The 71,521-nt window shown below is 43.8% G+C and overlaps 3 protein-coding genes across 7 annotated transcripts in view; 2 read left to right on the forward strand and 1 right to left on the reverse strand.

Moving 5' to 3' along the window:
- The first annotated feature begins 14,089 nt into the window (after positions 1-14,089).
- Positions 14,090-31,164, forward strand: RIPPLY3 (ripply transcriptional repressor 3). The gene is made up of 4 exons (XM_034752687.1): positions 14,090-14,267; positions 15,709-15,775; positions 28,339-28,406; positions 29,431-31,164. Exons 1-4 carry the CDS (start codon positions 14,158-14,160, stop codon positions 29,579-29,581), a joined length of 396 nt encoding a protein of 131 aa, XP_034608578.1. The 5' UTR covers positions 14,090-14,157; the 3' UTR covers positions 29,582-31,164.
- Positions 31,165-41,383: 10,219 nt separating this feature from the next.
- On the reverse strand, positions 41,384-49,094 carry PIGP (phosphatidylinositol glycan anchor biosynthesis class P). Of its 2 annotated transcripts, none has more exons than XM_034752748.1 (5): positions 48,921-49,094; positions 47,331-47,431; positions 44,388-44,460; positions 43,514-43,632; positions 41,384-42,265 (listed from the first exon to the last, which is right to left on the reverse strand). In XM_034752748.1, exons 2-5 carry the CDS (start codon positions 47,410-47,412, stop codon positions 42,135-42,137), a joined length of 405 nt encoding a protein of 134 aa, XP_034608639.1. In that variant the 5' UTR covers positions 47,413-47,431; positions 48,921-49,094; the 3' UTR covers positions 41,384-42,134. The 2 variants fall into 2 exon arrangements, with proteins under 2 accessions (XP_034608639.1, XP_034608648.1); XM_034752757.1 differs by lacking the exon at positions 48,921-49,094 and adding an exon at positions 48,884-48,904.
- Positions 49,095-49,233: 139 nt separating this feature from the next.
- Positions 49,234-71,521, forward strand: part of TTC3 (tetratricopeptide repeat domain 3) — a 137,086-nt gene continuing 114,798 nt past the window's right edge. For 3 of the 4 annotated variants that reach the window (XM_034752701.1, XM_034752718.1, XM_034752727.1), the window contains exons 1-4: positions 49,234-49,382; positions 51,386-51,474; positions 64,283-64,328; positions 70,837-70,960. In XM_034752701.1, the coding sequence (XP_034608592.1) occupies positions 51,397-51,474; positions 64,283-64,328; positions 70,837-70,960 (248 nt within the window). In that variant the 5' untranslated portion in view covers positions 49,234-49,382; positions 51,386-51,396. The remainder of the gene's footprint in view (positions 49,383-51,385; positions 51,475-64,282; positions 64,329-70,836; positions 70,961-71,521) is intronic. The other variant, XM_034752711.1, reaches the window with a different exon arrangement.

Below are 71,521 nucleotides of genomic sequence, written 5' to 3' on the forward strand. Positions count from 1 at the left end.
TTTGTTGAAGTAACTCTTAATCTTGTGGATTACCTTAACCATTTAACAGTTTGCCTTGTCTAAACTAAAATGTTAACACATTCAATACACAGATTAAAAACACATCTTTTCCCCCAGCATAGGTATGACCTAACATGGGCTAAACTGGTCTGGTTAAAACCCAGGCTCCCCCCTAGGCTTTAACTCAACCCAGTAGTAGATGTTCGGGTGTATACACTAGACTGTAGTCACGAATGTGTTCTAATAGTTACATCTTGATGAGGGACTGCAAGGTCTTTGAATCAGAGACAGTCTTTAACCTTTTGTTTTTACAGCACCAAATTTATTGATGACTCTTAGTTACATTGTTGTATGCAGCTTAGTTGTAGCCCCATTGGTCCCAGAATATTAGAAAGACAAGGTGTGTGATGTAATATTGTTTACTGGACAAACATCTGTTGGAGAGAGAGACCCGAGGAAGAGGTCAGAGTGGCTTGAAAGCTTGTCTGTCTAACCAACAGAAGTTGGTGCGATAACAGATATTACCTCACTCACCTTGTCTCTGTTGGAATTACAGCAGCTGCTGCTATGAGACTGATGACCTATCGTGGATATTTATGGCCCTATGTCCTATTTCTGAGAAGCCCTGGGACAGGGATATTATCTTTGGATTCAGATGACTGGAAAGTTAACACAGGGCTTCCCTTCATGCCATTGTCGGCTTGAGGTTAACTCTAGTTTTGTCCCCGACCTGACTCCCCTCCACACACAAAAATCCCCAGCTCGGGTGAAGTGGTGCTTTACAATAGCCAGGGGAGGGCGTGAGGCAGAGGGACTAGTACTGCAGTGGGGTGTAGCTGTTCAATTTACAGTTTCTCGACAGCTAATCCAATGACTGTGCTCCTGGGCAGCGGGGCTGTTCTCACCCGAGCTGGGCTGGCCAAGAGGAGTTATCCACTGCACCGACCTCCCTGTCGCAGCCAGGACAAGCCTTTCCTGCTGCTAAGCGGGTGACTCCCTCGCTCTCCCCAAACACCCACCCCACAGGCCCCCCAACCCCACCCACAACACGCCCCGCCTGCCCACCCCGGGCCTGCCCTCAGGCCGCCCCGCCACGGACGCCCACGCAGGAGGCCGGCGCGGCGGATACCTGCGGGGTCTCCTCCGTGAAGAAGACCTTGTCCCCCAGCCGGAGGCAGACGGGCTCCTCGCCCAGCCCGGGCGACCCCTGCCTGCGCCGCCGCCGCCGCTGGGGAGGGGGGCAGCCCGCGCCGCCGCTGCAGCAGTGACCGAACACGAAGGCGCAGCGCGCGCGGTGCAGGCGGCGCACAGTGCGGCGGATGAGCGCGGCCCAGCCGGCCCCCCAGCGCGCCCAGAGGTACAGGTAGCACAGCGTGATCAGCATGGCCCGGCCGGCGCCCCGCCCCCCGCGGCCGGAGCGTGGCGGGGTGTCCGCTGCGCCCCACTCTGGCTCGTTCCCGATTGGCTGCCCTGTCCCCTCCCACCCTCGGCAAAGAGAAAGGAATTTGCCGGTTGGCTAATCTAACTGCGGCTCTGAGTGGCTGCCCCAAAGGAAGCGGCTCCTGATTGGTTGGTGTCTTCACGCCCGCTCCCCTTCTGCGCACAGAGCGGCTGCGAAACAGCTGGTTCGGGCGCCGCTTGTGGTGCCGCTGCTGCTGTCCCGCCCCGCGGCACAATCTTTTCCAAGGCGCCAGCCACTTCCGCTCCCACGGGAGGCGGAGGCGGGGGCGGGGGAGAGCGAGAGCTGTTGTCCGCCCCCCCACACCACCTGTATGAACTGTTTTAATCCTCAAGGTGGTTTAAGGCACATTTGAGCTGCTGTGTAAGCACAGATAGTGTCGTCCCATTTTTGTTTCATAGCTGAAAAAAAAATCTTGCAAAAAATGCAAAGTGAAAGTGCGGGTCTAGCATGCCCGAGGGGGGCCTTAATAATAGCTATTCATTTGGGGGCGCTAGGAGAAGGAATTAAATTCCAGAGTTTCTCAAACTTCATTGCACCACGACCCCTTTCTGACAATAAAAATTACTACATGACCCCAGGATGGGGGGACCGAAGCTTGAGCCCATCCAAGCCCTGCTGCTGCGGGGGGGGGGGGGAAGAGTGTATAAAGCCCAAGCTTGGGGGATCCAGACCTGAAGCCCAAGGGCTTCAGCCCCAGGCGAGGGGCCTCTAGCCTGAGCCCCACCATCAGGGCTGAAGCCCTTGGGCTTCAGCTTTGGCCTCTTGCAGTGGGGCTCAGGCTTCAGCCCCGACCCCAGCAAGTTAATGCCAATCCTGGTGACTCCTTTAAAACAGGAGCCACTTTGGGTTCCTAACCCACAGTTTGAGAACCCCTGACCTATTCTAATATGACTGTTTATTTTGACTATGTTGTGTATTTGACTCTGACTTAAAGCAAACAAACCCAGAAATAAATATAAACATTATTGGGAGACCAATGGGAAAAATATTCTAGGGAAAATATTCAAGCCTCCTTCCAATACAAAAGGCTACTATAGTGTTTTAAAAGCAAATCCTAAAAAAATGTCTTTGTTTAGGATTTAAGCTTTACCAGAGGTCTATGCATGAAGTTCTGATTGCAGAATCTGGGTTTTAAGACCCAACCTGATTCTACAAGAAGATCCATATGAATGGACTACTACACTTCTGTGGAACCCCACTGGCTTCAATGGAGCTCTGAGAGGATGCAGGGGTTTGTCCACATGGAGTTTATTGCAGGACTGAAATGATAGGCCCAGATCCTGTGACCACTTGTGCATATACTCAACTTTATGCTTGTAAGAAGTCCTGTTCAATTCAATGGGACATGAAGGTTACAGGCATGAAGTTACACATGAGTGCAACTGTTTGTGGGATTAAGGCCTTAGTTTGCAAGTTCTACAGCCCAGATGGATGGTGACTATGTCTTTACTTGTTTTATGAGGCACCAACCACATCTCTGGCCACTTTACTTAAGTTTATTTTTAATGTATCAAGGAAATTTTAACAGGTCAATAATAGTGATTTGTTTCAGTCCTGTCTTTATTCAGTGATTTCCTCCCCAGATCATAGGAAAAAAGAGGAACAAAAGCAATATACATGGAAAATAAACTGATAAATCTTACAGGGAATAAAGACTATGAGTGGCAACGTGAGTAACTCCCATCATGCTAAATGCCACATCACTGATGCTATTGATAGTTGATACTGAAGTGAGGACACAAAGTATAGGACAAAATTAACATGAACCTAGGTGCACAAGTGTAATGGGGTTCCATTCACTACTTGGGCACCTCTTCCTAGTTGTTCTGGGGATTAGCTCTTTCCAGGTTCAACACCCCCTTCTGCCACTTGTTGTGTGTCCTGCTGCCTCTCTGTGAGACCCTGGGTGCTCTCCATGGCTTGGCCCTCTACCCAGGTCACTATTTGGTTTACCCCTTCCAGGGTATTAATGTCTTTCCATAAAAATTGTCTCCACCACTCTTCTCATTCACTGCCCAGATGGTGCCATTTCCACAGTGGCTAGTAGGGGAACCCAGGCCCACCCTCTACTCCAGGTTCCATCTCAGGGACCTTCTAATCAGCAGTCAAGGTCTGAACTATCTTAAACCTTACTACCCTTTCCCCAAGCTTTTCCCCTACATCTTCTCCTCTAGGTTTCCTTCCTTCCTTCTCTTTCTAATGTCCAGAAAGTGACTGCAGCCTTTTTCTGTTGCCATCTTCCTGGCTTTATACCAGCCTCACTGGTTTCTTCTCAGCTGGGCTCCATCATCAATCCAGGGTTACTTAAGCCACAGCTGAGGGGAAATGTGTGGCCTACCTGGTTAATTGGCCCCTTCTCAGCTTCATTAACCTTTCCTAAGCTAGTGTGGGGGTGAACTCCCAATCACAACAAGCCAAGTGATGGTTCCTGACTACTAGTTTGCTCCTTCCATATAAAGTAAACATAAGGGGCATCTCAGAGCTGTTCCTTCTCAGTCCCTTCATCGTTGAAACCATGGAGGTTGGAGAAGGTACTATCATATGGATCACTGCAGCTACCTGGATAACCCCATTACTATAAGAATGGCATTTTATATTAACCATAAACAATAACACATCTCCAGAAAGTGGATTCTATTTTACAAACATTCCTTCTCCCAGGCAACTGAGGGAAAGATAAAGGAATGATTTGACTTCTACTTTCAATAAGAATGTGTTATCACTATTCTGATATACAATATTTTGTGTGGATATGCGGGATTGAATGGCTCAGCACACTGATAGATAGATTAAAGAGTCTCACCTTTAGGTCAGTGCATCACAGATGTAAATAAAACACTAGTAATACTAGTAAAACATAATAATATACATGTAGGCAAGATTTAGAATAGAAGATTGAGTTCTATTCTCTAAGTCAGTTTTAACTCAAGTCTTATTTACTATCAGTGGTGTTATATAGCAACTTATATACTCAAGCACAATAAAATAATGTATTCTGTATTTTATAGCTAAAGTACTTACCAAGTATGAGATCTCACATGGTACTCAGGATTGAATCTTATCTTGCTAAAAATGGATACGATGACACTTGGCCCTATCCCAGTGTGCATCATTATTCCTTAAAGGAACAGCATCTCCATCATCATAGACTTTATATCTACCTAAAGATCCAATATTCTTTTTTAGGCCAACCACTAGAGGGCAAAACAATCAAACTGATAAGCCTGGTATCACATAGCAGAGGGTTGCAATATATATAAGTCAGTTTGCTACACTGAATGAAAGTGCAGGATGGCTGTTGTGGGAGGATAGCATAGGTGAGGAAAGCTGCATGACCCCAAGTTTTCCTGTACATATGCTACAAATAAGCTCCTGTAGCTGCAGGTGAAGCAACAGGTGGGTTCCTAGAAAGCCCTCCTTATTCCTGTGGTAGAGTCTAATATGCTAGTTACTACAGGAGTAGCTCATGTGTACAGGAATTACTTCTGAGGGAATTCTGTACATCTGCACATGTGCAGAATTGATGTCCACCACAGATTTATTTGCTTCCCCGCAGAAAAATTTCTTTCTGACAGGCAAGCAAAGAGAAGCCACAAGAGCGGTCATGCAACCCTCCCCAGCAGTATCTTTGGGTGCCCAGGGCAGCTGGCAGAGGTAAATCACCATGGGGCAGAGGGTGGGACTGGGGAAGACCCAGCTGGTGGCTCCTACCCGGCGCCGGTCTCAGCTGCTAGTCCTGGCTGGGCTGGGGAGGACAGGACTTCCTCTTCCCCTGCACAACATCTAAGGCCCTGTCAGACCCACCCAGAGATTTCTTCTCTGGTTGTAGGAAGCTCTGCAAACTCTTCCACACCCCACACCCCCACACTTCCTGCATCCATCGCTTCTCAGCTGCAGAAGAAGGGGTTACTGTACAGGAAGCTGCTCCCCCATCCACCCAACCTCTGTGCATCCAGACCCTCTCATACCGAGACTGCCCCCAACAAGCCCCACTCTCCCTGCACCTGGACCACCCCGATGAGCCACGTGTACCCAGATCCCCGCCCTACTGAACCCCAACCAACTGCACCTTGATCCCCACCCCACTGAGCCCCACTCCTCCAGTGTCTGGACTCTCCACTGAGCCCCGCCAGACCCACGCTACCTTGCCAAGCTCTATTCCCCCCCGACACACATCCAGATCCCCCTGGCTGAGCTCCAACCACATTCATCTGGACCCCCCTGCAGATTCCCATTACCGTTGCACCAAGAATGCGCCCCCCCAACAAGCCCCTGTGCATCCAGATCCCCCACTGAGCCACCTGAACCCAGACTGCCCCACACAAAACCCTCTCAACCCACATGTGGATCCCCCACACACACACTAAGCCCCTTCACACTTGGATCCTGCCTTGCTGAGCCTGCCTGCCCAGACCTGGTGCACCTGGCACGGAGGCGCAGGTCCCTGGGGTGTTTCTGGGGCAGACCCAGTCCTTGCGCTGTGTCAGGGCTGGGTGCAGCCTCACCACTGAATCTGTGTCCCGGGGGGGAGCTGCACAGTGATCTCCCACCTCTGTGCAGCCAGTGCCCTGTGATCCCCAATGCCATGCTGGAGCCTCCACATTTATTTGACAAATAACATTTGCAGAATTTTAAAATATTGTGCACAGAAATTTTTTTTGGCACAGAATTTTTAATTTTTTGGTGCAGAATGCCCTCAGGAGTAAGGGATATAGTTTCAGGCATCATCAAACTAGCTCAGGCTTCTCTGGTCTGCTGTCACAGCACTCAGCTCAGTCAAGCGCATACACCTTGACCTTTCAGTACCACAAATGGACAGCTTGATCCTAACAATCTAATAGTGAGTGTTCGAATGAAGAGTAAGGAGCTAAAAAAAGCACCTTTGACATAACTTTAGACTACCACAACAAACTGTTGAAACCATTGTATGCTGTGTTGTTGTAGCCATGCTGGTCCCAAGATATTAAGGAGACATAGTGAGTGACGTAATATTAGGGTGAGCCTATAGCAAGTGTGAAAAATCGGGACACTTTGGGGATGGGGGGGGTGTGACGGGGCAGAGCGGCCGCACACTGGTGCAGCAGGGGTTAACCCTTCCCTCCTGGCAGAGGAAGCCCTGTCCCAGAAGCCCTGCTGGGCATGCTCCAACTGGAGGCTAGGTATAAAAGCCTGCAAAGCTGCTCAGTTGGGGCTGACCACTGGAGGAGAAGGATGCACACAGCCAGCTCCTGAGGAGGAACAGCCCACGCTCCACGAGCCAGCCTAGCCGGCCCGCACCCTGCATCTCAGACGGAGGACCTGCCAGAGGGGAACAGACCGAAACCCATGTCTCCGGAGGAGACCGCGACCTTGAGGGTAGGAAGTGACCCAGGGGAACTTTAGGGACAAGCCGCATTTGAGCAACATTGACGCTCGGCATGTTGCGGCCGGATCCCCGCCGAGCCAACGGCAAGGGGAACCCCGCCATTAGGAAAGCCCTGGGTCGGGACCTGGTGGAGAGGGAGGGCCCGGGTCCCCCTACGCCTCTGGCCGTGGGGCCACGCTACCCTGCTACTGAGGGGAATTATATGGACTCTGGCCGTTGGGCCATACTACCCTGCTACTGAGGGAGAGATGACGGCGGGGATCCGGCCGCAACACGCCGAGAGTCAATGTTGCTCAAATGCGGCTTGTCCCTAAAGTTCCCCTGGGTCACTTCCTACCCTCAAGGTCGCGGTCTCCTCCGGAGACATGGGTTTCGGTCTGTTCTCCTATGGCAGGTCCTCCGTCTGAGATGCAGGGTGCGGGCCGGCTAGGCTGGCTCCTGGAGCCTGGAGGGGGCGCTCCACTGGACAGAGCTAATTCCCAAAGACAACCAGTAGGAGGCACCAGGTGTTGAGTCCCCTACCCCGTTACAGGGGGTTATAGTTGCCTATATAAGGCAAAGCCCCTAATATCGGGACCATCTCAACAACATCGGGATGTCTGGTCATCCTAGGTAATATCTTCCATTGGACCAACTTCCATTGGTGAGAGAGAGAAACTTTTGAGCTTACACAGAGCAGCTCACTCACCTTGTCTCTCTCTTTTGAAACTGTTGGCAATTTCAGCAAAAAGGCCAAGACATGAATACTGAACTATTCTCTCCCCACCGGGTCAAACTGGAGGAACATGTGGGCTTGCAGTGCCACAGCCCATCCCGTTCTTGTTCTGTGAATAGAGGTCTACACTCATTCTGAAACTGAGATTTTACTTTATGCAGAATGTGCTACACAGGTCAAAACACTTACATAAGCATATTAAAAGAGAGTAAAACAAGCAAAGCATACATTCTCCGGGGAAAGCCCTGAACTCTGGAATTCACTTCCTCCACACTAGTCCAACAGAGCGGTTTCTGCTGACCTTCAGAGCACATTGCGAAACCCCATCTGTTTATTTAATCTTTGCTTGATGGGACAGGTACTTTTGTTTAACCATGAGGTTAATCCTTCAGTGACATTGAATGAGATCAGCTATGTTTTGATAACTAAATTTTTTTTTTTTACCTGGGAGAGTCAAGAATGGCATTTTTATTCATTATAAATAAAAATACATATTAAAAGCAGAACATGGAACCAAATCAAAACACAAATACAATAGAGATTAAAGCAAAACCAACCTGTTCCTTATCTATGTATGTGTTTTGTTTCCATCAGTATGGCATACCTGAAATGTCCAGGAAGTACAAATTGTTTGATTTTTCTTTGTTGGCTTCATTTCTAAGGGAGGGTGCACAAATAAAATGTCTCCTAGCTGAACGCTGTTTGCTTATTTGTGATATCCTATGTATCAAACAGAGTGAACAAACCCTCTCCCCCTTCAAAAAAAATAAGGAAAGGATATTCATATCAGACATTTAGCAATCAGGCATGAGGATACCTGTGATAGAGTAGCAAAAGAGGTTTAAGAGGAAAAAAAAGAAACCACAAACAAACAAAAAATACAAAATAAGAATGGGGAGAGGTATCAATACCATTTTAAAGCAGCCTGGAAGCTTTGGTTTCTAGAATACTTTCCTTTTAGGAAAGAAATGGGTAGAATCAGATCTAAATTCTGCTCACTTACACCAATGTGAAACCAGACTAGCTCCTGTGACTTCACAGCCTTATTATAGAGCAGTTTAGATTTTGTCAAGACAAAGCAGGGAAGTACTGATCAGTTAAAGTTATGAACAATAAATTAGACTGGCTTCCCTTTTTATTGTATAGCAATTAAGAACTTGTCTACAACTTGGAAATTTATCAAAATAGCTATCCTATAATAATTAGTCCAAAATACTTATTTCAGTATAAGCTCCCATGTGCACACACTTATGTTTCTTGATGTTGTGTACGTGTGTCCTATACACACACATAGTGTCCACACTGGAGCTTGTACCAAAATAATTATTCTGGAATAGCTAGTTCAGTAAATTTCCAAGTGTAGACAAGCCTTAAGAGGGACTTGGAAGCCAGCAGTGAGTAATCCACTGGCTCTCCCTTCTGCAGAGAACAATGAAGGCCATGTGATTATGGGACAATTAGGACACAGAGCACAGAAGAGTATTTAAAAATAAATTGTTACAAACTGATGGAGTTGAACAGGACTGATACTTTAAGTTCTGTGGGTGGGCTAGCAGACACACACCAAAAGCTGTCCCTGAGATTTTTTTTGTCTGAAATTTATGACTATAAAGGCTTGTTCTGTGCTGTCTTCTGTTTAATACATGATGGTCTTCAAAACTATATCTTTATTTAAAACTTTTACAATTCTTGTTGGACTAAGACAACACATTAGGATTATATTCTGTTCTCAGTTGCACCTGTTTAAATCCAGAGTATTTTTTCAATCCTGCAAACATTTATGCATGTAAGTAGTCATCCCACAATGGGACTACTCACTTGCATAAAGATGAACACATGCATAAGCGTTTGCAGTATCAGAGCCCTAATGAACAATTATAGCTACAGTACAGCTACTATCAATGCCACGTGCAAAAATTATTCTAATTCTTTTATGAGAAACTGAAGCCAAGGGATTACCACAATCCACCTACCTCACTGCAAATATGTATTTTGAAGGCAGTAAGAATCTGCACCTTGAAACTGAGCAATACTGCTCCCAAGAGATACATGGGTAGTAGCAGATGCTCCCAAATCAAATCCAGTGCTTTTTTGTCCTTGAGGTCATGATTTGAGGAAAGGCATTCTTTTCCCCAGTGAAATATTTTTTTTCACTAGAAAGGATACTGAGTAGAGAGGATTTATGCAAAGATGTGGCTAGTAACATAATCATCAATTAAATTCAAAAGAATGTAGATAAATTTACGTTTTTCTCCTCAAAGGCAATAAAGTTACATACTGAAGCAAAGTCTCCAAATACCAATAAAACAGAGTTAGGGTCTGATCCTGACAAGTACAGAGCACCTGTAAATCTCAGTGAAGTCAAAATCAGGCCCTTCTATCAAAGTTACACTCAGACAATATCAAAAGTATGGGAAATGCCCCATCCTCACCCCACTGCACGGAATAGCATATGAACAGATAAACTTTAACTGTAACAATCAAAATGCTTTGGATGGGGATTGCACATCCTTACCTTCATTAGACTTCACCAAAATTTAACACTTGTATAAAATACAGTTACATTGTAATCATATTCTCTTCTTAAAAATGGGAAAACTGCAAATGGATTAATGCGGACTTTTAAAAAAAGCCAACTCAAGCATTTTTACAGCTAGTACCATTTTACAGGAATAAGCTATTTTCCTCAGTCCACACATTCCACTCTTGGAATCACTCCCCGCCCTCTCCCCCCCGACAAATTATTAGGAATTAAATAAAATATTGGTATTAAGGAAGTGATGTATCTACAAGACAATTCAGAGGGGTAGATTACTTTGTGATGTGAGTAACAGGATATACTATCTGCCTAAACAGAGGTAAAGGAAATGATCATGTCTCTACAGGTCTTCAGCACTGTTTATGTAACAATAGTCTAGTCCCTCAATGTTTGGGCTTTAGTGGTGCTTTCCTGGATAGTCAGGAAACCCTAGGGGTTAACCTCTTTACTTTTTATGTGTCTAAGCAACAAATGGTAGATGTATATCAACAAAACACAACGTATTTCTAAAATAAAATTACAGTTTCTAAAGAGATACAGTATTTCAGATTACAAATTCTTCTGATTTTGTTTGCCTTGTTTCAACGATTCTTGCACTTGCAGAACTCTACTTGCCTTTTATCTGTGAGAACAGAGTACGTACTTTTAAAAAACTATGCAGCCAATTAGAGTTCAAGAGTCCCCATAGTTATCCCTCCACAATCATCCTGTGCAGCCTGACTTTCTTTTGAAGATTAATAAATTAGGGTTAGGAAACAGCACTAACAAAAGTTCTGAATTACCAAAACTATTAAAATCCATACTAAAAATGCAGTAAGATTATGGCTACATAAGTAAGCACTCAAAAGTCAGGAAATGCAAAGTGAAGGCTGCAAAATGCAAATACAATCTTAACTAAGCATGTCAACAGTCCACTGAAGCCAATGAAACAAACCAGGCAATTGAAGTTCAACGCATAATTAAGTGCTTCGCTGAACCACTGCTATAAGGCAATGTTACCTCACATTTTTCTACAACCTTAAATACAGATGTGTAGCACAGAGTAATAGGTTTGTTAAAAATTTATACTTGCACTGTAATCAAAGCAGTCCTGTATATCTTTGGGAGATTTGTTTTATGGTAACATTTCTTCATGCTAAGGACTGTATTTTAATAATTTGGGCCTTGATCCTGCAGTAAGATCCACATTCGGAGACTCTTGCTACCAGCTAAAGCAGAGGTAAGCAAACTACGGCCCGCGGGCTGGATTCGGCCCGCCAGCTGTTTTAATCCACCCTTGAGCTTCCGCTGGGGAGCAGGGTCCAAGGCCACTCCACAAGGCTTCTAGAAGCAGCTGCATGGCACCCACTCCGGCTCCTAAGTGTAGGGGCAGCCAGGGGCTTCTGCTCTGCACGCTGCCCCCACCCCAAGCGCTGCACCTGCAGTTCCCATTGTCCGGGAACCATAGCCAATGGAAGCTGCAGGGGCGGTGCCTGTGGATGAGGCAGTGTGCAGAGCTGCCTGGCCGCGCCTCCATGTAGGAGCCAGAGAAGGGACATTCCACTGCTTCCAGGAGCCACTTGAGGTAAGCACTGCCCGGAGCCTGCACCCGTGGACCTCTCCCCATGCCCCAATCCTACTCCAGCCCTGATCCCCCTCCTGCCCTCTGAATGCCTTGGTCCCAACCTAGAGCACCTCCTACACCCCAAACTCCTCATCCCCAGCCTCACCCCAGAGCCCACACCCCCAGCCAGAGCCCTCACCCCCACACAACCCCACTCCTCCGACCCAGCCCAGACCCCCCGCCTGCACCCTGGACTCCTTATTTCTTGCCCCACCCCGAAGCCCAAACCCCCAACCAGAGCCCTCACCCCAACCCCAATTTTGTGAGCATTCATGGCCCGCCATTCAATTTCTATTCCCAGATGTGGCCCTTGGGCCAAAAAGTTTGCCCACCCCTGAGCTAAAGTCTCACTGAAGTCATTGGGCACATGAGCCCAAGCATCCTCCTATATGGTTCTGATTGCATGAGCCAGGACTTAGTCATCAGCTATCCTTTTCAACTAGCAGCACAACTTCTCTTAGTAGGCATTTGACAACAAAGCTAATGTAGACCCTGATTCAATTAAAATAAATGAAATTATTCATGTGCTTAAAGTTAGGCACACACTTAAGTACCTTGTGAATGGGGCCAGTAAGTGCTATTTTAGGTTGCCTAGATATGCCAGCAGATTTTTGCTTTTATTCCATGTTGTATACTTAGTACATTGTTATTTAAATACCATTCACTGTATTTTTCATACAAGTTGTTCGTGACCCTTTATTGGCATACAACGTATAGTGCACAGAACAAGATGCCATGCATGTATTTAAAGTGGTTGAAAATTGTATATATATGCACCCACACACCATTATTTGAGAAATGTTGTGTATTCATGCAATTAAACACTAGTGTAACACACATGCATGAGGGGGCAGATGTAGGTTGTGCAAGTTTAACTGGGCATCCTCAGCAATCCCTAGAGCAGCGCTGGAATAATTTATGTTTCTAATCCTAAAGTTTGCGTACTTACCACAGACAGCCTGTGGATGTGTGGTTACAGCAAGAAAAGTGAATGTAAAAATGGCACCTGCTCAACAGATCCAATCCCTGTATATTTTCAAAGTGATCTGCTTACTTCGTTAAAAAAAAAATTAAAACTATTGTTTACACACTGTTAGCTCTGCAGTGCTAACAAAAATATACAAGAATGAGCTAAATTCTATTCTGATTCACACCTCAAGAGATTTTTTTTTCCCTAAGCACCAGCTACAGAACATTTATTACTTCTGATGGTGCAAAAGCTAGAAGGAAGTCAGATTCACTATCAGATCCAACTTAAGCTGCAGGGATGGCAGGTAGGAAAATAAGTATTTTTACCTGTAAAGTGAGCAAATGTGATGATTTTCCATAGCAGTGAAAATCAGGTAATGTTACCAAATGCAATAAATCTATTCTTGTACAATATAATAGTCTGTGTGTAATTAGTGGTCCAAATTAAGGCAATTGGCAGGAAAGCTTAGAAGAGGTTTATTCCTATCTAGCCTTGGTAGTTTAAAATATGTATTATATGCAGTGAAACAGCAGGACCCCAAAGCAGTGGCATTCATTACCCAGCATGCTTCGTTGGAGGATGTATTCTCTCTGAGGCCTTGGCTACACTCGCGGATTCACAGCGCTGCCTCGGCTGTGAAGCGCGAGTGTTGTCGCACCACCAGCGCTACAAGAGCTCTCTCGCAGCGCTGCAAGTACTCCACCTCTCCGAGGGGAATAGCTTGCAGCGCTGCGAGCGAGTGTGCAGCGCTGCAGGTGCTGATTACACTGGCGCTTTACACCGCTGCACTCGCTGCGCTCGGGGAGGGGTGTTTTTTCACACCCCTGAGCGCAGCAAGTGCAGCACTGTGAATCGCCAGTGTAGCCAAGGCCTTAGCATCAGCTTTCTCCTCCTAATGACCAAACAGATCAAGCTTAAAAAGTAACATCCTCTGTTTTTAAAGCAGTCATTAGGTTTGCATTTTAAGTTCTCATCTTCCTTTACCCTGGTATTTTTTCCATTTTTGAAATCTGGAACTGACAGACTGTTTTGTAATTTTAAAACAAAGGTCTTTTTTAAAGTCACCTGTGAACTGGATTGGTACTTTTTCCATTTGTTTTGTTAGATATTTGAGGCTGAAGATTTTCCTACATAATTTTTATTTACACACAAAGTCATATATTCACAGTGTACTTCACATAAAACAAAAATAGGTAAAAAGATGCAGTACAACAAAGGCAGAAAGATAAACAGTTTAGGTTATTTCCACTATAATGTGCTGATTAAAGTAAACTAAAGTACTGTATTTATTACACTCTTCATAGAACACCATGACAACAGGAAAACTTTGAAATAGTTGGAGGAGACAGGGGGGAACTCATTAAGGCCATTTCCCTCGTTTACCTGAAGGCTTGCTTGTTTTAGGTAAGTACTCTTGAGTAGCTGCAATAAAGGAGGAGCTGAAATGCCTAGAGAACTAGCCAGCCCGGCACAGGAACACAAAACAGCAGACAGGCAAGCACTATGGAGGCTGCAGCTGCTAAATTCTTGTTCCAGACTGCAGTGACTCAGATCTGTCACTCTGCCAGAGATATCCAGCCACATTCTCTCCATCCAAGAGAACAGCCAGAAAGGTAAGACAGAGGAAAGGAGAAATGCTTCCTCAACAACTCAGTTTTAAAAATCTCTAGCAGAAATACTATGTAGTTACAATGGGCAAAGACAGGACTTGCATAAAGGCAGGCATTCAGACCCTGGAGAAGAAATTCTGTGTTCTCTCTAACTATTGACAAAATTTTTCATTAAAATAACACCACCTGCTAAACTACACTGTGGGATCCATACCACTTCCTTTGGCAACAGAACAAAGTAATTGGAATAGCTAGCCTATCTCGTTGTTTAGACTTTAAATGCACATTGCCCATATTCAATGTGACCTTCTCAAATAGCTGATTGGAAACAGACTCCACCATACAGAACTATCAGCTTAAAAAAAATGAAAACACGTCTCTGTTTTATCTCCTATTTTTACATGTTAAAAACATATTACAGAGCTAGTCAGAATTTTTATTTTTGCAAAAAATTGTCCTTTTTATTTGTAGAAGGTTTCCAAATGATATTTTTTTCATTCAGCTCTAGTTACAAATAAGGTTGCTTTAACTGAAAGATAAGAACTGTTTTTTTCAGTTTATTTACTTTGAGTGTTTGACAGCAGTTAGAGTATAATCAGTTTCACTCTTTCCCCTTTGTGTGGGTATTTAGAAACAGAGGAGAGAAAATACATTTAAAAATAGGTAAATGTGGTTGTAAAACTTAAAAAATATTAGAGGGGAGAAAGAGGCTGGTGTAGTACCTGAAACTGCTGACATTTTTATTAAACTGATTAGATTTCAAGTCAGCAGCATCACTTTAATGCAATAAATTGCTAACTTAATAAAAATAGATCAGCCACCCTACGATCAACATATAAGCAAAAAAAAATCAAGTTGATCATGCAAAGCCAGGTGTAATCCACTTTAATTAGGAATACCTATTTGGGATGTCAGAGAGACAAGGTAGGCGAGGTAATTTCTATTGGAACAACATCTGTTAGTGGAAGGGACAAGCTTCAGAGCTCTTCCTCATGTCACTGAGGAATTGGGATAGTACAATTCAATAAACTACCTAATTTATTTAATGAATAATAAGATTCATAAGAAGTTAAGTATATTCTAGAAATTAAATATTCTAAAAATTGATTTAAGTGTAATCCCTTTGTGAGCCACTTGGATTGTGAAATCAATTAATATTGTACCGATAGCTAATATGTGGGAGTAACTGTTTATCCAGTTCAGACTTTCCTTTTATATTAATTTTAGTGCATGTAAACTGACAGCACATAGAGAAGAAGCCCACGGGCAGAATAATATCTACCACTGAAATCACATTTACCCACATCAATGTGTTGAGACAAGAATAAACTTATTTCAAAGGCACAGATAGCATGTAATGAAGATAACTGTCATTGCACTGAAATGTGCTTATTATCATAAAGAATTACCTATGAGAGTGTGTTGTTCTTCATTAAACTTTCAGCACCCCTACATTATGGAGACCCTGGATTCTCACAGCAAGAGATGCTGAACTGGGACGTCAAGGAATGGTAAGGTTAAGTTCTGGAAAAAATCATCAAAGAAAACCAAATGTGTTTAAAAAAAAAAGTCAAAACTAGGAGAACATAGGAGGCCAATTTTCTTATTATAAAAATTAGGGCGGTCGATTATTTGCAGTTAAGTCATGCAATAAACTAAAAAAATTATGAATTGCACTGTTAAACAATAGAATAACAATTGAAATTTATTAACTATTTTTGGATATTTTTCTACATTTTCAAATATATTGATTTCTATTACAACATATAATACAAAGTGCACAATGCTCACTTAATATTTTTATTACAAATATTTGCACTGTAAAAATGATAAACAAAAGAAATAGTATTTTGCAATTCACCTCATAGAAGTAGTATAGTGCAATCTCTTTATCGTGAAAGTGCAATTTACAAACATAGATTTTTTTTGTTACATAACTGCACTCAAAAACAAAACAATGTAAAACTTTAGAGCCTACGAGTCCACTCAGTCCTACTTCTTGTTCAGCCAATGGCTAGGACAAATAAGTTTGTTTACATTTACGGGAGATAATACCGCCAGCTTTTTATTTATAGTGTCACCTGAAAGTGAGAATAGGAATTCACATGGCACTTTTGTAGCTGGCATTGCAAGGTATTTATGTGCCAGATATGCTAAACATTCGTATGCTCCTTCATGCTTCGGCCACCATTCCAGAGGACATGCTTCCATGCTTATGACACTTGTTAAAAAAAGAATGCGTTAATTAAATTTTGACTGAACTCCTTGAGGGAGAATTGTATGTTTTGTGCTCAGTTTTACCCGCATTCTGCCATGTATTTCATATTATAGAAGTCTCGGTTGATGACCAAGCACATGTTGTTCATTTTAAGAACACTTTCACTGCAGATTTGACAAAATACAAAGAAGGTACCAATGTGAGGTTTCTAAAGATAGCTACAGCACTTGACCCAAGGTTTAAGAATCTGAAGTGCCTTCCAAAATCTGAGAGGGACGAGGTGTGGGGCATGCTTTTAGAAGTCTTAAAAGAGCAACACTCTGATGCGGAAACTACAGAACCTGAACCACCAAAAAAGAAAAATCAACCTTCTGCAGGTGGCATCTGACTCAGATGATGAAAGTGAACATGTCTCAGTCTGTACTGCTTTGGATCGTATTGAGCAGAACCCGTCATCAGCATGGACGCCTGTCCCCTGGAATGGTGGTTGAAGCATGAAGGGCAGGGGTGAAAGTAAGGTGGTACGGGCTGGTATGGCATACCGGTAAAAAGTAGCTGCCAGCACCGGCCCATACCGCTGACTTTAAAGCGCTGCCACAGTGCTTTAAAGCACTTTAATGTCGCTGCCCCTTTTGCGCCGCCCATAGGCAGCCCTGCCGGGCCCTTTAAATCACCACTGGAGCCCCGAGCGGTGTGGGCCAGGCAGCATGGATGGACAGGCTGGGGGACACTGACCCAAACCCCTTCCCTTCAGCCCGAGGCCCTGCACCTTCTGGGGGGGAGGGGGAAACAGAACTGGCCCCATACCAGTAAGAGCTCCATTTTACTTTCACCCCTGATGAAGGGACATATGAATTTGTATCGCATCTGGCACGTAAATATCTTGCAGTGCTGGCTAGAACAGTGCCATGTGAACATCTATTCTCACTTTCAGGTGACATTGTAAATAAGAAACGGGCAGCATTGTCTCCTGCACCTGTAAACAAACTTGTTTGTCTTAGTGATTGGCTGAATAAGTGGACTTGTAGGCGCAAAATTTTTTTCTTTGTTTTATTTTTGAATGCAGGGGTTTTTGTATATAATTCTATATTTGTAAATTCAACTTTCATGATAAAGGAGATTTAATTACAGTACTTGTATTAGGTGAATTGAAAAATATTGTTTCTTTTATTTTTTACAGCACAAATATTTGTAATCAAAAATAAATATAAAGTCAGCACTGTACACTTTGTATTCTGTGTTGTAATTGAAATAAAAATATTTGAAAATGTCGAAAACATCTAAAATATTTAAATAAATGGTATTCTATTATTGTTTAACAGTGCGATTAATTGCGATTAATTTTTTTAATCGCTTGACCGCCCTAATAAAAATAGAACAACAGTTTCAAGGTACATTTTTAATAACTCTGTTATTGTCTATAAAAACAGGACCTGGGATATCATAGCAGGTGTGAAAGGAAGCACAATAGTTAATGTTAAACAACAATTTCCATTTTACCACCATTACAATAACCTCTCAGGCTGAAGGTTTAATTTTTGGTCTCTGCCTAACTGTGAATGAGAGTGAGAAAGTTTGAGCAAAAAAAGTGATTTTTTTTTGGACAGTGTTACAGCTAAAACAGCTAGGGGAAGAAAGTTGAAATGTGGTATAAGAATAGTCTTTATTCAAAGGTACTTCTTAATATTCTGGTGATAGGTTTTTTTTAGTTCAAAATACATAGCTCCAAGGAAGGCGTAAATACATTTAATGTAGGTTCCAATCCTTCAAACATTTATGCACATGCTCAACTTTAAGCATGTGAATAATCCTATTGACTTCAATGGTAGTACTCACATGCATAAGTGTTTGCAGGATCAGATCCATAGCTATGTATCTGAAAAGTTACTGAAGCGAAGGCTACAGCTATCCACAATGTATATCTTATGAGGGTCACTGTTCATAGCGATTCCCCTACATTCTGAGGTGTGCAGCTGTGGAGCACCTTTTCTTCCCTTTTTGTGGGCCTTTTAAGGTTGGAGGCTGCTGCTGACCCAACCTTTGGATGGCTCCTGGATGAGAGCCAAGGAGGCAACTCCAGCAGGCTTACAGAAGAATGTACCTACACAGCAGAGTTCTAAGCTTTGCTGGCAGGTACGCATCAGATGAGTGGGTCTCCCACCCAACACTCCTTAGCACGTCTGCATCTATGGATACTCAGAACCAGCAGTGAGAACTTGAGGAATAAAGTAGCTAGAAGTTCCAAAGAGACTGGGCAACTTGGAGGAATTAAAGTTTCCGGGATCAGACAGCTGTAATACTCTTTACGTTGAAAAAATATCACATCTGTATAGAACGCTTTATGCAACCTATACATGAGGTTTTCAGCTGTGCTTGGCTCCTACCAATTTATTCACTGAATGTATGAAGTTCATCCATGTTAATTGCTAGGAGCCTGCCACTGTTAAAAAATTTATGCACAGTTCAAACAGCTAGTTTTAATATTAATGTTTCCCTTGTTGTCCAGAACCTCCCAACTCCCTCTCTTTTATGCTGCAGGGCCCACCCAAGCTCCCCCATTAAACCAGGAGTCTCCACAGTTGGGGACCTAATGAGGAATGAAGGAGAAGAGCCCCACTTTGGCACTCCTTACCAGGTGCACAATAGCTGAGGAAGATTCTTGACTACTTTATAAGGTGGGGGGGCGGATAACGAGGGGGAAGCCCCATTCTAATAGACTTAAGCAAGCTTCCTCAGCTACAGAATTCCTATATTTGCAGAAGAATGACATCTACCTATGAGCTTCCTAAAGTGCATGAGGCAAGATGTTCCGTTGGTGTCTAGCCAAGTAATTCTATATTATGGAAGTTGCACATGCTACATCAACAGAGCTTCGAGTCCCGAAGAGTGAAGTAGCTTTATTTTCCCCCTCTTCCTTTTAGAAAAGAAACAGGAAATTCCATACAAAAAACACATTGAGAAAGTGAAAATTGCACAGCAAAACACTAAAGAATGGAAAATTGGCAACATTAAGATTACACAAGTAACCTTAACTCAGTCCCTTAGTGCACATGCATTACAATACAATCTTTAGTTGTCTGATAATTAAGGCAACTGTCATGGGTATTTTTAGTAAAAGTCATGGACTGGTCACAGACAATGAACAAAAATTCACGGCCCATGACCTGTCCATGACTTACCATAATTTCCCCTGACTAAATCTTAGTGGGGATGGGGTGTCACTGCTGGGGGTGGTGGTGGCTGGGGGCCTCCTGCTTGGGGGGGGGGCGCCCTGGGGGGGCCAGCGGCACCACCTGCTGGGAGCTGCCAAGAAGAGGCTGCTCCAGCCACCCCCAGGGCTGCCCCCCTCGCCTCTCCTCTCTTCTGCTGCTCCAGCCACCCCAGTACCACTGCTGGGGGCTGGTGAATAGAAGCTGCTCCGTCCACCCCGGGACAACTGCTCAGGCAGTCCTTGAGGCCACCTGAGCAGGAGCTGGTGCAGCTAGCTCTGGGGCCACTCCAGCAGTGGCTGGCATAGCTGGCTGCAGGGCCAACTGAGCGGCTGGCTGCAGAAGTGCTCCAGCAGAAGCCCTAGGCCAGCTGCTTGGGCGGCCCTGGGGTCAGCCACACTGGCTGCTGCAGAAATCATGGAGGTTGCGGAAATTCATGGAATCCATGACTTCCGTGGCCTCCGTGAGATATGGAGCCCTATGGATAATATACTTTTCCTCATATAACACAAAACATACAGGTTTTCCTACCCCTGAAATACATATGTATCATTTTCCAACACTGTCTACTGTTGCATATGCCAGATAAGTCTATTAAAGTATTAAAAAATGTTACACATTAAGTCACACTTACACACAAAGTTCAATTTAATAGTGAAAATGTGGTGGCATATACAGGTGCCTGATTTAGATGTGTAGTTAACTGCTTCACCCCCTGAATGCTTCTGAGAAATTATTTACTCTTGGTTTAAAATAAGAATGTGTGATATATGGGAAGATCATATAAAATGTAAGTCAAACATATACATTTTAATACTGAAAATAATTTAAGTATTAAAAATATTACAAGATGCTATACACATTATTTAAATGTGCGTAGGAAAGATAGAAAGTATGTCAAGAGACCATCCTTGTTTAACCAGGAGATCTTCAATTATCTGAAACTCAAAAAGAGTCCTACAGAAAGTGGAAACTAGGTTAAATTACAAAGGATGGATATGAGCAAAATTAGAAAGGCCAAGGCACAAAACAGGATTATACTAGCTAGGAACACAAAGAGTAACAAGAAAACATTCTATAAATACATTAGAACCAAGAGGAAGAGCAAGGACAGGGTAGCCCATTACTCAGTGAGGGGGGGAAAAACAATAAACAGCATATGTGGAAATGGCAGAAGTGCTAAATGACCCAGAGAATACCAGTGAAAATGAGGTAGGATCAGAAGCTAAAATAGGGAAAGAATAAGTTAAAAATTACTTAGACAAGTTAAACGTCTTCAAGTCACCAGGGCCTTATGAAATACATCCTAGAATAATCAAGGAGCTGACTAAGGAGATATTTGAACCATTAGCAATTATCTTTGAAAAGTCATGGAAAACTGAAGAGAGTCCAGAGGACTGAAAAAGAGCAAATATAGTGCCAATCTATAAAAAGGGAAATAAGGACAACCTAGGGAATTACAGACCAGTCATCTTAACTTCAGTACCCAGAAAGATAATGGAACAAATAATTAAGTAATCAATTTGTGAACACCTAGAAAATAATAAGGTGATAAGTAACAATCACAATGGATTATTCAAGAACAAATCATATAAAACCTACCTAATAGCTTTCTTTGACAGGGTAACAAGCCTTGTGGATGGGGTCGGGGGAAGTAAATATTGTATATCTTGACTTCAGTAAGGCTTTTGATACTGTCTCACGTAACCTTCTCATAAACAAACTAGGGAAATACAACCTAGATGGAGCGACTATAAGGTGGGTGCATAACTGGTTGGAAAACCGTTCCCAAAGAGTAATCAGTCATTCACAGTCAAGCTGGAAGGGCATATTAAGTGGGGTCCTGCAGGGATCAGTTCTGGGTCTGGTTCTGTTCAATATCTTCTTCAATAATTTAGATAGCGAACATAAGAACGGCCATACTAGGTCAGACCAAAGGTCCATCCAGCACAGTATCCTGTCTGCCGACAGTGGCCAATGCCAGGTGCCCCAGAGGGAGTGAACCTAACAGGTAATGATCAAGTGATCTCTCTCCTGCCATCCATCTCCACCCTCTGACAAACAGAGGCTAGGGACACCTTTCTATTTAAAATGCTTAATAGGAGTCCAGAGTAAAAGTTTTCATTTAGTTCTCTAATCTTCATGGATTATTCCATAGACCTGGATTATTAATATCAAAAACTAGCAGAAAAAACACACAAACATTACAGGCCATCTTTATAGATTTTAAAGAAGAAGAAAAGAGTACAAGTTTGCCAATACTTGTTAGATGCACCACATTATATTAGGGGTTTGTCTACGCAGTGGTGGGGCAACTAATCTGCCACTTTCGAGTTAATCCACTTTGAAAACTCATGCGTATGTACAACGCACCTAATTGTAGTGCATGGACTCTGCATTTATCATGAACTCTGGAGTCCTGTTGCAAACTGAACTACCTTTGCTGCAAAGGAAATTAGTCTAGTATTGTTCATGTGCATGCAATGATGCTATGCGCTGCTTTGGTAGTCTTTTAACGACTATCCCACAGTGCTTTGCAGGCAACCATTGCTGACATGTCTGTTTACCTGTGTGCCCTCCCCTGCTCTGGGATGAAGTTGACTGCATGTCCCCTCACATTTAAATGCTGGCACACAGACAGATTTTGTCCATTCACTCCTGGACACTCCACAATAGCTGCAATAATACTCCAGAAGCCTCCACCATGCCTTGAGCAGCCGATTGGAGCCTAACCAAGACCTTGGAGCTCATCACCACCTGGGGCAAAGTATTAGTGCAGGAAGCTCTTGTGACCAGCCACTGTAATAAAAATATTTTTTGTGGACATTGCTAGATAGATGTCAATGAGGAGGCGGCACAATTGGGATGCCAAACAGGACCAGATAGGCAGCGAAAAGCTCAGGAGCACCTACATGAAAGACAAAGGACAAAAGGGGGGGAGGGAAATCCAGCAGGGGCTTGTTTTAAGTCCTTATCAATGGCAGAACGGTTGGCAAACCTGAGGGGCATAAAACAGAGAACTTGTGATGAAATGTTCATGGACATTATTACAGCATCCCAGAAACAAAAGAATTAAAAAAATGCAGAGAGGTAGAGGCAGTATCTGAAGACTAAGAGGAATCCAACAAGGAGCTTTCCAGGGAGATCACTGCAGTGGCAAAGAACAGTATGGAAAGGGATACAGGGACGAAGAGCTCCTGGAGGCAATAAAAAGCCTTGATGCTCTGTTGCAGCACATTACTGTTAGGGCAGCAGGCAATGCAGTACTGCAAACCACCACCCAGCCATGTTATGCAGCCCTGGACAATACAGGCTACTGAGAACAACTCCTCTCCCCTCTCCCAGAGGCCATCGCTCCTTCCAGACCATCAAGAACATTGGCAAATGGACCCCAGCTCTTTTGAGCCCTCTATTGCCCCTGGTATCTTTGAGCTTTGGCACTCTATCCCAGAAAGCCCACAAACCAGAAAAGCCAGAGCCAAGATTTATACTTGCCAGTGACTTTAAGCTCCCCAGCCCATTGTGTTGTGCCTGGCAGTGCACTGTTTTGTTTCACTGGTGGTTCAATGAAACAGTTTTGTTTTTAATATGTTGTTTAATAATTAAAAGCCATTTGTCATTTTCGTTTCAGTTGAGCCTTTACTTCTGTTTGTTACATAACAGATTATGAAATTAAAAGTTCATTATTACATTAATAAGGAACCAGCTGTTCATTTTACACAGAAAATAGTTGTTTGCACTAATTCATAAGGTTTTACAAACACATGTAGGCAACAACGCAGGGTGCAATAGGTATTGCCACAACGTTGCACTTTCAACATGCATAAACAATGCTGAAACAAAACTAATCCCACACCCTTCACAGCTTTACAGCTGGATGTACAGCTACAGTTTCAGGCCTGAGACTCAAAATAAGAGCAATAGGCGGCCCTGACAGCATTTCCCTTGGCTGTTTGCATTCTGTATTGGACACCTTGCTGGGTGCTGAAGCAGCTGAGTAAGTCTCTGCACCTCAGCCTCCCACCCACCGCTCTTACTCTCACAAATATAGTGCAAAATACAACATGCTGCTATGATCTCCAGGATGTTTTTTTCTGCAGCTTCCAATCGACTTCTCCAACAGCACCATTTCCCTTTCAGATCTCTACTCAGCTACCATTCTGCAGCTACGGGGGCAGTAGTTAAACAGTTTTTTCCTTGTGTCCAAGTGGTCTGTGAATGGCTTCATTAACCAGGGAAGGAGAGGATAAGCTGGGTCTCACAGGATGACCAAAGCAATGTCCACATCAATAAAAATCCACCGTGTTGCCAGGGGCAAACAGTCCTTTCTCCATTAATTTTAATAGAGCAGAGTTTCAAAATATCCTAGCTTCATGTGGATTCTTGCAGACAACCCAGCATTTGTGTCCATAAGCCTGCCATGGTTTTTGACAAGCCCTTGGAGCATCATGGAGAACTACTCTTTTCTCTTTATGAATTTTGAGCCCTGATGGGGCTAATAGGCATATGGGTCCCATCAATTGCCCAAATACAGTCTGGGAACCTCACGCATGCAAAGTCATCAATAACCTCCTGAGAATTACGAAGCTTTTTAACATGGTGCAACAGTACCTTTTCCGTGGCATCATACCCCTGCATGACAATGACCGCAATGGTTGATCTTCCCACACCAAAATTGGTTTGCTATGGAGCAGTAGCCTTTGGGGGTGGCCAGCGTCCAGATGGCAATTGCTACCTGCAGTGCCCCATACTCCTGGGTAAGCATGTTGGTTCGCTGCCACTGAAGCTCCAGGGCTAGTGCAGCACATATCTCCAGAAAGGTTGTCTTCCCCATCGTGAAATTCTTTCACCACTGCTGGTCATCCCAGGTCTGCAGAACAATCATTTCCTACCAATCCACGCTAGTTTCCTGAGCCCAGAAGCAGGACTGCACACTGTGAAGCTGCCCCAGGAATGGTCCTTGTGATCACAGAACCCCACCTTGGGAGCTGCCAGCTGATGTGCCAAGACTACCCCTGCCCCTGCCTTCCTGCCCCATCACCTTAGGACTTCAGTGCCTAAGACTTGCTAGCCTGCTGCAAACCCAAGCCAGACTTGCTAGCCTGCTGCAAACCCAGACCCAAGTCTAAATCACGTCCCCTAACAGCTGTAGGCTTACCTGAAAGCAGCTAACAGAAGTGTTCTTGTCTTTAACACTCAGATGCCCAACTCCCAATGGGGTCTAAACCCAAATAAATCCATTTTACCCTGTATAAAGCTTATGCAGGGTAAATTCATAAATTGTTCGTCCTCTATAACACTGACAGAGAGATATGCACAGCTGTTTGCCCACCCAGGTATTAACACATTCTCTGAGTTAATTGATAAGTAAAAAGTGATTTTATTAAATACAGAAAGTAGGATTGAAGTGGTTCCAAGTAGTAACAGACAGAACAAAGTAAGTCACCAAGCAAAATAAAATAAAACACGCAAATCTATGTCTAATCAAACTGAATACAGAATCTCACCCTTAGAGATGCTTCAGTAAGTTTTTAATTCAGACTGGACACCTTCCAGGCCTGGGCACAATTCTTTCCCCTGGTACAGCTCTTGTTCCAGCTCAGGTGGTAGCTAGGGGATTCTTCATGATGGCTTGTTCTGTTCTACCCATTTATATATCTTTTGCATAAGGCGGGAATCCTTTGTCCCTCTGGGTTCCCACCCCCCCACTTCTCAATGGAAAAGCACTAGGTTGAAGATGGATTCCAGTTCAGGTGACATGATCACATGTCACTGTAAGACCCCAAGCCTTCATTCCTCCCAGCCTGACTCACAGGATGGCTTGCCTGCAAACAGAGCCATCCACAGTCAATTGACCTGGTTGATGGAAGCCATCAAGATTCCAAACAACCATTAATGGCCCACACTTTGCATAATTACAATAGGCCCTCAGAGTTATATTTCATATTTCTAGTTTCAGATACAAGAGTGATACATTTATACAAATAGGATGACCACACTCAGTAGATTATAAGCTTTGTCCTCACAAGAGATCTTTTGCATGAAGCATATTCCAGTTATATTATATTCACTCATTAGCATATTTTTATAAATAATATCATATTGACTGCAACGTCACAGTCCTCTACTATCAGTTGCTTGGTGTCTTCCTCATCCACATCCTGGTTCCGTTGCTGCTGAAGATTCTTCTGTTGCTGGAAGAGCTGCTGCCACCACATTGTCTGCTCTGTGGTGCAGCTGGTGAAGTCCAACACTGATTCATACAGTGTTGAGTGCTGAAATACACATCAAGCAGCCTCTGCATATTTGAGGTTGCCAGCAAAGTGGCATGGAGCATTGTTGGAACAGAGCTGGCTGACAGCAATTCTAAAAAGGCATTGGCCTGCACATAAAGTAAGAACAGGACGAAGACAGATGAATCGTGGGATTTTTCCTTTATTAATGTTGAACTCCCTGGCTTCTGCTATGCATCCCACAATGTGCAGCAAGAAAAAACCCACAATGGACTTTTCTCAGCAGCAAAGCAAAGGAGCGTGGGTTACCCTCCAAGAATGCCATGCCTTCAGTTCTCAGCAAGTCACTGCCATGTGAACACAATGATGCACACTGACAGAGGGCATAGCATTCCATGTGCATTGGCAGAGGGCATACCATCCCATATGCATGCTACTACTGCAGCTTGCATACTGTGCATTCCCAGATGTGCAGCAAAAAAGATGCAGATTAAACCCCCATGCATGCAGACATATCTTGTTTTTCAGAGCACCCAGCAAATTAGTACAAATATGCTCTTTTGCGTGTTTAGCCAGCATAACAAGATCGCTTTCAAAGTCTCCATCAAACGGGACACCATCTTAGAGCCCGGCCATCCTTTTAATAAGAGCCAGATTAAGTTTTAGGTCACAGGTTTTCAGTACGGACAAGGCATTCTGCCTTGTTATGGAAGGAGTGTCATATTTCTCAACAGCAATTACGTATTGATGAAATCTGCAGTAAATCTTGATTTTCTTTGTATAACACTTGGCCTTGAGGTCACACAGGTATAAGGGGTAAAATAGGGAAGGAGACTTATTGGCCCAGGTTGGAATTGTGAGCTGTATAGGGGCTTTCAAATACAAATTCAAAGCAAAGTTTTTATCTACATTTTGGTTCACTGCCTTTAATCTTTCATAGTGCCCTCAGAGTGCTTTTGTAAAGGGGCACTCACCTGTTGAGCAGCTGGGTGTGGTACTACAGTCCTTTTCTTGCTTCTGGTGTCCCGAGCAGGCTGTCAGCCACCCTTGGAGGATCTTCAGTGTCTTGACCCTCCAGTCAAGTCACAGTGTCCAAATAAATCCTTTCTGACATATTAAAAAGTCAGATAATTAAACAGTCTATTTCCCCTCACTAGGGCCTTCAGCCCTGCCTCTGGGCCCTTTAAATTCAGTCCTGTATTTTAGCTCCTAAACAAGGCCTGTCCCCTTCTTGGGGTTTAGACCACTTTATCTAGGCCACTAGAGGAACCCAGCCCAGGCACCCTATACACAGCAGCCACACACTTCTCACCACCTTTATTACCAGCCCTATCTCAGGATCAACATCCCCAGGTTCTTCTCCCTCTGCAATCTCAGTGTAAATTCAGCCAGAAATAACCTCTAGCTACTTGTCATTCTCCTTTGGCCAGAGAAGAACCCACTTCTTCCCTCCTTTGGTCCAAGCCAGGAACTGATATGCTAAGCTCCTGCAGCTCCTTTTATCTAAGCCTGCTGGGTTCTGACTGGCTGTCTCTAGCCCTTGGAGAACCAGGTCTCTCTAGTTTTCAAGATGGCCACTCCAGTAAGGCCTCTCTAGGCAGTGGTGGAGGACCACTTTTGAGGTTCTTTCCCTTGTACCTTGCTTTTTCCTGGGGTGGGGTGCAGAAAAGCAGCAGGTCTTCCCCAGTACAACCCATCACAGCTTTGCTGTACCAAGTTAGTCACTGCAGTATCAGAACCTGTGTAGGTAAGTTCAGCAATAGCTATCCATTGACTATCCTCTATGGACAGGGATACAGACTAGATGATCCAAAAAATCTTTTTAATCTCTATCTTCTGTGGTACCCTCCTCATTTTGAAAAATACCATGGGATCTTTGATTTCACTCAGCAGCTCCCTCTCCAGGACCAGGGTAAAAGAGACTTCAGTTTAACATCTCATTCACAGTACCTCTAATAGTATAGCATCTCCTAGTATTCCACTGCAGTGTCTGCATTGGATAGGAGCACAAATTGTGGTGTGGCTCGAGTCCTCCATTTTAGAGGTTATTGCTGCCAGCTGAACCCAAAAAACACAAAAGAAATGTCTTGGTGTGTTTGTTCAGCACCTAGCACAATGGACCGGGTCCATTAGGTGCTACATTAGCAAAGTAATAATAATAGTAATCATTTAAAAAAGAATGTTACCTTTAAAACAAAAGCCTGAAATATTGAATTATTCATTTAGATGGGAAGTTTTAAGTACAGTAATTTGAAAATTTAACTCAGTGGAATTATACTCCACAGATGTCTGATATTATAATACCTGTGATTTAATTAATATATAGTATGCATTTTCTTGCCATTACAAGAAAATTGTAAAATCTTAGATAATTTTTATAGCTGTTTCTAAATCACACATATGTGTCTTTACAGTCTGAACTGGACGGTGATCAGAGAAATTTTAGCTCAAAAGGAGCTTTGGGGTTTCAGCATCCAGTGAGGTGAGATGAATCCTATAAGTTGATCCAGGAAAAGTGAAATTTGTATTTTTGTTCTTCAGTAATAAACTTCCTCCGTGACAAAGTGTTAAACTGTGTAATTCACCTGAGAAGACACAAGGTAAGCAGGATCTGAAGCAATATGCTAAATCATGACATTAGAAAGCCATAGAAAGAGCCAATGTCATCCTGACAGACCAGACTTACCCCACTGTGAGTTAAGGTTTCATAATTAACATTCCTCAAAAAAGGAAATTTAAAATCAAGGTATCTAATAGTACATACCTTCTCCTCCTCTACCCAGAGAGAGGCATCTCACCACTAGAACCACCCCACACAAAAACAGATCACAGCCTTAAACCAGCCTTCCAGCACCCTTCCTCAAACTCCCCACCACCATTAACAAACAAACACATCCTCTCTCTGACTACCAAGTCTGCACAGTTCTAGAAAAATCACATTTGCTCATGTTCTCAGGAGCAACACTTTGTCAAATAGAGACCTCTGGCTAACCCAATATTTGACACCCCCCCCCCCAAAAAAAAAAAAAAAAAAAAGTAACTGGGGATAAACAGTCACTGCCAAAACCAATAGTACTGACCAGGGAATAGATGGGACTACTTCAATGAGGCCTTTAGATAGAAGGATGGTTTAAAACATGGAGAGATGAAGAGGAGAGAGAAGCCATCAAGGATTCAGAAGAGCTTCCCTTCCACAAGGAAGGGAAGAAATGTAGCCTTCAGACACAAGCCTTGAGTCAGTTAGTCTGGAAGGATTCTAATACACCTCTACCCTGATATAACGCGACCCGATATCATATGAATTTGGATATAACATGGTAAAGCAGTGCTCCAGGGGGGCGGGGCTGCGCACTCCGGCGGATCAAAGCAATATAACGTGATATAATGATATAACGCGGTTTCACCTATAACGCGGTAAAATTTTTTGGCTCCCGAGGACAGCGTTATATCGAGGTAGAGGTGTAGTTTACATGTTTTTTATAAGTGGTTTTGTTTTGTTTTACTAGACTTTATTTGCCCAAATCTAAATCTCAGAAGTTCCTACACAACATTGGAAAGAAGGTTCTGGCCAGTTTTCCAGTACAAGCCACAATTCATTTCTACAACGACGACTCTGATTCTGAAGATGACGAGGAAGGAAGGAATTCAGCTTTATAATGAACGTACTCAGCCTCTGAGGACCATGTAAATGAAGAGACAAAAAATGGCCTCTAATGTGTTTACTAGCAAAAATCATATAAACCAAAAAACAGATCTAAAGCTCATGTGAGAATCATCTTCTTGCTGTCATGTGAAAAATAGTGGGGAGATGCAAATGGCAACAAACATGGAAGGTTTGTTTTCTTTTTGGGAGGCTTACAGGAACAAAAGTCCTTAGAGCAGTTTTTAGAATTTGAAGTTGCAAGAGCTTAGTGTGGTCCCCAAACTCACTCTGGCTGGAGTAACATCTGTATTAAGACCACTAATGTCACTGTTACCATTGCACTGTGTTCAGCACAAATGCTATATTATGTTGTGTTGGAAGATGAAAATATATGCCTGATTATGGGAAAAATATACACGCCCCCAACACCTCTCTAAATTTGATTTTTTTTGGTGAGATGTGTAAAATGAGAAACTCATATCCATTGTCCCACTATATCGTCTGGGATTCTGCCTGTAAGCTGCTACAAGTTCTGCTCCCTAAGTAATCAGAAAAGAGCCCTGCCATTAATCAGGGAAAGGTGCCAAAGCATGAATAATAAAATATGATTTAACAGTGAATTAAGGTGAGTATTAGAGAATTTTAAACAACAAAACAACAACAACAACAAAGGCTGAGGTATAGCTATAGAAGGACCTAAGATGCATGAAAAACGTGCAGAAGAGAAAATTTAAGAAGGGTCCGAACTACAAAATTCAAATCCTATTCTAAACTTTTCTAAAATGTAGTGGGTTTGAAGCAGGGATTTTAGCATAGCTTATTACAAATCAACTATAAAGTTTGGATTTAGAGCGGAACATCCTCTAGTTTATTTTGTGTTCAGACGCAGGGTGACTAAGTTACTGCTTAGTCTTGCTAATTGCTTTCATAAGCCATTTTAACAACATTATGCCAAGTTCACCTTTCTAGACGAAGCTTTTAAAATCTGCTTCCTATCACAGACTTTGACATGTAGGCAGGGTTTTGAAAGGATTCTTTATTACACCCCTCCCCTGCAAACTTCCAAATTCAAAATATCTCTTCCTAGTTGTTCTCTAGTTTCTCACTTGTAGTGTTGGAGTATTGCTGTTTGTCTTATAAATATTTTGTACAGTTTCTAGATGTATGAAAAGAATTAACTGCCATCTTATTTTGAGTACAGCCCTGATTCTGCAAAGATTTATGCATGTTCTTAACTTTATGTATTTCTGAATATTTCAGTTGAAATCAGTGGGACTACTCTTGTCCCTAAAGTTATGTGCTTGAATAACAGCTTGCAGAATTAGGGTATAAGACATTCCATTGCATTAAATTAGATTTACTGGAACAATATCAATTTAATTTTTAATTTTTTTTCTCTCCTTTGTAAAAACTTGTATACAGATTAGAAAATAAAATGTCTCACTTTTCATTTGAGAAACATTAATGTTCTCCTTTCCCCTAAATTTCTAATGGAATTGAAATGAGCATTGCTATTTATTTCCTTCTTTGTGCTGCAGTCACATGATTACAGTATATCTCTGGGATCAGGACAAGTCCAATCCCGTAGTTCTTAATTTAAGTACAGTACATGTATTGTCTTCTATAGGTCATTTTATGTGAGTCATGATTGCTCACATGAATAAGGGATTGTAGAATCAGGGCCAATGTTAGTTACCAGTTGCTGCATTGGGTGGCAAAGGAACTAGGTTTTGTTTTCACATCATCATTACTGCATGATAGTAATGGTAACAATGGGATTTTAAGGAAAAGAGCATACCTGGAATCAGGGAATATCCCCTCCTGCAGAATCAAACTGTTTTAAAGACAGATCTAATTACGAAGAGTTCAAAAGGTTTTGAGCATGCACCATTAACATTTTTACAAACTATTCAGTAAATGTAGACACACTGAAAGGGTGCTGTAAAATCCATTTAAACCCAAATCAATGAACTAGTTGGCACACAAACTTTGCATTCACACTTTTAAATCTCAAACAAAGTATACACAAAGAAGTCCTTTAATGCTAGTAGTACCCATTGCCTTTGCAACTTTAAAGGAGCAGTGACTGTTTCCATTATAAAACATTTTCTGTGTTTTATTCATCCTAAACTGAAATTTTACATATGAGTTTTGAGTCAGGATGTAAATATAATCCAAAAAATAGCTAACATTATTTAAGCTCTTACTCATACACTTAAATCTAATATTATTAAAGTTCCTTGAAGGGATGAACTATGACAGGAAAAAAAACGAGTTAACTAAAACCTTTCCAATTTCACTCATGCCATTATGTATAGAGGGATCTGAGCCCATATAGCGTATGACAATATATCATCCATTGACTTAATATATTTCGGAAAGAGCCCTTAATATTACACAATACTATACCTTAACACAACTCTGACTAAAATGCAAGACACGTGCACATTTGAAAAAAAGACAAAAGCAAAATTCAACAATATGCTCATCAAAAGCAATATTTAACTTCCAATATAAACTTTCTTGATTTTTTGACTCAAACCCTTTCTCATATTATGAGAATACACTACCTCATCAACAGCAAGAAAGAAAGCTAAGAAAAACACAACAGGTACTTACCAGCTGAGAAAAAAAAAAAAAAAAAAAATCCAGCAGCTACTAGTTACAAAATTGCTCTCCTTGAGAGATGGTTAGTTAGCTCTGCAAAATTTGTAAAGGCCTACTAACAGAAATGCATGAAGGGGAAAAAAGTTCCTATAAAGGTCAACTGTGTACAGATGAACATTAGTAAGAAATAAGTAAATCACTAGACCATGTGCTCCTGAAGAAAGTCGTATTTGTATTATACATATCAAATGCATCTTTGTGTGTGTTTATTTAAAAGAGGAAATTATATAGTATTTTAAAATAAGAGTAATATTTGATTTAGTGTGAATTACAATACTGCAATATTATATTACAGAATTAGTTTTTTAAGCAAGTTAGGATAAGAGGCATATCCAGCAGATAAGATAAATTGTATATATTAGAATCCTTCGGGAGGGAAAAATGTGACAATACATTTGCTATCCCTGCATTTACATGGATTATTGGTATAAGAATTCCATGTTCTAGCATCAATAAAACCAGGCTGGTTGGGGAGGAGGTGAGCGAGCCACCAAAAGCCTTATGGATTGGGGGAAAGCAACATTTCCTGTGATGTAGGAAAAAAAGTTCCAATCTTGCCTTTGCTAAGTGTGATATATATTTCTCTGCACCTCATCAGCCTTGTTGCTGAGCAAGGCCATGAACCCCAAACCTAGAGGGCAGACACATATGAGCTACCACTTTATTTTAACATATAAGTTAATGGGTTACACAAGATCACTGCAGGCATAATCAGAACAGAACCCAGGACTATAACATGGTAGTCTCAAATGTTATGTCAGGTCTACACATTTTCTTTGACCTGAAATGAATTTCTTTCCCCAGGCACTTTTTAAACATAAAAGCAAAGAACATGATGGGATAGATTCACACCCCCACCATTAAGCCAAGTAGTTAGGATGCTTGCTTGGGATGTGGAAGACCTAGGTTAAATGATCTCCTCTGCCTTATATGGTGCAAGGATTTGAATTTAAGTCTCTCACAGTACCGAAGAGTGCCCTAATCCAGTGCTTCTCAGCCAGGGGTATGCGTACCCCTGGGAGTATGGAGAGGTCTTCCCGGGATACATCAACTCATCTAGATATTTACCTAGTTTTACAACAGGCTACATAAAAAGCTCTAGCAAAGTCAGTACAAACTACAATTTCATACAGAAAATGGCTTGTTTATACTGCTCTATTATACGATACACTGAAATGTAAGTATAATATTTATATTCCAATTTATTATAACAGGGGTAGGCAACTTCTGGCATGCGAGCTGATTTTCAGTGGCACTCACACTGCCTGGGTCCTGGCCATCGGTCCAGGAGGCTCTGCATTTTAATTTAATTTTAAATGAAGCTTCTTAAACATTTTAAAAACCTTCTTTACTTTACATACAACAATAGTTTAGTTATATATTATAGACTTATAGAGAGAGACCTTCTAAAAACGTTAAAATGTATTACTGGCACGCAAAACCTTAAATCACAGTGAATAAATGAAGACTTGGCACACCACTTCTGAAAGGTTGCTGACCCCTGTATTATAATATGGTAAAAATGAGAAAGTAAGCAATTTTTCAGTAATTGTGTGCTGTGACATTTTTGTATTGATATATATGATTTTGTAAGCAAGTAGTTTTTAAGTGAGGTGAAACCTGGGGATACACAAGACAAATCAGACTTCTGAAAGGGGTACAGTAGTCTGGAAAGATTGAGAGTCACTGCCCTAATCTCTGGGCTGTGGGATATCTTGCCAATAGTGGCTATCAACCTCTTCTATTGATGCCATTCCATGTGTATAAATAATGAAATAGCCCTTGGAACAGGGACTTGAATTTGGGTTTCCTACATCAGAGGTATATGCCCTGACCGACAGACATTTTCACTTGTGCGCTCTGATCAATGACTATTAAAATATTTTATACAAAGTGGAACAGCTTCAACAGGAGATTGAGAAATCACTACCTATTGCCCAGTAATGGAGGAGATGTCTCCCAAGTTCAAATCACTGTTCCTAATCAGGTAGAGGAGGGAAAACAACTGAAGTCTCCCACAATCCAGGTGAGTACCCTAAGCTGGAAGCTAAAGGTTAAAAGGGAGACAGCACCTCCTCCATTATAAATGCTGCCTAAGTCATCCCCCCCAGAAATGTTGGCCAAAACTATCAAATTCACATATAATTTTGGGGCAAAGCTGCATTTTCCAACAAAAACTATTTGTCTGAAAATTTTCATCCACTTCTAGTTCAGAGTTCAAACTGATCTGTTGACACAAGAGATGTTGCTGTGGTTGTATGTGGGTGATTTTTTCCCCAATTTTCTTTGTAAAAACCTCTGGTTTATTTAATTCACATAATGAGGAAACAGCCTGGGACACATATTTGTAATTTAAGAACTATTATAATCTGTAATGGCACAAAATCTGGGTGTTTCACACTTAGTGATCGCCCCCTCTTCCTTTCCTTGCCCCCGAAGACCTACTCATGGAGGTACACCAATCCTGAATTTAAAAAACAAAAACAAAACAAAACAAGAAGTAAACACACACAAACTTTGTATAGTGACAGTTAAGGCTGCTTCAGGACATATCCAACTAACTCAAAACTCAGAAGCATGGTAATAATAAGGGAAAATCTGCGTTCCTTGCCAATTTCACATTGTCTGCAACGTTGTCAGTAACAAACTAAAGCTATGGCCACATTTAAACTGCTGTTACTGTAGCATATCAGTGTAGACACTCATTATAGTGATTGAAGGGGTTGTCCCGTTGCTGTAATGAATTCACCTCCTTGAGAGGCAGTAGCTAAGTCAACAGAAGAATTCTTCTGTCCACCTATCACTGTCTACATCTCATATTAGGTCAGTTTAACTGTCCTTGCACACTGCTTAAATACCATGTTAATAGGTGCTTTTAAAATATTTTATCTATATTTATTTTTGTATTTATTATTCTACACACAACATTTAGAAGATCCATTTCCCAGCCAGAAAATTTCTCTTTACATTACAACTCATTCAATAGTGTGGCTTGTCACCCAGCAACATTGTGTCTCCAGCACCTCCTTCACCAAGTCCCTACTTCCCATCACCACCCAAAGATGCAGCAAGTTACAAACATCTTGTCATGCCCTGTTTATCCTTGAGCCCCAGAACATGTGTCTCAGGAAAACCTACATACTCACCATAACTTAAAAAAGTATAATGCTTTCTGTCACCCACCTCCCAGCAAAACTGCAAGTTCTGACCCCTAAGAAAGTATATTCAGGCTAATCCTCCCTCCCCCCAAAGTGAATTTCAGGTGAACATATTAGCAGCATCAGCCTTCTGCCTCCACCCACCCACTTTTCTTCTTCAGTAGGGCTACTTCTCAAGTTGTAGGACATCTTTGAAAGCCCTCAGGCTGCAAGATCCTTTTTGGGAGATGGTCACCAATGGGTATCCTGACGTACTGGTGCTTTTTATTTAATTTAATTTATATATATATATATATATATATGTGTGTGTGTGTGTGTGTGTGAGAGAGAGAGAGAGAGTATTGCTAGTATTCAGGAGTGTGATGCAGCAGCTCCTGTTGGCAGGATTAACTATCTACACAAAAATAGAGAGCAGAAGTCCAGTATAGACACATGGCCATGTATACTACCATAACCATGTCCTGCACATGGGGCACACAGGGTTAATATAATGTTTCTTTATTTTATAACATTTAAAACCATTTAAAAATTGTGTGGAATGAATCAGAAAGATTTTGGGAGTGAGATTTAATGGTTTTCCATCTTTAACAATTATGGTATTAGAATGCTAACCCACAACACAGGTTTTCACTGTAGAAACTCAGGTAACTGCCTCTCATTTTTGTTAAACTGTAAAATATCTTTTCTGTAACATAGGAAGATTTCTTCTACTAATATTTAGTAAAACCTTATTGCATATAGCTATGACCACCATAAATATGATTCAGATTATGGTAATACTCAAACTACTATAAAAACTGCAGAAGCCCCGTAATTAAGTGATACATTACCAGCTTCTTTATTTAAAAACAAAGACTACAAATGAACAAGCAGTATACAACATCTTCTGTTTCCCTGCACCTTTTAGCTTTGGTTTGTTAATTAATCTGGGGCCTGACCCAGAGGGGCTTTTAATGACCTTTGAATCATCCATCACTTGCAGGAAGAAGGCCACAAAGTATCCCTATAGTAATGAGTTTATTGTTACCTTTGTACCTTGAAGAAAAGACTTGAAACATTCTATCTTGTGGAACAAATTTATCTGTTTAGTAGTTAAGATTAATAATTAAAATATAGCTTGATTTTCATGTTTCATAGGACTTTCCATAGTTGTCAGCATAGAGTGATGGATTGTATTTCCTCCAGCAAGTGCTAGATAACAATTTATCTAGGGCAAAAATACATCATAATCCCTTTCTGAACTTGCCTAAAATTGCTATACTGAAAACAATTAAATTGCAAGGCTAGGGGGACATTGGTGGTAGCAGGATTTTGGAAAGGCAACTTGGTCAATATAGTTTTTATTAGTCATCTACCATTCTACTCATTACATCAGAATTAAAGGTGGCTCATAACATGGCTTTAAATTCTGCTTCTGACTTCTCTCCAGTGCCAGAGCCTTTTAAGTTCCCACAGCTGGAACAGTTATCTCCAGGAGGGATTGCATCCATGCCAAAGAGTGGAGTCTTGTTAAGGCTATTCTATCTGACCTTGTCACCATCTCTAATAACATTCATATAGTTTTTTCCTAATAGAGACTTTATTAATATTATATTGAGAGAAGAAAAATAGTGTTAGAAAGAAATGTTAAACGAGCTGAGGAACAAGCAATAGCTGAGGATAAAGTTTTTCCTTAATCTTCTCTGTGTTCTAAATGTATAAAGATTAAACACTGCAAGATTGCCTGTTACATTCAGCTGTGAAACGACATCATACCTAATATCATGGTGATTTACAAGCAGGACGAATCTCCCAGGGTGTCTCTAGTGACAAACTGAGATTATCGCACTGTACCAAAGTGAATTTATATTGGCCACCTTTCTTTAAAAGTATTGTTAGAACAAGACTCCATGTTCCCAGATTTCACTGCTTCTTACAGACCCCAATTAATAAAAAAAAGGGAGAAGTGCAAATGGAAATCCTGGTTGCCCTACTGTTGGCCAAAACCAGGATATAAGTGAGAATCCATCTTTAGTCTGAAAGTGGCTGAAAGATGTGAGTAGTACCAATAGAAATGGCCCATTATGCAGCAAAAGGCCAGAAGAACCATACATATATAGGAATCATTTAACAAGTATTATGATAGCAGACCTGAAATATCCCCTATCCCAGCCAATTCAAATAAATAAATTTATATTTGTTTTCTCCTCCTACTTTCAGGAAATGAGTAAGGCCCTGTATATATATTATGGGCCTCAGCTTGCCCCAACTGATGTAGGCAAAATTCCAAATCAACTGCCATTTTGCCTAACAAGCAGAAACAAACGTTATGCTAAATATTAATTTTCTAATTTGCATGAATCCATTTTGTGATGTAGTTATGGGTGGCTGTGCCTGACCTTCCCTTGTGGGAAGTCTAGAGGAGTAACTTGCGGTCCAGAGGATGACTTTAAAAATAATTACATCTGATTCAGAAGTTACCTGATACCTTCAACATGCTTTTTTAGAATTGCTTTGTACATTTTTTAAGAGCATGAGACCTCTTTGGATGTGGAGCAAGTCAGACACAGCTTGTAATAGCATAGGTATAGCTGCATGTCACAGTGAGGAGGGCCCACTCAATCTAGTCCTATTGAGAATCTTGCTCTACTTTAACATTCTGTTCCCTGCAGAAATACCTCTGGCCACTCACATGTTGAATTGGAATTTTAACCAGCAGGTTTCCTCTTTATATTCTTTTCTTTCCTACTCCATTACTTCCTTCCTCTACCCCAATTAAATACACACAAACTGCCCTACATGTAACTTACAAAGCTGTGCCAGTTCGTCACCATACTCATTCACTTATAATATTTTATCCCCATGCCCTCCCTTTATGAAGGGGAAGGTTTTTCTCTTTTCTGTTTGTGTAGCACCCAGCTCAATAGGGTACAGATCTCAATATAGTAGTGCCTACAGGGTTCAGTTTAATATAAATATTTACAATAAAAATGAGAGTAACTGAATACATGGTAATATTGCTCTTATTTTAGCTCTTTACTAACCATTGTGCACTTTCTATGTATAGCCCAAACCCATCATTCTGCACTGCAACACAGTAAAAAAACAGGCTTCCAACTCATACCCTTAATCAGTTTCAGCCCTGGTTCTGCTCCTACTGAAATCAGTGGCAAATCTTCTTTTGCATGGCTGCTCAGCCTTAGGGTTATGAACATATTGTGTGTGTCTGTTCATGCACACACTTTTCTTTTGGCATATGGGAACATCATATAGAAAAGGTTGAGAACCACAGTCCTATTGCATTCAGTGGTAGGAGTACTGGGCCTTTGCATTTTAAAAATAACAAGAGTACCCTCTCTGATCTTCACTACAGGAGAAGCTCTGGCATGTTCAAACTCAACACTGTCTGTAGAGAAACTCCATTCTGGAGAACAGAATGTCACACTGTTTCTACACATGCATCTCTCTTGCATAGAATATCAAAACAAAATCATGGCAATAAGCATCCAAATGCACATGAAAACAAAATTCCTCTAAAGGAACTAGACAAAAAACATAGCAGTTACTTGCACAATAAGGCTAAAGGCTACCCCCCTTTGCCTTGTTCAGCAAGAATAAAGCTATTAGCCCAGTCCACTAAATACTACTAATCTTGGTGGTGACAAGATACCACTGATAAGGCCAGGCCAAGAGGTGAAAATGAGGGCAAATTTAGGATTTAGCACGACTAAAGGGAGTGGATATTTGATCACATTTAGTCTATTCCAGATCATTGGGTAGTCTTTACACAGGTATGTTTTAGGAGGGAAGGAGTTAAAACCAGCACCACACTTTAATCTTGTCAGGTTTTGTTTTGGAATCATCCATCTGATAACTTTGAGCTGACAACTGCATAAAGCCTTCTAAATACTTTGGCAGCTAAAAAGAATGCTGTCTCTTTAGGTGCAAGGAATTAGTGAAAAGTAGCTTTCCCCCACCAAGCTGGTAAGAATAAAATATACCTGATTACTGCTGTATGTATGGTCATGTAATGAGGGACTCTCAAGATCCACAACGCCCTGTCAAAGTATATTAGTTTTAAACATTAGATGCCATTAACCTTTATCACAAGTCCCAAACCCTACACAATAGAAAAATACATTGCGTTACAGAATATATTATTTTGATCATGAAGACAACCTTTGATAGTTTGATAATTATTCTTAAATTGAAGTAAAGGTCATCAGAATGTCATTTCAGCACTGACACTCAATGACAGAAAAGCAAAGATTGAGTTTCGTGCCTGTAAATTTCACTTAAATAATAAATGGCCCCAGTTTGTCTGTTCACTTAGGTCCCTTCTGTTAGTTTTCCCATAATTGTGCTAGATCAGCAGACAAGTGAAATGGTAGATTCATCACTGATAGAATCTTTGTTTAAGATTTATAATCCTTTAGTTTGTGTGCTTTTAGGACTTGAGGGCATTTTCCAGTAGCTCTTCTTTATTGTGTAGGGATTTGTGTATCTTTAACTGGGAATTAATTTAATCCTTAAATTAAATGACACCAGAACCATAGCCTTCACTAGTTGTCAAGTTAGAATTTAAATTGCTTTCTGAAAAATTTAGAAAAAATTTCAAGGAACAAGAAAATCATAACCAGAAATTGCATATGAGAAAATATATAGCCCTGGAGTGACTTAGTCATGAATTCTCTCAAGAAAAAAAAAGTTAACTATTTTTTTTAAATGACAAACCTCACTCCCCACCCCTGGCTAGGGAATAATAAATACATGGTCCTTGCAAGAATAGCCTATAATTTCTATCAGTTCAAGATTGTATGAGAAAGTAAAAAAAAAAAAAAAAAGTTCAGCTCTGTCCCAAATCAAATGCTCCACTCAAACAAATATGCCCCATGCAATCTGAGACATCAAAATGAGATTCCAAGACTCTCTTCTTCCTTGCACATTCTGATCAGCAATTAAGTAGTTAATGTCATTTAAAATATAATCATTAGGCTCTGGCATTAGCACCCCAATGAGATGAATAAGGGCAAGTTACACACTTTAGAGCTATTATTTCAGGCTATCTGCAAACTCAAGCAGACAGCATTACATTGGTTTGTTTGGTTCAAAATTTGAGGATTTTTCTCATTGTTCTAAGAGCTGGAGGAGATTCCTCTCTCTCTCTCCCCCCTTGCAAAAAACAAAACCAAAAAAATCAACCAAACAAGCAAGCTTAGATTCTGGATCACAAGTTGGGAACATCCATGTGATTGTTCAGCTATAGCAAGCTGGGAGGTGGAGGAAACACTCCCACTGAAGTTAGTGGCAGAGCATTCATTAGTTTTAATGGGATCAGTATGAAATCCTACATACAGACGTTTTCCAAGATATCTTATTTCCTTTTCTAACAAAATGGTAACTTTTTGTAACTCTGAAGTTCTTTCCTGACAAGAGTGACGGTATTTTTGTCTGGCTTTAACTATTATCACTAGTGTTTTAAGATGCAATGTGTTAGGATGTCAGCTGGTGACAAATAAAATATTTAGACAACTTCTGGTGATGATTTGTCAGCAAAGTAACGTTTAAGTGGAAGAATATTCTCTGTTTAAGATATTTTGGCAGTGGCTTAGAAACAATGCAGTATACTTGGAGATTTCCTTTGAGTTTAAGAAGCTGGACCACAGTTTTCTATGACATTTACAGCAGTTCCATGGGTCCGGAAGAATTGTAATTTTTAATACTCTTAAGAATTGTAATTTTTAATATTAAAGAACTTTAGAAGAAGGATAAGAAAGCAATTTAAGAAAAACCAACTAATATATTTAAATGGGAACTTGTTTGGATATTTCTTCATCTCCTACCTTTTCTCCTGGTTTTGGGAAACCCTATCACTTTTAATAAGCCTAATAAGATAGGAAAACAAGGATATTCTTGATATGCAGAAATACATATCTAAAGAAAATCCATTGTGCACTGTATGTCCAAGGCAAGTAAGATACCCCTCAGAAAAAAAAATAGAAATGCAATCAGTTTTAGACAATTAAAACATTTTATTAATATTACTGTACAGTCACAATGCATACACTTTAATTTACTATGACTGGTCAAAAAAAGGGTGGGATATTTAAGAGCACTCAGTGTTGGCCTAACTCTGCTCCCTCCCACTGAAGTCAATGAGAGTAGAATTAAGCCAAACATTAAATGCTTTGGAATATCCCACCCTCAATGTGCAAGAAAAAAAAAATCTAGGGGTAACTGAACAGATTACTTCGGATCCAGAGCATAGCTAAACAAATGTATATGGAAGAATTCAGTTCCCAGAATGAAGTATTTTGTTATTTAATACTGTAGGTCTCTCTACATTAAGAAATAAAACCATTTCAACAATCATCAATTTGTTTAATAATAAATAATAATACATAGCTCTTAATTAACACTTATCAGTAGATCTCAACGCACTTTATAAAGGTCAGTATCATATGCATAGTACAGATGGGGAAATCAAAGCAGAGTGGTGAAGTGACATGCTCAAGGTCACCCAGCAGGCTAGTAGCAGAGCTGGGAATAGAACCCCTATCTTCTGAGTCCCGGTTCAGTACTCTATGCCACACAGGGTGAACCAGTGTTGACCACAGCTTAATTTAGATACAAATTCATCTATTCCAGTTGTTGAAAGAGTTAGATTTCTTAGCACTGACAAGCCTTTGACTTTTCTTACAATGGGTTTCTAAAAAATTATTGAAGTACTGTAGTGTCTTATTCTAACAGGGTCTGGTTCCAATTAATTTCTGTTACAAATGCCTTTGTCAGCAAGGAAAAACATTTGGTTTACTTCACTAATGGGAATATCCCTCAATGCAGGGATTGCTTCTTCTTGAGATTTCTTCTGCTGCTGATTTTTTGCAAAGTTATCTGTAGGAAATATGACAAAAGATTTCACTATTCCATGATTTAAAACTGATGGTATAAACTGAAATACTTTGTTTTCCTGCTAGAAGTGTTGTTAGACTCCTACACTTCATCAACATAAAAGCATACTGCTCTGATTTTACATCACATCCAGCTACAACCTAATCCTATGCAACGTTTAACAGTGAAATTCGAGAAACATCCCACTTTTCAGACATGTACAGCATCATTCTGGTTTACTAAAAGTGAATACATTTTGTTGATAATGTCAGTTTATCTACAGTAGATGTTAACATTCTGCTCCCTCTAGCAAAGCAAGTTACATAGTGCTGATTCAAGGAAGACTTGGGGCTAAATTCTGCCTGTGGATGTGTGCTGCTGACCCTTTTCGTTCTTGACCTCAGCAGCTTTCTATCAAGTCATCAGTCTAGTCACCATCTTTACTGCAGAGTCTACACTTGGCTCTTTCCTCTTCAAAGAACAGTTCAGTGGAAGCAAGTGAAAATAAGTCAATGAAGCATGCCTTAAAAATACTAATTTTGTTGGTTTTCATTAGAAGTGAATGGACATGGCCAAATGGTGCTGCCAATTGGGACAATTTAGCTTTAGCATGGACTCAGATTCTAATGATCTGGGTAATGTTTGAATTCTCCTATGTTCTTGCTCAGGAAAAGCAGTTATTAGCAAATAAAAGAAATACCATCTTGAGAAAGATGGGAAAATATTGAGGAAGCCACCTATATTTCAAGAATTCAGAACTGGACTAATGGGCAGAAATAAAATCCATGGGAAAGAGTAGCAAATGCTAGACTGTAATGGTTGTCCTAAAGAAGATACATTTGGAAAAAAATAAAACAGTCAAAACTTGTAGTTATAACATTGTATTGAAATTAAGTTTGAACAAAATATATAACTGTTTGTAACAGTCCTGTAATCATAGAATATCAGGATGGACAAGATGACCTTAGGAGGTCATCTTGTCCAACCCCCTGCTCAAAGCAGGACCAATCCCGACAGATTTTTGCCCCAGATCCCTAAATGGCCCCCTCAAGGACTGAACTCACAACCAGCCTGGGTTTAGCAGGCCAATACTCAAACCACTGAGTTATAATACACCAATACATTAAACATAAGTGCAAATTCAAGGTTTTGAATTTGGTTTAGTTTAGTAATACCAGCAAGTATGTTTACAGTGACTGTCAATAACTTTTGTAGAAGGCTTAAGAACTAGACAAGAAAATTATCAACTACCTGTAATGGTGTGCATGGAGTTAAGTGGAGCAGTACTCATCATGTTAATACCAAAGAGTAGTATATAGCCAATTCCTAAAGTAACTAGAAGGTATACAGGCAAAGCAACTGCCCAGTACCTGCAGAATAAAATATTTATTTTTAAATAACATTTCGCAAAAGAAAGTCTTTAGTAAAAAATTATTTCCAGCTCTAAATCAAGCAAGACAGTACAGAAGTAGAAACAAGTACACCTCTACCTCGATAGAACGCTGTCCTCGGGAGCCAAAAAAATCTTACCTCGTTATAGGTGAAACCGCATTATATCAAACTTGCTTTGATTCACCGGAGTGCGCAGCCCCCACCCCCCGGAGCGCTGCTTTACCGCGTTATATCCGAATTCGTGTTATATCGGGTCGCGTTATATCAGGGTAGAGGTGTATGAATTTAAAGTGGATAGAAAAAATAGTTATAGCTAAGACCACCACACTAAAACCAGAAGACCCTGAAAATGCAGTTCATTAACTAAGGACCCATTGTGACCAGTATGGAATAATAGCCAAATAAATGTCTTAGACAGTTTTTTTTTGGCAATTTAATTTAATAAAATTTACCATGATATTTCAGGAAAAAACCTTAATTAAACCCAGCTGCCAAATTACTTTAAGAACATAACAGACAGGTGTACTGCACTTCATTTTAGCTTGCTGATAATTGTTTGTGAAACATTACTTTACATAAATACTGTAGCTGTTTGTGAGGAGAAACATATTAAATCTTCTTTTTCAAGTTGGATTAAATGTAAAATATTTTAAATGTAAAAGGACACTGGCACAATTTTTCTGGGTATGTGTTTGTTCTTTCACATGTTTAACAGTGAATGAATTTAACCTACTTTTGAGGCCAGTAGGTTAGTCCCAATGAGAATAACCAAGATTCAGGAACATACGCCCATACAAGGTATAACACTGTGCAAAAAGAGTAAAGGTTAATATTTTGATCATAATTGTACAGTTTACATTGTTTTAAGAGACAAATTAATTCTAGATCTAGTTAGCACCGTCATTACAGAGGATACAAACAAATTATAAAAATTTTCTCTATAGAGTCCAAAAAGCATCTAAATAGGTCTACTGAAATACTGCAGAGAATGCTACCATGAACACACAAACTATGCCATAGGGATACAAACTTTATAACTGATGATACTTTAATTCTCTTCTTCATATTTGTTTTCTAATTCCAGAATAAAATAGACAAGAATTCCTTGCATCATTTGTCAATTTTTAAAAAAAGGTTAAAAATTTAAATTAAAATTAATTTTAAACATTTGTATTTTACAAACTTTGGTCCAAGGTATTTCTCTAGGTCTTCAGAAATATGCACACATGACTATGTATGTAGAACTATATGACAGCACTAAACCACAAAGGGTCTAATTCTGCAGTCAAAACTAGCAATGATGTTAATGCAGGGGCAGGCAAACTTTTTGGCCTGAGGGCCGCATTGGGTTTTGGAAATTGTATGGAGGGCCAGTTAGGGGAGGGGGGCGTGGCCCCCCCCCCCCCCCCCCTCCCCCCCCCCCCCCCCCCCGGAATCCCCGCCCCGACTGCCCTGCGCCACCCCATCCAACCCCTCCTCTCCTTCCTGACTGCCCACCCCCAGGACCCCTGCCCCATCCAACCACCCCTTCTCCCTGTCCTCTGATTGCCCCCCGCCGCCCCATCTAACCCCCCCCCCCGACTCTTGCCCCCATTCAACCCGTTCCTCACCCTCTGACTGCCCCGACCCCTATCCACACCCCCACCCCCTGACCACCACCCCGAACTCTCCTGCCCTCTATCCATCCCCCTCTCCTCCTGCTCCCTTACCGCACTGCTTGGAGCACCGGTGCCTGGCGGTGGTGCAGCTGCGCCACCTGGCTCAGCACAGAGCCAGCCATGCACGGCACAGCACAGAGCACTGGGTCAGGCTGCGCTGCCCCACGAGCTCATCGCCCTGCCGTCCAGAGCACTGCACTGGCAGTACAGTGAGCTGAGGCTGCAGGGGAGTGGGAATAGCGGGGGAGGGGCCGGGGCCAGGAGCTCAGGGGCCCCACGGGCTGGATGTGGCCCGCAGGCCGTAGTTTGCCCACCTCTGTGTTAATGGGTAATTTGACTACACAAGGATAGCAGGATTTAGCCATTAAACACCCCAACAAAACCAATTAACTCCCAAAATGAGACGTCTGTGGAGTACCAAATGTTATTTTAGTGAAATTCCACACATCTTGAATGAGATTTTCTTTTTTAAATAATTCAGTTTTTTACTACAGTATGCCACTTAAGGGGCTATCACAATAGAAAAGATAAAATGTAAAGACCCAAAATAGGGATTAGGATAGCATTGTACTAGGTACTGTACAAACACACAATGACAGCTCTTGCCCCAGAGAGCTCAAAATCTAGAATTCTGGCAAGTGAGTAAACATATAAATGGGGAATTGGTGGGGAAGGATAAAGTAACAGAGTCACACTAGTCCTAACTGTCACAAAACTGAAACAAGAGTTACAACAACCTAGTACTTGAAGAAATGTTTTTAAAAATGCATATTTTACTGAAAATATATTTAGAATGGGAGTAAATTTGGGATTACCGATTTCAATGCCAATGAAGCAAGTATTAATCCAAAAATATTTCTCTTAAGAGGAACAGTAAGGTCAGTTTTGGCTCAAAAGTTAAGGTTTTACAACATCTTAGATCAACAGAACAGTTACTAGCAAGAGGATACAGAAGATGGAATCCCAGAGTAGAGTCTCGGGAACACCCTTGGAGTGGAGCCCTCCTTAGCTCCATCCTTGCTGAGCTGCTTGAAATGGGAAGGATTCTGGGATTCTTACAGCCAGTTGCTTTTCTGTCCCTGAAATATCTGGTGCTCCATTTTTCATCTCTGTCTTTGATATGCTAAATCTGAAGTCCCTAAACTATCCTCTGACTGTTGGAAGAGAAGGAGCATACCTTCTCTATTTAGTTTTCCCCACTCAAAAGCCTCATACTTGCTGCAACGGAGTATGGGCTCTTTACAACTCCACTCCTTACCAAGTGAGTATCTCCAGCACCTTGCTCTGTTGTGGCTCATCATTGCTGAAAGCAGCAGCACAGTGAAACTGATGTGATTTTCGTCAGCTTTCATCCTTTGAGTATCAGTCCCCATTTTCAGAATTTGTGTTTTGCATCTTTGACTTCTACACAGGTCACAAAGTGCCAAGTGTGTATACATGATATGCTGTACACTCAACCTACTAGAAAGATTTTCAACTAACTCCCTGAAATATAGCTGTTCCCTCAGCACACTCCGCTATGTGGCCACCAGCAGCAGTATCAGGGAGAACAAAATCCAAAAGGATAATACAAAGGAGAACTGACAAGACTTGGATTACCCCATAAAGTTGCAAAATTAACAACAGTTCAGAGAAACAAGCTTGGGAGGTAATAACTTTTATTTGACCAACTTCTGTTGGTGAGACAAGCTTCTGAGCTTGGTGAGAGAGAAGCATTAGAGCCCAGTGTAAACTCAAAAGCTTGTCTCTCTCACCAACAGAAGTTGGTCCAATAAAAGATATTACCTCACCCACCTTGTCTCTCTAATATCCTGGGCCCAACACAGCTACAACACTTCAAATAACAGTTCAGTCCTTCTTTACAATAATCATTTTTATTACCTGAGAAGTATTAACACAGAGTTAATCTTTTTTAAAACTTCTACATCTTACTGGAGGCACTATTGTACAGTATTCATTTCTGCCTCTTAATACAGCAAATACATGTAGCACTTTACTCAGAAAGCAAACATACTTACTAAAGCCAAACTGGGAGCCTAAGAAAAGAACAAACCCATATATTGCTCTTTCAGGCAATGGGGCTGGAGAGTTTTCAACCATGTTAGTCTCTTCTTTTTAACTGAGAGAAAGAAATTAATTACAAGAAGCTATTAGCTACACATCACCTTAAGGTAGTGTTGCCAACTTTCTAATTGCACAAAACAGAACATTGCCCCGCCCCTTCTCCGAGGCTCCGCCCACACTCACTCCATTCCCTCACCCCCACCCTCACTCATTTTCACCAGGCTGGAACAGAGGGTTGGGGTGCAGGCTCCGGCTGGAGGTGTGGGCTCTGGGTATGAGGGATTTGTGGTGAAGGAGGGGGTTCTGACCTGGTGCAGAGGGTTGGGTGCGGAAGGGGGTGAGGGGCAGCGCTTATCTCAGGTGGCTCCCGGAAGCAAGCATATCTGGCTCCTAGGTGCAGGGGTGGCCACAGGGGTTCTGTGTGCTGCCCGCAGCTGCCGCCCCCACAGCTCCCATTGGCCATGGTTCCTGGCTAATTGGAGCTGCAGAGCCGGCGCTTGGGGCAGGGCCAGCACGCGGAGCCCCCATGGCTGCCCCTGCACATAGGAGCCACATGCTGGCTGCTTCCGGAAGCCATGCTGAGTCAGGGAGCCTGACTTAGTCCCGCTGCACTGCCAACTGGATTTTTAGCAGCTCATCAGCAGTGCTCACCGGAGCCACCAGGGTCCCTTTTTGACCGTTCGGGTTGAAAACCGAATGCCTGGCAACTCTACAATAGGGATTTTGTATAGGTTTCGAAGATGCTGAGAAACCCGTGAATATGCTATTCCTCTCACTTTCATCTTCGATGTGGCTGTGGGGAATGGGAATCAAGTGTGGTTCCTGGTGCAATGTGGGTAGACCCATACTACTAGCGCTACCTGTTGCCACGGCTCCTGGCAGGGGAACCTGCAGTCTAACTGGATTAGTTATTGCTGACATAGACAAGACAACAGGGCTTGAAAGAAGCAGTATTTCCTGCTCATCTCAGCAACAAGCACGTTGTTGGGCAGAGGCTGCCCCTGCCGGGGCGAAGACCCGTGCGGAGCCCGGTTTTTCTTGCAGCGGAGTTGGGCACCCAAAAGACACCTCACTCCACTCCGGGGCAGCGCGGGCAGAGTACGGCCTGTGGGTGCCAACCCCCGACGCCTTTCTGACCAGCCGCAACCCTCCTCGCCATCAATGCGGAGACGGGCTGTGACCTAGGTAGGCCCTCGAGTAAATCCAACGACACAGCGACACCGGGACCATCGTCCCATCCCCTGCTCCGGGGCGCTTCGCCGCGGCCAGCGCCAAGACCCAGGTGCCTCCCGCAGGGGGGGGGCGGGTGAGCGGGCAGCAGCGGCGCTGCAGGGAGGTCCGGGAGCCACATTCGGCGCCGGAGGCTCTCGGTGTCCTGGAGGCTGCGAGGTCCTCAGGACTTGGGCGTCTCCTCCCCCCCCCGTGAAAACTGCCGCCCGCGCCGCGCTCAGTGCGGCCATTTGACACCCCGGGGGGAAGTAGCAGCAGCACCGGGCCGGGACAGCACCTCCGGTTCTCCCGCTCTGCCCATCCCGCTCTCTCACCTCCCCCCGGCCTGCTCCGCGTGCGGCCCGGGACGCCCCAGGCCAGTGAGCGAGGGAGAGAGAGGAATGGGGCGGAGCGCCCAGCCCAGCCGCCCATGACGCATCCAGAGCGCAACGCAACTTCTTTCTGCGCGCATGCGTGGTGAAACGACACACACGCGTGAGCTGCGAAGTTGTCGCCTGCGCATGACGTTAAAAGAAGCCGTCGGAACCACTTTCCCGCTTGCGCGGCCTCTACCAGCAAGCGCCGGGAGCCATCGACGCGTGTCTCTTCCGCTCGCGCAGGAAACGCAGGGTCCCGAGGAGCCCGTTCTCCTTTCTAAACTCCCTGACGTCAGAAGGCAGGCAGCCAATAGGAGGTCTGGGCGGACGGGGAAAGTGGCTGTGGAGCCTGAGGCGCCGGGCTGTGCGGCTGAGCAGGAAGCGGGCGGTGTCGCTGCTCTCGGGGCTCGCCCCGGCCTGGTGAGTGCGGGAGCGTTGTAAGGGGGGCGCTCGGGGTGTCGGTTGAACGATCGTTTCCGGGCTCGCGCTGCCTCCGCCTCCTCTCCACGTGGCCGGGGTGTCCCAGTGACGGGGGGACAGGAGCCCGCAGTCCCCACCCGCCCGGGCTCCCCTCGCGCACCCCAGAGCCCCTGCGGCGGGGCCAGGCCGCGTCCGGTCGCGGGGAGAGGCGGCCGGGGCGCTCGGTCGCTTCTGGGTTGGCCCGAGGAGCTTCCGGCGCCCCCGTTCGCGAAAACTTGGGCGAAGTGATCTAAGTGTCAGGCGAGGCGGCGTCCAGCCCCCCGCGAACCGGGCCCCGGCCTTCGGCCGTCCTCCGAGCCCCGGGCTTCACCAGCCTCCGCGCTTCAGGGGCGGGCGGGCGAGCACCCGTCCCTGTGGTGACTGACCGCCGTGAAGAACTGGCGTTGTCTGCACTAACGTGTGCCTGTGTCATGTGAAATGGGGTTGGCGGGTTAGTTCTGTAAGCGTTACGATCAGCCCTAGTTAGCTTTGGGTCACAAGAGCCAAGACATGACTGCAGACTGCTTGAATTGCCCCGTAGTGAAATAGACAATGCCTGGGATCTACTGTATGATAAAGACTACAGGTAAGCGCCCCAGCGGGGAAACACGCGAATCCGTCTGGAGCAGGGTGCCAAGTCGGACAAAAGAACTTGGGAATCCTGAACACAGAGTCTCTGGAATGGATAAAATTGAACCAGGGAGCTGAGGTGAGAGACTGGCGGACTGGAGAGCTCAGCCTATCAGGAAGGCAGCAGTTACAGGGGGTAACCTGTCTCACCCTGGCCAAGCTTGGGGTACTCAGCTTAAGTAGAACCTCCATAAACAGGCAAGGGTGGGCTGGGTTTAGGTAGGAAATATATGTATAGGCTTTTTTTATTTAAAACCCTATTCTCACTCCTGGTTATGTTTCTGTGAATGAATAATTAATTCGTTTCTGAAGAACGTGTCCTGAACCACTGCATTTCATATTAGCCGCAAGCTCCCAGAGAGGAGTCTAGTTAAACCCAGTTGCACAAGCTGAGCTATACATGACTGGTAAATGAGGGATGTTGTAGCTTATCTAAAGTGATCCTGTCTAAAGTAGTGTGAATTGTGGGGTTCTGCTCTGGGAGAAGTGCAGGTAGAGGCTTGCTACTTGGAAGAAATGCCCGTGGAGAGACTGAGAGAGTGATCACAGGACAGTTTGCCCCTGAACCAAACCAAAAGCGTTTTATGAATGTGTGTTCATGTTCATAGTTGTCTGTGATCAGTGAAGAAAGCACAGGCTGTAAAATGCAAATTACAAAGAAAGCGTTTTGGGTCAGTTTTGGCATGGAGAGACAAATTTCTATGAAGTTGACTGTTCTCTGTGGTCTAGTGCGAAAAACTTTCCAGAGTCATGAAGCCTACAAAAATCTTGACAACAGGCTGCTGGTGTGCTGAGTCCACATATGATCATGCTGACCAATATTGTCTCTTGGTTTGCTGTGTTTTCCCCCATCGGTCTATCCATCTCTTGTCTCTAGTTTTATACTGCTCTTTGGCGCAGGGGTTGTCTTTGTTCGTACAGTCCTGGTCTGTGATTGGGACTCCTCAAATAATAACACTGGTTATCTGGACTTAAGATATCTCCATTAATTTATTATCTCCTAGAACTGGAAGGGATCTTGAAAGGTCATTGAGTCCAGCCACTTGCCTTCACTAGCAGGACCAAGTACTGATTTTGCCCCAGATCCCTAAATGGCCCCCTCAAGGATTGAACTCACAACCCTGGGTTTAGCAGGCCAATGCTCAAACCACTGAGCTATCCCTCCCCCCTCACTTCTATACAATCCTGAGTGGAAAGCTAAAATTCAAAGCTGAATGGATCATTTCCCCTCACATTAGGTTATAACTTAATTTTGCAGACATTCTAAGCACTCTCAGAGGAATGTACAAATTGAGTTTTTTTTCTAATGCATTTCTGGCTTTATTTCCCCCCAGGGACATGCACTATGGAGGTAACTACATTGGAATCAGACTTCAGTGGAATCACTTTTTATGGTGGTTGTGCTAAACAATGCTGTGAATTGGTAAGTAACTATTAATATGTAAGGGATTGGCAGAATGCCTAATGGAGGTTCTTATTTAGCTGGTCTGCACACTGATTTTGTACGTGAACAGCTGTCAGATAGGGTGTAGGTTGGGTTTTTGTTTTTTAATTTATAACTTAAATCATTATACTGGTATGGTACCTAATCAGAACACAGTTATACTTATATGAAGATCTATACCAGTATAGATTATTCCCCTTCCACTTTGGGAATAAGCTATATGAGTGTATCAGAGGGTATCTGGCCCTCAGGAGGAGTCAGGGGCTTGGCTTACCTCTGACAGGCTGCACTAGGATGGATGAGGCAACTCAGGTTCATCTGGCTTACTGAGTAATTGGGAGGCATTTAATTAGGCAGTGAAGCACCTGGGCGTGATAAAGAAAGCAGTTCCCAGAGGGGATGGGAATCCAATGAAGGAAACCCAGGGAGAATGTTCTTCAGTGGGAGAGTTTCTGGAAGGAAGGGACTATGAATGATTAGGCTCAGGGAAACCTGGCTCCTGTGAAAGACTTCAACAGGCAGAAGCCCTGGAAAAGAGAAATTAGATGTTGTCCTGAGGAAAGGTCTTTGCAGTTTGGCCTTGACCCAGGAGAAGAGACCCTCCCCCAGTTAGTAAGAAGAGGCCTTGGACTCTAGAAAATGGTTCCATGTCATGAAAGCCTTACTAGTAAGGGACGTGGGACATAACTAGGTTGACAGACAAATGCTGGCTCAGCTCTTGCACCTACCTACTAGAGATGCTGAAGTGGAGACTTGTTTGTGTGGTATTCCACCTTTGGGGTTGAATAAATTAGGCCCCTGAAGGGGTGATGTTGAATATATGCATCTCATTGGACTTCATAAAACCTTCACTCAGGGAAACTGAGGCAGACACACAATGGTGGGGCTGCACTGGGCTGCCAGGGGATACTCTAGGGTGAGGGCCCTTGTTATAGTATGGTACTAGAAGTGGGGTATGAGGCCCCCTCCCATCATCTAGGGATGATAACAAGGAGCGATGCTTACACTCCTCTTGAGTGAAAGATGTCGTATATTCTGGATCTACAGAAGGAGCAGCAGTAACAACTCCAGGAGCACTTGTCACAGGGTTGGCGGGGAGCCCAGCAGTCCATGTAGGCTGTCACAGATGCTGAAAGGAAAGAAGTCGGATGGTCCTGCTAAGGGGGTGCAAGTACTGTGTGCAAGAGGGGGCATGCAAGTTGGGTTTGCCCCTGGAGTAACGAGGGAGATTACTGGCTGATGCAGAGTACTGTGGCGCACCCAGAAAGGGCTGGGTCACAAAGGATGTGTAGTCTCAGAAGCAAGAGACCCTGATGTCTCTTAAAGAGACTGACAAAACACAGTTTATGGCCAAGAAGAGTGATTGTCCTAGGGTTAATGTGCTTGAAATGTGGCGAACTGGGGCATGTAAAGAGACATTGCCTGGCAAGAACTTTGAACTGTAAACAGAGGGGACCTCCCAATGGGGATGCATTAAGTTGTGTAACAGGAAACTCACAGTATAGAAGCCAGGGCTAGAGCTTGACCAGAGGGTTCACCCTCCCCCCACTCTGATTTATCGGGGATACTGTGATTTTTCTTGTAGCCACAGGGCAAAAGAACATCAGAAGTTTGAAGGGCTTGCTGGTCCCAGCACTTGCAGGGAAAGAAAGAAAGGGCCCCAGGCTGAGGAAGCTTGGGGGCAAGATCAGCCTAGGTCCCAGAGTCCCAGGGAGCATGTGGGCCAAGAATGCGAATGAGATGGTGAAGCAGTTATCCAGTTTGCAGATGCAAATGTAGGTTTTCCTGGGAAAATTATTTGAGCAAGGGAAGCAAGCCCATCAACTATCTGACAAGTAGATTGGGCTAGTAGCAAGTAGTGAGGGAAATTATTTAGTCAGGTCTTGGATTAAAGTGTTTGAAAGGGAATGGAGCCTTACTCAGGAGAAACCTTGTGTTAGCACTCAAGAAGCCCAACAGGTAGAGTTGGCACTGCACTCTTTAGATGGGCAGACAATGTTTAAAATACTGAAAGCTTTGAAAGACAGTAAACCTGAATAAGATGTCAAAGGCCAGATGCTGCCTGACCAGGAGAGACTGTTCACAGCGGTGGCCAATAGGCAAGGCCAAGAAATTCTGACTCCTTTTTTTAGGCTCAGAGATGGGGTAGCTTAAGTCAAGAGTCCAAGTGACAAGATGACTGATCAGGAAAGCAAATATTTACTCAAGGCTGAAAGCAGATGCAAAGGAGTCTGAGTACAGGCTTCTTCTTGCCGCTTCAGAGGTGAGAGTCAGGGCTGGTGCTACCATTAAGGCGACCTCGGCGGTTGCCTAGGGCACCAAGATTAGGGGGCGTAAAAAAGCAGTGCCCCCAATTTTATTTATTTTTACAGCGTTCCTCCCCGAGCGCACGGTCACCGCTCCACTTCTCCTGCCTCCCAGGCTTGCAGCGCTAATCAGCTGTTTGGTGCCACAAGCCTGGGTGGAGAATTAGAGGAGGGTGGTGTGCTCAGGGAAGAGGCAGAGCAGAGGTGAGCTGGGGTGGGGAGCTGCCGCACGGTTCCCCGGGGTGGGGAACTGCCGTGAGGGGGGGGGCGCTTCAGGGCGGAGTGGGGGCGGGGAGCTGCTGGGGGGTGGGGCGCAAGGTGGCAGTTTTGCCTAGGGCGCCAGCCCTAGTGAGAGTAGTGCATGTGAAAAGCTGTGCAGTTCAAAGTCTAAGAATAATAGAATCATAGAAGATTAGGATTGGAAGAGACCTCAGGAGGTCATCTAGTCCAATCCCCTGCTCAAATTAGGACCAACCCCAACTAAATCATCCCAGCCAGGGCTTTGTCAAGCTGGGCCTTAAAAACGTCTAAGGATGCAGATTCCACCACCTCCCTAGGTAACCCGTTTCAGTGCTTCACCACCCTCCTAGTGAAATAGTTTTTCCTAATATCCAACCTAGATCTCCCTCCCTGCAACTTGAGACCATTGGTCCTTGTTTTGTCATCTGCCACCACTGAACAGCCTAGCTCCATCCTCTTTGGATCCCCCCTTCAGGTAGTTGAAGGCTGCTATCAAATCCCCCCTCATTCTTCTCTTCTGTGGACTAAAGAACCCCAGTTCCCTCAGCCTCTCCTCATAAGTAATGTGCCCCAGCCCTCTTATCATTTTTGTTGCCATCTGCTAGACTCTCCAATTTGTCCACATCCTTTTTGTAGTGGGGGGCCCAAAACTGGACACAATACTCCAGATGTGGCCTCACCAGTTCCAAATAGATGGGAATAATCACTTCCCTCTATCTGCTGGCAAGGCTCCTACTAATCCAGCCCGATATGCCGTTAGCCTTCTTGGCAACAAGGGCACACTGTTGACTGATATCCAGCTTCTTATCCACTGTAATCCCCGGGTCCTTTTCTGCAGAACTACCGCTTAGGCCAGTCGGTCCCCAGCCTGTAGCAGTGCATGGGATTCTTCTGTCCTAAGTGCAGGACTCTGCACTTGTCCTTGTTGAACCTAATCAGATTTCTTTTAGCCCAATCCTCTAATTTGTCTAGGTCACTCTGGACCCTATCCCTACCCTCCAGCGTATCTACTTCTCCCCCCAATTTAGTGTCATCTGCGAACTTGCTGAGGGTGCAATCCATCTCATCATCTAGATCATTAATGAAGATGTTGAATAAAACTGGCCCCAGGTGTAACAATGCTGATTCTGATGGGACCCAACTGAGAGTGTCAATTCAGGACAAATTGCTTAAAACAGGGCAATTACAGCCCAAGGCTGGAGGTTTTTTTTTCACCTCTAAGGCAAACCAAACCAGCCAGCCAAAGAGGACTTTGGTCTCATCCCACTGGCTAACCACAAGTCACATAAGCAATTCCCTTAGACACTCCAGTTTCCCAGTATCCCCACCAGTGCCACTCGTTATGGGGGACAAATGGATATGAAAACCAATGCCCCAGTAAAAGAAAAAAGGTTCTCTCAATCCCAAAGAACCAATCCCCAGACCCAGGTCAATATACAAATCAGATCTTACCCACAAATCAAGCTGTTGCGAATCCTTCAGAATCTAAAATCTAAAGGTTTATTCATAAAAGGAAAAAGATATAGATGAGAGCTAGAATTGGTTAAATGGAATCAATTACATACAGTAATGGGGAAGTTTTTGGTTCAGGCTTGAAGCAGGGATGAAATAAACTGCAGGTTTAAATCAAGTCTCTGGAGTACATCCCCAGTTGGGATGGGTGATTCAGTCCTTTGTGTAGAGCTTCCATTTGTAGCAAAGTCCCTCCAGAAGTAGGAAGCAGGATTGAAGACAAGATGGAGATGAGGAATCAGTCTTTTATAGTCTTTTCCAGGTGTAAGAACACCTCTTTATTCTTACTGTGGAAAATTACAGCAAAATGGAGTCTGCAGTTACATGGGCAGGTCCCTGTATACTTGTCTGAGTTACAAGGCTTATCTGCCTTCTCTCAATGGGTCAGTTGTATAGCTGATGGTCCTTAATGGGCCATCAAGCAGGCTAGGCAGAGCTAACACCAACTTGTCTGGGATGTCTCCCAGAAGCATAACATAAGTTTGAAATACAGACAGTATAGAGCCAATATTCATAACTTCAACTACAAAATTGATCCACACATATAGATAGCATCATAACCAACAAACTATAACTGTAGACACCTCATTTGACCCCCTTTATACAAGATTTGGTGCCATTACAGGACTTTGGTTGCAACCATGTTCTATATGGTCCCAGTTTAAGTCAATAATGTGACACCAGGGCAGACCCCTGGGGCACTCCGCTTGATAGTGGCTGCCAATTAGACATTGAGCTGTTGATCACTACCCATTGAGCCTGACAATCTATCCAGCTTTCTATCCACCTTATAGTCCATTCATCCAATCCATACTTTTTAAACTTACTGGCAAGAATACTGTGGGAGACCATATCAAAAGCTTTGCTAAAGTCAAGATATATCACGTCCACTACTTTCCCCATATCCACAGAACCAGTTATCTCATCATAGAAGGCAATCAGGTTGGTCTGGCATGACTTGCCCTTGGTGAATCCCTGTTGACTGTTCCTGATCACCTTTCTCTCCTCCAAGTGCTTCAAAATGGATTCCTCGAGGACCTGCTCCATGATTTTTCCAGGGACTTAGGTGAGACTGATTTGTAGTTCCCCGGATTCTCCTTCTTCTCTTTTTTTAAAGATAGGCACTATACTTGCCTTCTTCCAACTGTCTGGGACCTGATTGTCACGAGTTTTCAAATTAGTGGCCAATGGCTCTGCAATCACATCAGCCAACTTCCTCAGCACTCTCGGGTGCATTAGATCCGGTCCCATGGACTTGTGCATGTCCAACTTTTCTAAATAGTCCTTAACCTGTTCTTTCACCAATGAGGGCTGCTCACCTCCTCCCCATACTGTGCTGCCCAGTGCAGCAGTCTGGGAGCTGACCTTGTCTGTGAATACAGAGGCAAAAAAAGCATTGAGTACTTCAGCTTTTCCCACATAATCTGTCACTAGGTTGCCTATCCCACCTTCTTGTTGCTAACATACCTGTAGAAACCCTTCTGGTTACTCTTCACATCCCTTGCTAGCTGCAACTCCAATTGTGCGTTGGCCTTTCTGATTACACCCTTGCATGCTAGAGCAATATTTTTATACTCCTCTCTAGTCATCTGTCCAAGTTTCCACTTCTTATAAGCTTTCTTTTTGTGTTTAAGCTCACAGATTTCACTGTTAAGCAAAGCTGGTCGCTGGCCATATTTGCTATTCTTTCTGCACATCAGGATGGTTTGTTCCGGCACCCTCAATAAGGCTTCTTTAAAATACAGCCAGCTCTGCTGGACTCCTTTCCCCCTCATATTCGCCTCGCAGGGAATCCTGCCCATCTGTTCCTTGAGGGAGTCAGTCTGTTTTTCTGAAGTCCAGGGTCTGTATTCTGCTGCTCTCCTTTCTTTCTTTTGTCAGGATCCTGAACTAGACTATCTCACGGTCACTGCTGCCCAGGTTGCCACCCACTTCTACGCCCAATACCGATTCTTCCTTGTTTGTGAGAAGCATGGCCCCTAGTTGATACCTCTAGCACTTGCTCCAGGAAGTTGTCCCCAACACTCTTCAAAAACTTCCTGGATTGTCTGTGCACTGCTGTATTGCTGTCCTAGCAGATGTCAAAGTGATTGAAGTCCCCCATGAGAACTAGGGCATGCAATCTGGAAACTTCTGTTAGTTGTCTGAAGAAAGCCTCGTCTGGTGGTCTATAGCAGATGCCCACCATGACATCACCCTTGTTGCTCTTGCCTCTAAACTTAACCCAAAGACTCTGAACTGGCTTTTCTCCAGTTTCATACTGGAGCTCTGAGCAGTCATACTGCTCTTACATACAATGCAACTCCTCCATCTTTTCTCCCCCTCCTGTACTTCCTGAACAGTTTATACCCATCCATGACAGTGCTCCAGTCATGTGAGTTACCCCACTGAGTCTGTGTTGTTCCAATCACATCATAGTTCCTTGACTGTGCCAAGACTTCCAATTCTTCCTGTTTGTTTACCAGCTTTTTGTGTTCGTGTACAGGCGTCTAAGATAACTAGCTGATTGTCCTACTTTCTCAGTAAGAATTGGGAGGCCTCTTCTGTTGCACTCTCTTCCTTGTGTTTCCTCCCAGTATCCCACTTCTCCACTTACCTCAGAGCTTAGGTCTCCATCCCCCAGCGAACCTAGTTTTAAAGCCCTCCTCATTAGGTTAGCAAGCCTTCTTGCAAAGATGCTCTTCCCTCTCTGTTATGTGGATCCTATTTCTCCCTAGTAATCCTTCTTTGTGGAACATCCCATGCTTGAAGAATCCAAACCCTCTCTCTGACACCACCTGTGCAACCACGCATTTACCTCCACAATTCGATGGTCCCTACCTGGACCTTTTTCTTCAACGGGGAGGATGGACGAGAACAATACTTGTGCCTCAGACTCCTTTATCCTCTTCCCAGAGCCACATAGTCTGCAGTGACCCGCTCAAGCCTGAAAACGGTTTCTTACCACTATCAGCATTGGGGGTTCATGGGTTCTCTTCTTGTTTCTTCTGGAGGTCACATGCTGCCAATTTTCTTCCCCGTTCTGCAGTGCCCTCTCTGATTCTTCAGCATGCTGTGCCTGCAGTACCAAACGCTGACTTCTATCCAGAAAATGTTAATTTTCTCTGATGCAATGTAGGGTTAATACCTGGGTCTCTAGTCCTTTAACCTTCTCTTCCAAATTGAAGACCAGCTTGCACTTTGTACAGACAGCTTCTATCCTCTGGGAGAAAGACAAACAAATGTGGCACATCCCATGCAGGTCACAACAGCTGATCGCTCACTATCCATAATATCTTCCTTCCTGGAGCCTCTTCTGTGAGCAGTAAATACAACATCTGAAGCCTGAAAGGCAAAAAAAAACCCCTGTCACGGAGTGTGGGGGAGAGACCAGGCCCTGCACCCCTGGCTTCCTGCGATATACCATGACTCTCAGCTAGCCAGTAAAACGGAAAGTTTATTTTGATGACAGGAACACAGTCCAAAACAGGTCTTGCTGATACAGACAACAGGACCCCCTCTAGTTAGGTCCATCTGGGGGCCCCAGGGAAGCCACAGCCCTGTTGGTCGGGGCTCCCCTCTTTATTTCCCAACCAGCTTCAAAAACTGAAACTCTCTTCCGCCCTCTCCTTTCTGCCCTTTCCCCGGCTCCTCTCCAGCCTTTGTGTCCTTTGTCCAGTTTCCCTGGCAGAGGTGTTACCTGGCCTCCAACCCCCTTCCTGGGTTCTCATGTTACATGCTTAGGTATCCTCCCTTCCCCAGTGCAGGCAGTCCCAGCAAAACTCCCCTGCAACCTTCCCAGGTTAATACTCCCTACTCAGCATTCAAATAACACATCAAGAACATTCCCACTTTGCCTGGGAGTTCTCCTGGGGCGATTTTCTCACAGTGGGGTTTGTGACAAACTCCATCTTGTTCAGGTTTACTGTCTTCCAAAGCTTGGAGTATTTTTAAACATTGTCTGCCCATCCAAGTGCTGGCGCTGCACCTTTGTATGTTGGGCCTCTTGAGTGCTAACACGAAGTTTCTCCTGAGTAAGACTCCATTCCCTTTCAAGCACTTTAATCCAAGAAGTGCCAGGATGATGGTCACCAGGCAGCTAAGGGGAAGAGGAAACTGGTTGACAGGAGAAGTTCCTGGGAGCTGAAACAGGAAGAACCTGGGCTAGAACTATAGCTCTCTATGGAGGCTTTTCACAAAGGGCAGTTGGACAGAATTAATGTGACTGACAGATGCCATCAACCAGCCAAAACAGGAAGTGAAAGACACTATGGACAGATGGTACAGCACCACACAGAAGCAGCTGCTGCATCTGGAATAGAGGAGTGCAGACAAGCTCTGAGGCTTTTTGGCCAACGGCAGGATATGGGTGCCAGTCTCCCTGTGGCTGCGCAGCTGCTTTCGGAGGTGAGACTAAAAGTGGGAACTGAAGAAAGAAGAAAAGAGGCTACTAAAGTATCAGCTGCAAAGTCTGCACATAGCAAAGCAGGCTTGAATCTCCCAGCTCCAAGAAGAGTTGGACAAGCTTACTGAGGAGTTAAAGGAGAAGAAAGAGTTTCCCACAATTACAGATGGTGAAGGATGCTTTTTTCATTATCAGGGCCAAGAGTGAGGTGATACGGCAGAGGAAAGACTAAGAGCTGAAATCTCTGCAGCATTGTAACCTGAAACTGAAACAGGAGCTGCAGACAGCTATGCGGAATGTCTCTGAGGTGCAGGGCCAGCTAGCGTTGCAAGCTTCCATAGAGCGATCGCCATTTGCTTCTCCACACTCAGAGCATGTGTTGTGTGTATGTGGGGGAGAGACAGTGTGTTTTGGGGGGCAGAGTGTGTGTCAGCATGCTGTCTTAGAAGTTCAGACAGCAGCAGACCCTTCCACCCACCCACACAAATGCCTGTCTCAGCAGCAGCAGCATTCCACGGTAATGGTTTGCTTTGTGTCCCGGAGCAGATGAGCATGCTGGCTGTCAGAAACGAAGCTTTGAAAGGGGATATCCACATGCCTGCAGCCCAGTTCAAAACAATGATCAGTGGCCACTTGACTTCAGGGGATTATGGGACGTTTCCGGAGGCCAGTCACAGCGCAGTGATGCACTGCATCCACACTGACACCCAGGTGTTTCAGCCAGGGCGCAGCAAGCTTTATGCGTCTTGTGGAGGTGGATTACCAAGAGCACTCCAGCTGCAGCATCCAGGCACTCTAAGTGCCTTGCCAGTGTGGACACCTCAGGAGTTAGGGTGCCCGGGGCTGATTTAATGTGCTCTAACACGCTAAATACGGCTCTCTATGAGCTAAGATCAAGTGTCAGTAGTTTCTTGGTCTATCCAAGGCTGTGATCAAGTGTCTTGATGTTTTTGGTCTCTTGGCCTCGAGATGAAAACCTTGTCTTTGTTTCTGGGACCTTGAAGTGAAAACATTCTCTAAGTAGTTAAAACATTTCAAGGGACCATTCAAGGTGAAGTGGCTTGTTAACACCCTTCCAGTCATGGGGAGGAGGGAAAAGGGAGGGGGAAAGGCAGCTTATTTTGCGGTTGGTAATGGGTTATAGATGGTTGTAATGAGCCATAAATTCAGAGTGTCTATTCAGTCCATGATTTTTATTGTCAAGCAAAGTTTGAACTAAAGGTTACAGACCTTTGAAGGTGTTTGTGCAGATTTTCTATAAGAACTGAGGGCTTGGCTACACTTGTAGATGTAGAGTGCTTTGAGTTAAACCAGCCTTTGGAGAGCGCAGTAGAGAAAGTGCTGCAGTCTGTCCACACTGACAGGTGCAAGCGCACTGGCATGGCCCCATTTGCAGCACTTGCAGCAGCATTGGGAGCGGTGCATTATGGACAACTATCCCAGCATTCAAGTGGCTGCAACATGCTTTTCAAATGCGGGGGGTGGTGGGGTGGACTGTAACAGGGAGTGTGTTGTCTGTATGGGGGGGGGGGGAGATTGGGTTTTTGGGGTGCTGAGTGTCAGCATGCTGTCTTGTAAGTTCAGACTCCCCCTTCCCCCCCCCCCCTCTCTCTCTCTCACACACTGACAGCAAGCAACATTCCTAAGTAATGTTTGCTTTGTCTCGGAACAGATGAGCATGCCGGCTGTCAGAAACTGAGCTTTGAAAGGGCATATCCGCATTCCTACGGCCGATTTCAAAACAATTACAAGAGTGGCCACTTGACTTAAGGGGATTATGGGATGTTTCCGGAAGTCAGAGTGCAGTAATGCAATACCTTGTTCACACTGACGCTGGGGCGTCTCAGCCAAGACGCATCAGACGTTATTCCTCTCGCCGAGGTGGAGTACCAGGAGTGCTCTAGCCGCAGACTCAGAGCACTGTAGCCAAGCCCTGAGAGATCAGATACAGAGTGATCACTCTGTGAAATGTGTTCACCCACAGGAATCTGAAACAATATTCTGTGCAGAATTCCCCCCAGGAGTAAATGAGGAGTAGTGTTGATTGATTTCAAAGGGCAAGTCTACACTTGAAACCCTGCATTGGTGCAGTTGCATCGCTGTAGTGCTTTAATGAAGACTTTAAGCCAACACAAGAGAGCTCTCCCATTGGTGTAGTTAAACTCTCTACCCAAGAGGCGGTAACTATGTCAGTGGGAGAGCTTCTCCCATAGCGCTGTCTACATAGGGGGTTAAGTTGGTATAACTTAGTTGCTCAGGGGTGTGGATTTTTCATCCCTGAGTGACTTAGTTATACCAGTATAGGTCTGTAGTGTAGACCAGACCTGAAGCAGATTCATCCAGTTCTACTCAAAGAAAATAGTAAGACCATTCATGTTGAAAGTGGGTGTGATATTTCCATAAAGCCTTATGGGGTGCACTATGCTTATGAATGTATATATGACATAACTGGAATATGTTTTATGCTACATATGCCATGTAACCTATTTCTGAAGATTATAATCTATTGAATCTATTCATCCTATTTGTATGGATGAATCATTTTTGTATTAAAAATTATGAATATTGGCTGTGTACTTGCTTGATTTTTAAGTAGCCTTAGTATAGCATTTGGTCATCTTCTTGAGGAAAGGAATGTGCAAATTAAGTGCCTAATCAAAAAACACATAACGAACAATGGATCTTGGAAGGCTCCAATCCACATAAGTCTTCCTGGAGACATTCAAGATAGCATGTGGGCAATGGCTGCTGCCTGTAAAAACTGAGTCATGCATGGACATGTGACTTGCCCAGGTGACTCCAAAACTCCATCTTGGAGCTGGACTTTGCATAGGAGAGAGAAGGGCGTCTCCACCCACAAAAGGAAGTCTATTTAAGCCTGGGGGAGACCCCTCCATTTTGTCTTCAGCTGGCTCAAGGGAGAGCCTCTCCACTCCCAAGGATACCTGAAAGAAACTGGAACAAAGGACAGTAATTACAGGGGGTGTGAGTGATTGCTGGATCCAGACTAGAAGGAGACTAGTCTGTGAAAGGAAGCTTACTGGAACACCCCTGAGGGTGAGGTTTTATCGGTATTCAGTTTTCATACTGTATTAGGCATAGGCTTGCATGTTTTTGTTTTGTTTTATTTTGCTTGGTAATTCACTTTGTTCTGTCTGCTATTACTTGGAACTACTTAAATTCTACTTTCTGCATTTAATCACTTTTTACTTATTAGTTAACCCAGAGTATACTGGGGGGTGGGGGTGTAACAGCTGTGCATACCTCTCTATCAGTGTTCTAGAGGGCAAACAATTTGAGTTTACCCTGCATAAGCTTTATACAGGGTAAAACGGATTTATTTGGGGTTTGGACCCCATTGGAAGTTGGGCATCTGAGTGTTAGCCCTGGTCTATGCTGGCAGGGGAACTGATCTAAGTTAAGCAACTTCAGCTACATGACTAACATAGCTGAAGTCGACGTACTTAGATCGACTTACAGCGGTGTCTTCACTGCGGTGAGTCGACTGCTGCCGTCCCCCTTCCTCCGCCCCTGTCGACTCTGCCTGTGTCTCTCGCCGAGTACAGGAGTCGATGGGAGAGCGCTTGGGGGTCGATTTATTGCGTCTAGACTAGATGCGATAAATGGATCCCCGCTGGATGGATCCCATCACTGCCCGCTGATCCGGCCGGTAGTGTACCCTAAGAGACAGGAACGCTTCTTAAGCTGCTTTCAATTAAGCCTACAGCTGTTAGGGGACATGGTTCAGACCTGGGTCTGGGTTTGCAGCAGGCTAGTGGGTCTGGCTCAAACCAGGCAGGGCACTGAAGTCCCAAGCTTCCAGGGCAGGAAAGCAGGGGCAGAAGTAGTCTGGGCTGCCAACTGATGCCCCAAAAGGGGGTTTCTGTGATCCAACCCATCACAGTGGGATTAAAAATGTTTGCATTCAGAGTAGAAGGACAGGAATAATCTTTGTGGCTGTGTCCACAGAGTGTGTTTTTTCTTTTGTTATTTGAAAGCAAAGTTTTCTAGCACTATTACTATTCCTTGATACCTTAGTACAGCAAAGGGTGAGAAAAGTGGTGACAGACAGGGCTTTGGAGCAGAGTGCGGAGCAGTGGAGCTGCAGGTTTTTGCCCGGAGCTGGAACAGTCACTATTGGTTCTGGAGCGGAGCAATTCAAAAATTTGATTGCTCCAAATCCCTGGTGACAGACCTTAAAAAGTCCTTAGCAAAGTTAAATAAACGTAAACTGCTTTAGAACCAGTTAAATCACTATTGCTTAGAGGAATTATGTTGCCTATGGTTTGTGCATTGTGATTTTTATTGCTTGCTATGCAAAAAATAAAATTTTCTTTATTTTTAGGTTCGTGAGAAATTTAGAAAGCGTTCTTCAAACAAACGTAAAACAGGTATGTAAACTGACGTGGGAAGTTACAAAGTAAAATGTTTGCTATTTCCTCTTGTCTGCTTTACTTGGTCATTTGGACTGTTTCACTCCCCCTCCCCCCCCTTATATTTTGCTTGGATGGCTGGGAACATTCTTTTGGAGCCCTGTTGAGCAGAAGCGTGTATATTTCATGCTGCAATATTTCTCACTCTTGTCCTAACAGAGAACCATATGTTCGCAAGAATAATATGGATATTTTATTAGGATTACATGCATGCAGCCTCTTAGTATGATCTGAGAATTAAAGCTTAAATTCAGCATTAATTTTCCATGTCAGGTTCAACTTTGCTTTCTTAATGAGGTGTCTTTGAGTTGCTTCAGCTATGTGGTGTTTGGCTGCAATTCTGCAGAGGCTTAATTTTACACTGTGAAGAGACCCATTGAAGTCATTGGAGCCAGGATCTAGCAGCTTGGTTTGTTTGAGCTACAGTTTTTTCTGTAACTAAATATGCATTCCTGTAGAAAGGAAGGATTGTCTTGCAGTTAAGGCACTAGACTGCAAATTGAGAGATATGAGTTGAATTCCTGATTTTGCCAGACTTATTTTGTGACCATGGGCATGTTGTTGTCAGTTTTTGGCTGCATCTGTATTCTCTCTGGCTAGATAGCCCGGAAGCAGACTTTATCGAACTTCCCTGGAAGACCACAGACTTGGTTCAGTGGCGAAGGCGCTTGGCCAGGTTTATTATCCTAGCTCCCTGGATCAACATCTACAGTTACACTAGAACATGTATGCCTGTTACAATGGATTTGGCTTAGTGAGCGGTGGCCTTTGACTCCCCCATAGGCTGGACAAAGACACCCCCTCTGTGACCCTTTTTATACACTGATATAAATAAGTTGCCCCTCGGACGTGGTTAGCTACCACCCTTTACCTTGTACATGTTGGCTCAATCAAAACATATCTATCCATCATCCTGTCATCCTGACCTTATCTTCAGGAGGGGTCAGTATGTCACTGTATCATCTTCGCAGAGTATATTTATACCATAACTCAGTGGTCCCCAACCAGACGATGAGCCACGGAGGACTGTGGCGGCGGACGAGCATCTGCCAAAATGCCGCCAACAAGTGGCAACGTCAATAGGCATTGCTGCCAAAATGCTGGCGAGAAGCAACGTCATCCAGAGGAGTCACCGCCGAAATGCTTCTCGGCGGCAATTTGGCGGATGCTCATCCGCCAGCCAGTACGCGGGTGCACTTAGACGCCCCGGCGGGCGTCATTGTGCCTGCAGGCACTGCGTTGGGGACCCCTGCCATAACCTGATATTAGGGTGTTCTGGTACTACCTTTTTGCAATGTATTTATGCAAGTATCCTGTGCCTAGCACTTCTTAGGAGTGTTTGTATTTTTGTAATGCCAGCCCTGTTCTTGCCAAGTTCGTGTATCAGACAGCGAACCTACAAGCAACCATCTGTTTTGTAAGAGGGCCTGACTCTTGCTAACTTTGCTTTATATCAGCAGGGCCTGACTTAGGCCTTAGGCCTCATACCAAGCCCCATGCTTCAGGCTTTCTCAACTACACATGTCACTTAATCTCTTTTGACTCATCTATACAGAGAAATTTATCAGTATTGGTATACTGATATAACTCCCCATGTAGACACTTTTATTTGGAAAAACAGTGGATTTTTTTTTTCTTCAGTTTAAAAATGGCCAATGTTGTTCCAAGTGTCCTCACATGAAGTTATATTGATATAATAGTTCTGGTAAAGTTCTCCATGTACACAAAGACCTTGGTACCTCAGTTCCTTCATAGGGATAATATTCTCCCATTTGTTGTCTATTTAGATTGTAAGCTGTTTGGATCATGGACTCTTTTTTAGTCTACATGCCCAGAGTCTAATATGATGGGGCTGTGAACTTGATTGGGTTTCTATAGGTGCTGTTGTAATACAAATGCAATATAAGTGAGAGGAAAGATGGTTTTGAGTAGTTAGGGTGCAAGTTTGGGATTTGGGAGTTCAGTTCCCTGCTTTGCTGCAGACTTCCTGTGTGACCTGGTTTTAGTTTGCAGATTTTTAGTTGGCAGATTTGTTTTGTTTAAACTGGTAACCAAAGCCTCAGAAGTAAGTCTATCCTTACAAGTTTTGAAACCTCATTTAGAAATGTGTAATCTACTCCAACAAACACGCATACTTGACAAAAAATGAAATTTAAATTTCTCCCTGGAGTGACATTGAGGTCATCGTCAATTAATTGTTCTGTACTGTGGTGAAGTGGGAAGGTTCTTAATGTCTTCTCTGAATACTGTGTGCTTTAGTTTCCCCTGTTGTTCAAGTACAGTATTTAGGTGGCAGGGTAAGAGTGTGTGATCATTCCCATGACCCTTAGAGGGCAGGTGTGACTGCTGCCTGGGACAGAGAACGGCTGACACTCTGGAGCCTGGCAACTGATGGTCAGGTCACCTCCTCTGCAAGAATCAGCCGGAGGTGTCAAAGTAGACCAGGTGACCTGCTGGCCCTGGGAAGAGACAAAGGAATGAGGAGGGGCAACAGGCGTGTCTGGGGTCAGGCAGCTGAAAATGATCAGTCTCCTGTGGGGGACTCGGAGTGGGGAATCAGTGCACCAGGCCCTGGATCCCCCCAAGATGGACTTCACTGAAAGTTCCTGATTTCTGTGCTAACAAGCTATGGGGTTACAACAGCATAGCTATGACACCATTGCTATGCTGTTGCAGTGCCCGTACTGTTGATAGGGCTTTTGTTTTAAGAAAGTGGTTGGTCAATAACACTGGTCACAGGTTACCAAAGGGTAGAAAACTATACTGTGTTCCTGTTGACTTAGGGTACGTTTACAGTACGAAGTTAATTTGAAATTATTCTATTTGAATTTTCGGAAGTGATTTTATACATTCGGTGTTGTGTGTCCCCACTAAAGCGCGTAAATTCGGCGGAGTGCGTCCACAGTACCGAGGTTAGCATCGAATATCGGAGTGATGCACTGTGAGTAGCTATCCCAAAGTTCCTGCAGTCCCCGCCGCCTATTGGAATTCTGGGTTAAGATCCCAGTGCATGATGGAGCAAAAACATTCTTGCGGGCTGTTTCTGGGTGTGTCGTCACTCGCTCCTCCCTCTGTGAAAGCTACGGCAGACGCCATACTGCCAGCAGACGGTACAGTACGGTGCACCGCTTGTCTCCTGGTACTATTAATCCACCTTGCATGGCTTCTTGTCTTTCTATCTACTTTTTTATCTAACCATTTCCTGCCTTTTTTTGGCTATCGTGAACTGAGCCGCACAGCTTCCGCCACAAACTCTGCTCTCCCGCTCTTGCAGCTCTAATGAGCTTCCCGCCTCTGTGAAAGCTACTGAAGACAACCATTTTCCGCCTTTTTATTGGCCATCTTGAACCAAACAGCTCTCCTACGTTTCACGCCCTTTTCCAGGATTACCCGAGCAGAGAGCCTGCTCAGATCTCCACTGCAGTTTTGACCATTGTAAATACCTCGCGCATTATCCAGCAATATGTGCAGTACTTGCAAAACTGGTCGAAGAAGCGACAACAGTGTGATTACTATACTGATGAGGACATGGACACAGATATTCCTAGAAGCACAGCATGTGGTGATTGGGAGATCATGGTGGGGTTGGGCCAGGTTCATGCCGTGGAACGCTGATTCAGGGCCCGGGAAAAAGCACAGACTGGTGGGACCGCATAGTGTTGCAGGTCTGGGATGATTCCCAGTGGCTGCAAAACCTTTGTATGCATAGGGCCACTTTCATGGAACTTTGTGCTTCAGGACAGGGGACAGCAAGTCACAAAGACCCCAAAATGAGAGCAGCCCACACAGTTGAGAAACGAGTGGCCATAGCACAACCAATATTCCAATTGTAATTGCTGCTTGTTGTGTGCTCCACAATATCTGTGAGAGTAAGGGGGAGACATTTATGGCAGGGTGGGAGGTTGAGGCAACTCGCCTGGTGGCCAGTTTCACACAACCAGACAACAGGGCGATTAGAAGAGCATAGCAGGGTGCACTGTGCATCAGAGAAGCTTTGAAAGCCAGTTTCATGACTGGCCAGGGTACAGTGTGACAGTTGTTTGTTTCTCTTGAAGCTACTCTCGCTCTTTCTCTCTAGATATCAAAAAAAGTGTGTGTACATATATATAAATGTTCTTTATTATTTGTTGCACAACACATTGAGAGAAATTAGAAGTTAGATGGGAGAGGGGGTAGTATTGGGTTAGTGCGGTGGAGGACGAGGGAAGGATAAGTCCAGAAACCAAATCAAAAGTTCGCATATGCCAGCTTTCTGGTGATTGTTCGATCCTCTGGGGTTGAGTGTGTGGGTCTCCGAAGCCTCCCTCCTAGTGTTCTTGGGCGTCTGGGTGAGGAGGCTATGGAACTTGGGGAGGAGGGCGGGCGGTTATACAGGGGCTGCAGTGGCAGTCTGTGGTCTTGCTGCCTTTCCCACATTAGATCCATCCATGTAGCGCAGCATGTCAGTTTGCTCCCCCATGAGCTTGACCATAACGTCCTGCCTGCTCTCATCGTGTGCGTCCCTCCTCTCTTGGTGTTCCTGTAATGCTTTATGGGACTCCACAATTGTTTGCCTCCACACATTCAGCTAGGCCCTATCAGTGCGGGAGGACTGCATGAGCTTGTCGAACATGTCGTCCCGAGTTGGTTTTTTCCGCCTTCTAATCTGGACCAGCCTCTGGGATGGAGTAGATAGGTGCTGCGTTGAAACATTTGCACCTGCGGGAGGAGAAAAGGGGAGGGTAATATTTTAAAAGATACATTTCAGAGAACAAAGGGGACGCTTCAGTGAAACAGGCAATTCATACTACACTGCACATGTTCTTTCTGTACGAGTTAGCATTTTGCCTCTTGTACTGAAGTGCCTGCCACTTTGGTGTGAGTAAGCCATCACACACAGCTGGGCAACAGAATTCAGCTTGCAGGCAGCCATGGTAAGCCCCAGGGATACGCGGGGTTCTGCTACTTCCGCATTCATTTCAATGCTTTCAAACCACCGGGCCACCTTTCCTATAGCAAGCAATGCCTGGTGGGTTTGCCATATAAAAGGAGGGCCTGCGGGCTCTCTGGGATGATCGCTTCACACAACCCCCTCTTTTCCCCCCTCCCCCCACCGCTCCGATGAGGCTCTGAGCAGGGATGAGCCCTTTAAACTAAACGCGAACAGCCCAGTGCGGCTGGGTTTCCCCTCAGCCCCCAACTGTGTGGCTCTGATCAGGCTCTCACTCACCAGAAGTACCTTCTCCAGGGTCGTGGTCCGGGAGCCTGCCTTGGGAGTGGGGGGAGGCTATTGGCTCCAGCATTAAGAATAGTTCCTGGCTAGGGGAGGAGACAGATTCCCCACTTACCGTCTTTGCATTGTCCTCCTCCTCCTCATCCTCCGATGACTCCTCCTCACTCTGTGCAACTCCCCCCTTGCAAGTGTCCCCAGACAGTAGTGGGGTAGTGGTGGCATCACCCCCCATAATTGCATGGAGCTCACTGTAGAAGCGGCATGTATGGGGCTGTGACCCAGATCGCCCATTCACCTCCCTGGCTTTTTGGTACGCTTGCCTGAGCTCCTTGATTTTTTTTGTACGACACTGCTCTGTGTCCCTGGAGTAGCCTCTTTCCGTCATGGCCCTGGAGACTCGTCTCCCCAACATACGATGAGATCCAGTACCTCCTGTTTGGACCATGCTGGAGCTCATCTGCGAATCCGAGACTGCGTGATCTCTTGTGATGGTGGACTCTGCATGGTCGCCTGTGATGGTGACCTGTGCTGATGGTGACCAAGCAGGAAACGAAATTCAAAAGTTCCCGGGGCTTTTCCTGCCCACCTGGCTAGTGCATCGAAGTTGAATGTGTTGTCCAAGAGCGGTCACAAGGGAGCGTTCCGGGATAGCTCCCGGAGGCCAATAATGTCGAATTGTGTCCACAATACCTTTAATCCGGGATTGCGATCTCGATTTAAGTGCTACTCTACTTGCCGAGGTGGAGTACAGAAATCGGATTAAAGAGCCCTTTAAATAGAAGAAACTGGTTTGGTGGTGTGGACAGATTCATTTTTTTTTCCGAATTAACTCTGCTAATTCTGAAATAACCGACTAGTTTAGACCAGGCCTAATAAACCTTCTGTTTTACAATGCTGGCTGAGAGTCACTGATGACTTGGAAGTGGGGGGTGAATGGCCCTTTGGAGGCATGTAAGGCTTCCCTTGGTGTCCCATCTAGGTGGACCCAGTGTGGGGAGCTCACGGTGTGAACGGGGGGTGCTGAATGTTCTGAGTTTGCAAATATAGCCCTTTCTGGAATCTCCCATTTATTTGGGAGGTTGTGGCAAAAGAACTCAGCTATACCTGGAATGTTCAGATTTCCTTGATTCCAGGTTTTAGGCCTGAGCATAATATAGAAATTACTCTAGTGGATTTTTTTTTTTTTTTTAATTAAACATTCAGCTTTGGTTATTCTTAATCAGGTTCCTTATGTCTTCCTTTTCTTTTATTAAGCAGTTGATCCCTGTGAAGTGTGGTGCAGTAAGCCAGTTCATGTACTGAAAGACTATTGTGATGTGATTAAAATCTACATTGTTTGGCCGTTTCTACTTAAACTTGAGAATAAAACTGATTTCAGGTAAGCATTTATTCATATTGGTTAATCTTGTCCTTGACATTTTTGTTTTATTTTAATGCTTCAATCTGGCCATGAGCAAAGTTGGCTATAACTGGGCCATACCAAATTTACGGGCCATACCATTTTGGTCAATTTTATGGTCAGATGATTTTAAAAAATCAGCTCTTTAAATCTGAAATTTCATGGTGTCGTAATTGTAAGGGTCCTGCACCGAAAAGGAGTTGTGGGAGGGTCGCAAGGTTGTTGGAGGGTTACGATACTACTACCCCTACTTCTTCACAGCTGCTGGCAGCGGTGCTGTCTTCAGAGCTGGGTGGCCAGAGAGCAATAGCTGCTGGATGGGAGCCCAGCTCTGAAGGCGGAACCACTGCCACCAGCAGTGCAGAAGTAAGGATGGCATGATATGGTTTTGCCACCCTTACTTCTGCTCTGCTGCCTTCAGAGCTGGGCCCTCGGCCAGCAGCTGCCACTCTCAAGCTGTCCAGCTCTAAAGGCAGCAGTACAGAAGTAAGGGTGGTATGGTATTGCCACCCTTACTTCCACCCTTCTGCTGGCTGGGCG

Source organism: Trachemys scripta, chromosome 1 (assembly GCF_013100865.1).
Source record: "Trachemys scripta elegans isolate TJP31775 chromosome 1, CAS_Tse_1.0, whole genome shotgun sequence".
Taxonomy (NCBI): domain Eukaryota; kingdom Metazoa; phylum Chordata; order Testudines; family Emydidae; genus Trachemys; species Trachemys scripta.

Bases quoted from the DNA above. Each gene is read 5' to 3' on its own strand.
- RIPPLY3 (XM_034752687.1), top strand. From the start codon at position 14,158: ATGGAGGCTGCAGCTGCTAAATTCTTGTTCCAGACTGCAGTGACTCAG. The intron at 15,776-28,338 runs GTAAGGTTAAGT...GTGTCTTTACAG, and splicing joins AACTGGGACGTCAAGGAATG to TCTGAACTGGACGGTGATCA. The intron at 28,407-29,430 runs GTGAGATGAATC...TTGTTTTACTAG, and splicing joins GGGTTTCAGCATCCAGTGAG to ACTTTATTTGCCCAAATCTA.
- PIGP (XM_034752748.1), bottom strand. From the start codon at position 47,412: ATGGTTGAAAACTCTCCAGCCCCATTGCCTGAAAGAGCAATATATGGG. The intron at 44,461-47,330 runs GTAAGTATGTTT...CTTTTTGCACAG, and splicing joins AGGCTCCCAGTTTGGCTTTA to TGTTATACCTTGTATGGGCG. The intron at 43,633-44,387 runs GTAGGTTAAATT...TTTATTCTGCAG, and splicing joins CTAACCTACTGGCCTCAAAA to GTACTGGGCAGTTGCTTTGC.